Consider the following 72089-nt stretch of genomic DNA (forward strand, 5'->3'; position numbering starts at 1 on the left):
CTTAGTGCAATGTCGGCACTATCAGTTATTTCAGCAATTTCGGCATGCGCTTCAGTTACTTTACGATGTGACCTTAACATAGGAGTCATAAATGAAGTTGCTAATTCATGGTTATGATCACTGATTAAAGTACGAACTACATATTTTCCATTCGAAAGTCTTCTTAACACCATTCTCGCTGGACAACCACATCTTGAATCTGGCTTTCTCCTTGTTGGATTTCCACTTGACTTCTTCCAACCTTGCTTAGAACAAACATATGCCTTTCTCACCACGATACCTTGTGCATTTTTTGACCAAGAATACCTTCTAACACTGAAGCCAAGTTTTAAAGCATAATCATTATAAAATTTGTATGCAGCTTCCTCATTATCAAATTGCGTTCCTTCTACGGGAATATAATCAAGTGTACTATCATGTACATTCACAGTGTTTGCACCTTTATCAAGTGTATTGGCATGATCGTCTACCTCATTATCGAATTGCATTTCTTCTGCGTCTACCTCATTATCGAATTGCATTTCTTCTGTTGGAACACTCAAGTCAAGAGTGAATCCAATGTTTGCACCCATCTTATCATGTGCATCATTAGTGCATATGTTCACTTCTTCAGGTGCATCATTAGTACACATGTTCACTTCTCCATAACTTTCCAATGATTGAGATACATCATCTTCACTGCAACCACATGATACGATCACCACTGTCATAAGCAAGATATCAATTTTCGTTAGCCAACCCATACGATTTGTTATTTGCTTATATTATGCATCAAGTTGTTATTTATCATAAGCGATTTCAATAGAAATCGTTAAATGGGCAGCGATTTGAATACGCAAATCGCCATATATATATATATATAACATTAAATAAAAAGTCCAGGGAATAACTAAAATCAATCAGAAAACGATGATATTACCTTAACATATCCATGACTTGACGAAATAAATGCACAAAAACCACTGGATTTAAAGGGAAAAAACGTTCAAACAATGAATAAGTGCGAGAAATAGACAATCTATCAAGAAAAGGCCATATTTCAACATAGAAAAGAAGAAAATTCCCAAAATAAAAAAGAAATATGCCATCTCCGAAACAAACTAAGGATTAAATGAACAAAATAATCAAGGACAAAGGGATCTTGTATCAAACAAAGAGAAAATATCAACGAGATATAGAATTTTCCAAGGAGAAAAAGGCGGATCGGAAGATAGGGCCGAGAAAAGGAGGGGAAAGACAGAACATGAAGGTGATCGACGAGGAACTAGCATATTTTGCGATTTTTCAAGGTAAAAAAGGAGAGCCAGGAAAACGAAAGGAGCGATAGAGGAGGGACTCACACTTCTTGATGGTCTCGATCTCCGCACCGCTCCTCCTCGCGGCGTTCACCGCCTTCTCGTCCTTCTTGGCCGCGGAGTTGGGCGCCTTCTTCCTGATCACGACGGGCTCCGAATCCTGCGTCAACGGACCGATTCCCGCCATATCCTAAGGGAAAAAAAAACCAAACCGACACTTTTGGATGCACTCAAGAGAGAGAAAAAACCCTAATTCGAGATCGTGGAAGCAGCAAACCCTAATCTCTCTCTCTCTCTCTGAAGAGAGTCGATGACGATCTTTTATGAAATCAGTTTCCTTTTAGATAGTGTGAAATTACGTACGGACGCCCATATTGTTAATTATTTCATTCAACGTCCTCTTTCTTGATGGCTTTCAAATACCAGCCTGGTTGGATTCGGTTCGGATCTAAATTTGGTCTGGATTAGAAAGACTTCGGTTAGAATATGTTTGATTGTAGGGATGTAAACGGTTCGAATTGGGATCAGGTGTGGCCAGTTCCATATTCGACTAATCGGATGTTGGCTGAATGGACTTGAATTTAGACTCATATTTGGATCGTGAAAACCTCATACAGATCCACTTACTTACATGTAAACAGATTCGGATATTTATCAAATTCGGGCATTTCTTCGATGTAGTAGCAAAGAAAAAAAAACATTTCCTCGCATCCTATAATGGTTCTGGCTTACCAAATACATGTAAAGGGAATCGAATTCGATGGGATATCAGATAATATCTGATGCATTGACATCCCTTTTTATTGTAAATCAGTTCGGGTCATGGCAATTCAAATGGAACCGTCAGATTCTCTAATTTACTGTGGAGATTGGGTGTTCAAACGTAATAGCAGAAACATCAGATTTCCAAAAGAAAAATAAAATCACAAAACATCTTCCTGTTTGTTTTCTCATATTTTCCCTTTAATACACTCAAGCATGCCTTAGTGCATAACAAAGAAGGGAAAAAATAAAGATCACTAGCAAAGTTACTCATGCATACTATTTCACTCTGCCGCTACTCATGCACACGCAGATGCAGCTTGGAGACCATGATCAGCAGATACAGCGCCGGGGAGAGGCTCGGAATTCTCCGGGTACAGTATTGGTATTCTAAGAAGATTTAGGCATGGTATTGGTCGCCCCGAAGGGGTTTGGCTACTTTTTTTTTATTAGCGAGCTGAGGTTAGGGAGACCCTTATGATGAAAACAACTTGCAACAAAGATCTCTAAGGGGTGTGAAATTAGACTTTGAAGAAAGGAAGTGGATCCCATTCTTTATAGATGTGGGATAATTATTGTGATGCATCCGATCTCAAGTTTGGCCCTAGGCCAGTGGTGGATAGTTTGGTGCAACCTCAAGGCTATCATGAGCAGGGACAACTTTTGCAAAGAAAACACATCACATGAACATAATTTATGTTTAAATATCATGCATAACTTCAATAACATAAAATGCATGCATAAGACTACAAAAGTCATGCTTTAGTGACAATAAACACCTATATATAAAACATAAAAAAAATAACAAAAACATACTTTTATGAGTAAAATTCAGGGTTCTCATATTGAAACTGATCAAAAAGTATTTCAAACCTGTCTGAAACAGCTCTGAACCAATCAACCAAGGTTCGAAACCGATCTCGAAACAACTGAATCGGTCTGGAACATGTACAAAAGCCTATAAATCTTTAAAACTAAATAAAAAACCCATGTACCTTCACTGATTCATGAAAATAAGGTTTCTACATTGAAGTACCGATGAAAAACCGATAAGAACTAGTAAAAAAAACTTTAAATCAGTCCTGAAATGCCTCGTATCGATCACAGAACCGATTCAACTACCCTTGTCAACATAGTCAGCCTGACCTTCCAATATCACATGCAGCCCTGTTGCAGACGCCCACTGCACACTAGACTGGCTAGCCCCGCGCTGCATCAGCAACCAATCAAGGCTGGTCCGCCATTGCCTCGTGCAAGCTCGCCGCCTTTTTTGACAAGCCATCCTTGATCGAGCCCCATTGTCATGATCACTTATGCCATTGACTTGGTCTGCCTAGAGCCCAGCGAGGTTTATGTCGCGCCTGCTTCACACCAAATCAGCCAGTTGAGACTTGATCTCGAGCTGCTCATCCAGTAATGGTGGTGATGGTGATGACTGTTGTAGCTGTTGCTGCTCATGGTGGTGTTGACGTAGGTGAGCCATTGTTTGGTAGATGTGAAGTAGAAGTGCATGCAACGCAGCAGTTGGTATGTTTTAAGTGGAAATATTGGCTACCTTGGTATGTACCATACTCTCTAGTAGAAACTACTTGTTTGTTCACATTTTTTACTTTTTTTTGCAAATCATGACCTACGAATATGATCTATATAGTTTGTTTAGTCAAAAACATGTTTTAGATCGTCCAATCAAACTGTAGAATCAGAACTTTCAAGTGCTTTAAAATTCCACGGCCCACAATGCGCTAAAATGTTGCCATTGATAATGTGTGCTTATGTGACCAGAAGGAAAATTTTTTTCTTTGAAAGAAGAGCAAAAGGGCAATTTTCAAAATGATACATTTAACTTTTTGACATAATCTAAAAAACACTTAAGGTTTGGAAAATTTTAAAAACGATGCTAAAGTTTTCTTGAGTTTTTTCTTGGATTATCTAAAAAAATAAAGAAACTTTTCTCTTTTTCCGAAGAAGAAGAAGAAGAGAGCGAGTGAGAACTTTTCTAAAGTTTTTTTTTTTCAAAGCAAGCTGGGGTTAGGCAGACCCCTACGAGATATGTCTTAAGCCCCATGTGGCAAAGGGGTTTGAACTTGGGCCTTCAGCTTGGCACAGGACCCCGCTTACCACCTCGGTGGTAAAACTTTTCTAAAGTTGACTACAGCTACTACTAACTTATCCTAGGTTAGTACAAACACGATATCTTTTTATCCTCCAACAATAAGAGTTTGCTCCTCGTAGGTCTTGTGTGGAAATCTGGGTGTACATGGCTTGTGACATAGTGGATTTGGTTTGATATATTCACATCTCAATTTTTAATTTTATCCCAACGGGTTGAACTTATAGAAATGCTAATTCATTAAGAAAAAAGAGGATAATTAATTACTAAAATTTAAATTTAAGAGCACTTGCCTATGAGAGTTTTTTTATGAGTTTTTCAAAAGAAAGTTTTTCACTTGTTTGTGTAGCATGAGAAAAACATAGTGAGAAAGTGTGAAAAAATGAGAGAGAGGATGAGGGTGGTGGTGAGATGGATGCAGGGATGGCTCACAAGAAGTTGAGGTCCTAGGCGACCATTGTGTTTCTTTTTTTTTAGTATAAATAGTTGATTACCTGAAAATTTTCTTGACTTCCCTCGTTAGTTCTATCCCAGAGAGCCAAATAAATCAGCATGAATTCCCAAATAGTCCAGACTTGACAGCGAGATCTTTTGCAGTAGATAATTTGAAGAGCGAAAACTCTCCACTCGGTAAAAAGTCACCCAATCACACCCTAAAGGCATACAAGCAAAAAGTAGTTCTCTCCAACTATATTATAGATTGTACGTTCAATTGGATTTTAAGATTCTTTATTTTCTTCTGATAGCGTTGAAAGAAGAGCAACTGGGCAATTGTTTTAGATGAAAGACTCATGGATTTAATCACACGATACACAAGAACACCACAAACCACTACAATATTGACATCTAAGTGTATTACTAGCATCTCACGTGATTTTTTTTTTTCAACCCCACATACCAGATAAAGAAAACCAAAAAAAAAGGAGCGAGGTATTTATCTTTTCGACTAGTAATGATGGAAGAATCTGATAGTGAGAGGATTGAGAGAAGGAGAAGGATTGCAGAAGGAGAGAAGGGCCCTCGCTTAGAGCAACTGAGAGTGAAGGGCCCTGCCATTGGCACCAGAGGCATCGAAAGATGAGAGGAGCGGACCATCGATGTTGCCACTTTTATTGGAGAGATGCAACCCACGCACCGACCGATGAAATATTGGTGCACTCAAACACAACACTTTTTCCTTGAAAGCCTTCATACTGTTAATACTAGGTGAAAACTAAAAACAATAGACCCTCATGATAAAAGAAGTCTGCACACAAAAAGAACACAATGGTTTTTACGTGGTTCGATAACTTGACCTACATCCACAAGTCTCTCTCTCTCTCTCTAGACGATGAGATGAGAAAGGTTTCCTTCCTTATTATATTGAGTTACATTGTTTAGAGTTCTTTTACATTGTGACTTGTCCTGAAAAAAATAGGAATATCTAAGACTCTACAATATTCATTTGAATTACATTGATAAGATTGAAATAATTTGTGTCTCTTTGCACGGTTTCCCCATTTAACGAGTCTTGTGCAACTGCAACTTATCAAGATAATGATCTGCATGAGTTCCCTGAGATGTCATCTCATTTGGTTGACTTTCATGAGAATTGACCTCTTCTAGATGAGTATGACAAAGAGTCCCACATAAATCGCCATTCTCAACATGCCCCTCAAGTCAATCTCCATGAGATTGATCCTGTCTCTAAATTGGGTGAATCTTAGACCTACCAATGGCTTAGTAAGAACATATGCAACTTGGTCTTGTGTTGGAACAAACTAAACTTTAATTTCACCATTTGTAATTTTTGCTTGAACAAAATGATAGTCAATTTCTATATGTTTGGTTTGTGCATGAAATGATGGATTCACTGCAAAATAGGTGGTACCGAGATTGTCACACCATAGAATCGGAGACGCACTAGATCGGATGTTTAGTTCTCTTATTAACTATTTGAGACACATTAGCTCAGAAACGACTCTAGCAATTGCTTTATATTTAGCTTCAGTACTTGACCTGGCAACGATCCATTGTTTGGTTGAGTTTCAAAACAAGATTTGAGCCCAAAAAAGACAAATAGCCTTTTGTAGACATTCTATTGTCTGGACAACCTGCCCAGTTAGCATCAGAATAGGCACTCAACTGCAAGAAAGTATATTTCTTGATTTGAAGACCCATATTTATTGTTTCTTTAAAGTATCTAAGAATTTGTTTGACATGAGCCCAATAATTTTTCCTTGGTTCGTGCATGAACTGATAGGCTTTGTTAACAATATAAGCTATATTTGATCTAGTAAACATGGTGGTGGTGGTGGTGAGATGGGTGATGGAGAGTGTAAAAATAAATTTTCTCTTAATAGAAAACATTCCTCCACCCCCCTCCCATGGTGGAATGTTTCCTATCAAAAAGTGTATTTTTTAGAAAAACTTTCTTAGTGAAAAAGTCTCTCTTGTTTGGAAGGGTAAAAAAATATGTATGGATTCTTCATTATAAAACACTTTTTCTACATCTTTCTCGCTTCCAAACGTATCCTAAGTAAGAATAAAATGGTGTTTTATAAAAAGGAGGTTATGTGGTACTATACATAAGGATGAGCAAAGTGGAGTCTGCAATTGAAAAAGCAGGCAAAGTGAACTTCACGTGCACAACAAAGACAATGGCACCACGGGGACTACATGCAAATGAAAAGTCAGATGCATCCTTATCAACCATCACATAAAGTTTTGGCCTGTTGTGGTGCAAGTTGTTTGACATACCACCATTGGAATTTCATTGTTGCACTTTGTTTTGAGAAAATCTAGCATCATAGATAGTCTACATGGTTCATTTAGGTTATGATTGGGTGCCAGTGTTGGAGATGAGATGAGAGAGATAACAACAATGTTATCAAAATCGCATCGACTATCAAATTGTTTGGCCAATGATTTAGTTGAATCAGCGACACGACTCTGAAATGAATCGTTCATAATCAATTTTTTTTTTTAAATATTCTATGTCAATCAAAACGTGACGTGTTAAAACCATTAAAATAATGTTAAAATATTATTTTTAAGTATTTTTATATTTATTAAAAAACAACTGATTTAGGTATCATATCAGTTTTCTATTGATATGATATGAATCGACCGATTTAGGTCATTTTCCACTTATACTGACAACATTGGATAATAGAACTGAAGAAGAAAATGAGAAATGAGGTTAGAGTTTGTGAGGTACACCCTTGGATGTAGTGGAAACAGGTTCATCTCCACTACTTTCTCTACTTTTTAGTCTCTGATAGGATCTAGAGATGTGAAGAGAAATAGTATTTAATGCAAATATATCTTGGAAACTCTCTTTTAAGATAAGAGAAAGGTGTTGAAACAGGAGATGGGCCATTTTTCGGGATGTGAATGGGTCAAATGTATCCCAACATTTGACTCAAATCAAAATTTGATAGCCAAATCCAGATCCATTTAGAATTTAGATTCGGTATTAAAACTTGACCCGAATCCAATTAAAATCTTAATCTGAATAAAAACTCGAATACGATTAAGTGTAAATATCGACTTTTAAGCTAGTCAAATCTGAATTCACTTTTATTTTTTTTCATCCGACTTCGATTCCAATTAGGTCAGATCTAATTCAATTTTATTTATTTCCATCCGAATTTGATCGGCCTGTTGACCTCACTAGTCATTTCAACTACATTCTCACAAGGATGTTGTTGACAACTCCAACCTCGTCTCTTATTTTTTTCTCCACTCCCATCACCTCTCTTATCTCCTCCTTAGTGCACCACTCCCATACAAGCCTTAACACCATCCTCATCTCCAACTTTCACACAAAACCTTAGTGAAGATAGACGTCTGAATTGCTAGAATTCGACTTGTGTTCAGGATTTTTAGGTGATTTAATTAAAAATTATCTACCATAAAAATATTAAAAGTATATAATTTTAAAACTAAAATATTTTTATGGAAGAACACAATTCAAGAAGCTTCAATCAAATTAACTATGTTGAATCAATTATAGGGTAAAATTTGATTAAAACAACTTACAACAAAGAGATCCTAAGAATGAAATTGCATGTCAAACCATAAAGACATTTTTTGACAACCAAACTTTTCGATTTTGAAACCTCGTTTGTTCTAAATTTTGTAGGTGTATAGGAATATGTATTTCATCTATAGTCAAACAATTATATTATATACAACATAAATGCAAGTATATATATATAGGATAATGGATTGGTAATGACACCATTATATGCAAACAAGTTTGGATTTCCTATGTGCAAGTTGTTTGGATCCAAACAAACATCATTGATGGATTCAACATGTTCAAAATAATGATAATTGACTTTTAGATCATATTTTTTTATGAAAAAATATGATTTTATGACTTGAGAAAGTATTGCCCATTGTAGGCCATCGATTTTTGAAGACTTATAAAATCCTATTTACATGTCATAATCAGACAATTCAAAAGTTGACTGCCATTAAGTGAAACATGTAGATCACATCAATAAGGTTGGTTGATGAAAAACAATTAAAAAAATAAGAAAAAGAGACATTTGTAGGTCATGGTGATATGATCAAATGTGGCCCCATATATATGTGTATATATATGTGTGTGTTTAATATATAAATCTTAATACAAGTGGTGAACATGTATGATTATTTTGAAATATGAGTTGAATCTTGGCTCTCTCCTAATTTTTGTTGGGGTATCATCATTGTGTTGATTCGTGAATCCAATACTAAGCATTTAGTCTAATACCAAATTAAAATACTTTATAATTATTTGTCATGAGTGTTGAAACACATACTGCACTACTTTATTTTACTTATTGTGACTCAAAGTTAATAAAAAATTATAATTTATTTATTAACCTTTACATCACAAGCATCATGCAATAATTCACTATGGCGAAAAGTCTCACATAATGAGATGTATGTGTCTTTTTTCATATGTAAGATGTCAAAACAATTTTGTTGATCACCAAGAATACAACCATACATTAAATTAGAACTCGTATGTCTAAAATTATGAACAATTGTGTTATTTGTTACAATTATGCATGGGTATGACCAAAACCACCAAAATGAGTAAGTAAGCAAGTTTCTCTTCAATAGGTGTTATACTTATGCATGCACAAATATAATCATGAATATACATGAATAACATGCAAAAAATTTAAAAATTAAATATCATATTATAAGTAGGACAAATAATCAATATTTACATAAACAATCTACAATCAATATGGTCATAACCTGCAACATTTCAATGTTGAACATTTAACACAATGATAACATTAAACAATCATCGCATATAATCAAGAAGAAAATATATATAATGACATATGCAAACATATACCTAAACATTTGGAGATAATTTATAGTCCAACCACTCGACCCATAGACTTTGAGGACACTAGGTACATGGTGGTATTAGTTGTTTAGATCTGATGGTCCTATAGTTATTTGTAGTTGTTGATTCTTTATAAATTTCAAAAGCATATTGACAATATATTTATATTTAGGCATTCTCATAATTCTTCCATGATAGATTTTTTCTCACATATTCAACTCATATTTCTTTATCCACCACAAGTATCATCTTTTCTAGGTTCCATCCAAACTTAAAGTGTTCAATATTTAGTTCATGATTGTTAAATTAAGTTTCACATGCTTTAATTTTTTTATGATATTTTCCTCAGTCACACACTTTAATTTGTTCTTGATTTTCTCTAAGGTGAATTTAGGGCTAAACTTTTTCGTCATTTGCTTTTTCATTATCCTTGTTAATTTGTCTTTAAACCCTCTAAAACATTTCATCTCAGGTGTCCTATGTTGCTCTAACATGCAAACAAATAAATAGTCCACCAAATTATTTTGTTGTATTTTCTTTGCTTGGTTAGCATGCACTTTATCCATTATAGCATCACTCGTACTGAATGCTACTTGCATTTACAATTATAATTTTATTGAAAGAAACAATATATCAACAATAACATCAATATTTCACACATATGATAAATGTTACGAAGATCAACACAAAATATATAAAACACAATAAAGAAATCCAAGTAATGACCAAGTAAACATGTTGATTCAGTATTTTGTCATTTCATTCATATCAAACATGCCCTAAAATTGAAGCGAAAACTGAATCATGCACATGCCCCAAATTTAAACCTTAAAAACAGTAAAATTCAGTTATCCACAATGATATTCAATATATATAGCATGTCATTTATATCACATATACCTAAAATTAAAGAAAAACCTGAATCAAGCAAAAGCCTCAAATGTAAACCTTATATACAGTAAAAATTCGGCAATCCACACTAATATTCAACATATATAGCATGCTATTCATATCAAATATACCTCAGAATTGAAAAAAAATCTGAATCAAGCAAAGGCCCCAAATGTAAACCCTATAAATAGTAAAAGTCCAGCTATCCACATTGATATTCAATATATATAGCATGCCATTCATATTAAATATACTTCAAAATTGAATAAAAACCCAAATCAAGCAAAAGCTTCAAATCTAAACACTAAAGCAATAAAAATTTGGCCATCTACTATGATATTCAACACATATAGCATGCCATTCATATCAAATATATCCTAGAATTAAAGAAAAACCCGAACCAAGTAAAAACTTCAAATCTAAATCGAAAAAGGAGGAAACATTTTATCATTTACATTGATATTCAACACATATAACATGACATTCATATCACATGTACCTTAGAATTGAAGAAAAACCCAAATCAAGCAAAAGCGCTAAATGTAAAACCTAAATACAATAAAAATTCAGCCATCCACACTAATATTCAGAACATATAACATGCCACTCATATTAAATATACAGTGAAATTGAAGAAAAACCTAAATCATTCAAAAGCCCCAAATGTAAACCATAAACATAGTAAGAATCCTTAACCCTAACTAGGGTTGCTAAATGAAGTGAGTAGCTTGTGACTCGGTTTGTCACAAACTCATTTGGGATCAGTTCATATAGCTGGTGAGCCAAGTTACAAGTAGCTTGTGCAACTTAAACGAGGGTGTTTGGCTCATCTCTATTCAAGAGAACTCTCTCTCTCTTACACACACACACACACATATATATATATATATATATAGAGAGAGAGAGAGAGAGAGAGAGAGAGAGAGAGAGAGAGAGAGAGAGAGAGAGAGAGAGATGAACATATTAGGCCCCATTTCTCATTTTGCTCCGTAGGTTTTAAATGTTTTATGATAGATCTGAACCGTTAGATGTGTTTAGCATGCTCTATTTAGTGAGAATCAACTCGTCGATCATGTTTTTTTGTGAAAAAATATATTTTTGTGAGCCAAAACAAGCTGGCACCTTCATAGCCATTGATTTTGGATCACCGAAAAAACCTGTATACAGGTCAGATTCCGATGATCCAAAAGCCGGTTCTCACTAAACAAAACCTATAGATCACATCTACGATGTTAAACATAAGAAAAAAATACTTAAAACTATGATTTTTAAAAACAAAAAAGGGGCTACTCGTGTGTGTATATTAAGTGTAATATATAAAGAAAAGAATGCATAGAATATATATACAAAGAGAATGATGCAAGAACAATATATACATAAAATATGGACTATTAAGAATAATCTATAAAAAATATATACTTTAAGTATAATCTCTCTCTCTCTCTCTATATATATATATATATATATGACTCGTGTTCAGCTCGTCTCATTTTGGAAAAAGCTCGGCTTGTCTAAACATGAGCATGAGCCAAACCACGAGTTCCTTTCATTGGTAAACGAGTTGAGCCCAAACATGCCTTGTTAGGTTCTATGCTAGTTTACCAACCCTAACCCTAACCCTAACCCTAACCCTTTCAAATTGTGCCATAAAGAGGAAGACACACGCATACAATACCATTGTCGTAAATGTCTCCTCAGACGATCATTATCAGGAACACCTCGCAATGAGCCTCTATCGAGGGAGAGGGAGGGAGTCGGGAGCTGGTAAACGAACCGAGCATCTTGTGACTCGTCTCAATTTGATTGGTTATGAACTCGTTCATGATCGGTTTGTATAGTTGATGAGTCTGAGTCATGAACAACTCGTTTAGCTTAAACGAGTCCAGCCCAAACATAGGGTCTTAGGCTCAGCTCGAGAGAAAAGAAGAATGCATAACTGATATGACTAAGAGGTGCTCATACATATCCGGACTAGGGAAAATCATACCGGGGTGTGATCTTAAATCAGTTCGGGAATCAAAACCGGACCCATATTTCAAAAGTTGGATACAGAATCGGGTCTGGCATGACCCGACCTCCAAATCTCTGCCAGTGACCGTTGGCACAAAGACGCGGCCCCCAGCAAAAGATAAACGCCGACGATGCGAGCTCTGCCTCTTCTCGCCCCTCGCCATCTTCCCTTCGCGTCTTGCTCTCTTAGCTCCTTTGCCGCCAACGTCGCCGTCTCCCGATGTCCGGAATCCGACGGCGAGAATCCGGAGTCTTCGCGAGCTCCCCTCCTTCCCGTCGGCCGGAATTTCCCTCTCTTCCGATTCCTGGAGCAGTCCATCGCCGGAAAAGATCCCGACGTCGGAAAACTCATCCACGCTCGCGTCTTGACCTCCGGACTAGAATTCGATCGGTTTCTGAAGAACAATCTGATGAATATGTACGTGAAGTGTGGGCTTCTTTCTGACGCACGCCAACTGTTTGATAGAATTCCTCACAGAGATTTGGTCACTTGGAACACAATGCTCGCTGGGTATGCAGACGCTGCCGATGGAGCCGAAGATGGGTTGCTTGTTTTTAGGATTATGAGGCGGTCGGCTGTCTCTGTCAGCAGGTTGACGTTCGCCCCCGTGCTGAAGTTTTGCACCCGGGCAGGGCTCGTCCGGGTTGCTATGCACGTCCATGCTGATGCACTTAAGTTGGGTTTTGTTTTGGATGTCTTCGTGGGTGGTGCCCTTGTCAATATCTATGCAAAATTCGGAAGTATAGGAGATGCGCGCTTTCTCTTTGATGAAATGCCTGAGCGAGATGTTGTGCTGTGGAATGTTATGCTTGATGGGTATGTGCAAACGGAGCATTCTGAGGACGCATGTTCATTGTTCTTAGAATTTCATCTGTCGGGTTTGAAGCCTGACAAGATTGGTGTCAGTTATCTTCTTAATGCATTGGCTTCCTCTGGTTTGGTTGATGAATGGAAAATTAAACAGGTTCATGCATATGCTCTGAAGTCTGGATTAGACTCGGAGAAGGCAATTCGTGCCAAATTTGTTGATGTTTATGGAAAATTTGATATAGAACCATGGCTGTTTTGTGAAGGTTCAGATATACTTTTGTGGAATAAGACCATGTCTGGATTCTTAAAGAGTGGAAAGAATCAAAATGTGTTAAAATGCTTTGTAGAAATGAAGAGATTGGGTTTTGATCCAGATTTCATCACCTTTTTGATTGTTCTTTGCTCAGTTGCTTCTGAAAATGCTCTTATGAAAGGCAAGCAAGTGCATTGTATAATTGTGAAAGTTGGCATTGATGCATGTATAACCGTGTCAAATAGCCTAATCAATATGTATTCAAAAACTGGAAGTTTCTTCGATGCACAAAATGTTTTTGGTGGAATGCTGGAACTAGATTTGATATCATGGAATTCTATGATTTCCACTTGTTCCCAGTATGGTCACGAGGAAGATTCAATACATTTGTTCGCAGAAATGCAGCAAAGTGGTATAATTCCTGATAGGTATACATTAACTTCTGTTCTTAGAGCTTGCGTAACGCTGGATCTGGGATTGAACTTGGGGAAGCAGATTCACGTGCATGCTGTAAAAGGTGGTACTGCTTGTGATGATGTTTTCGTGCTAACTACACTGTTAGATTTGTATTCCAAGCATGGTTTAATGAAGGAAGCAACACTCCTGTTCAGTAAAATGGCTAATAGTGATTTAGCTGTGTGGAATGCAATGCTTTCTGGGTATGTCCTTAACAAAGAGGGTGGTGAGGCACTGTATCTCTTTTCTTACATGCAAAAGGCTGGCATAGGAGTGAATCAATTCACATTAGCTACTGCTGCCAAAGCATGTAGTTCTTTGGTTTCGATCACTGATGGAAATCAGCTTCATGCCTATACTGTCAAGTTGGGGTATGAGTCAGATTTATGTGTAGGTACTGGTATTTTAGACATGTATATAAATTGTGGGGGTACTCAGGATGCATACAAGGTTTTTAATGGTATGCAGGAACATGATGAAGTTGCTTGGACCACCATGATTTCTGGATGTGTGCAGAATGGGGATGATGATTTTGCTCTTCAGCTTTATTATCAGATGCGATGCTCGGGTGTTCTTCCAGATGAGTATACATATGCTAGCCTGATTAAAGCATGCTCCTGTTTGGCCGCATTAGAACAAGGGAAGCTAATTCATGCAAATGCAATTAAGATGGGGGTTGATTTGGATGCTTTTGTTGCAACTGCCATGATTGATATGTATGCTAAATGTGGTAACATCGATGATGCATATTGTGTTTTTGAGCTGATGGGAACAAATAATGTTGCTTCTTGGAATGCTATGATTGTGGGTTTAGCACAGCATGGGCATGGTGAAGAAGCTCTTCAACTGTTTGAAAAGATGTGCCATTTGGATATAAAACCCGATAAAGTTACATTTATCGGAGTTCTTTCATCTTGCAGCCATGCTGGACTTGTGAATGAATCCAGGAAACACTTTGAATCGATGCATAAGGATTATGATATCATGCCAGAAATTGAGCACTATGCTTGCATGGTTGATGTTCTTGGCCGGGCTGGGCTGATTCATGATGCTGAGAGGCTCATCAAAGACATGCCTTTTCAAGGGTCTGCTTCTATGTATAGATCTCTTCTTGGAGCATGTCGAATTCATGGAGCCGCAGAAGCTGGAAAGCGAGTAGCAGAAAGGCTTGTCCATATAGAACCGCATGATTCGGCAGCTTATATTCTGTTATCTAATATATACGCATCTGCAAACTTGTGGAATGAAGTAGTGAATGCGAGGAAAATGATGAAGCAAAAGGGAGTGAAGAAAGATCCTGGATATAGTTGGATTGAAGTGAAAGGCAAGGTGCATTTGTTTGTTGTGGATGACAAGTCTCATCCGAAATCTCATGCCATCTATGAAAAATTAGAGGAATTGATCCAAAGAATCAAGCTTGCAGGTTATGTTCCTGATACAGATTTTGTGCTGTTGGACTTAACCGAGGAGGAGAAAGAAAGGGCTCTGTACTATCATAGTGAGAAGTTGGCAATTTCATATGGCCTGATCAGTACTCCAGCGACCCTGCGCATCAGGGTTATAAAGAACCTCCGAGTTTGTGGTGATTGCCACAATGCAATTAAATATATATCGAAGGTTGTAAACCGGGAAATTGTTGTGAGGGATGCAAATCGCTTTCATCACTTTACAGAGGGAGTATGCTCTTGTGGAGATTACTGGTAGCAAATGTGCTCTTGAATGGGTGATTGTGCATATCCTGGCCCAAGTCTGATATGGAAGATGAACTCAAGTTCGATCTGACTGACTTTGGCCCTGGCCTACATCAAGCAAGCGGTCGTCTTGCCTGTAACTTGGGACACACTGATTCAGTCTGGCAGTCCTTTTGTGGTCCCTCCATCATGAACTTGGTGGCAGGGTAACTAGGAAATTTCAGAGCTTTTCTTACTGATTTGTATACATCAAATTTAGCACTGTTATCAGGATGCCGTGGAAATTGTTTTATGACAGATGAGAATGATGATGATGATATAGATGTGGGTGAATTCTATGCTATTTATGTACATTCAGAAGATGAGGTTGGTCTTTGGTTACTGTTGGGATTTCTGTAGATGATTAAAAGCTTGGTACTTCAAACTGATTTGAAACACTGACTCCCAATCTTCACATGAAGGTAACATGCATTTCACAACATTTAAATTTAGGTGTTAAGATTCATCTCTTACATGTTACAAATTGTTGGATTCAATTGTACTCGGTAAGATAAAACGGTTGCTGTGCTTTATTCTTTACCAGAACCTTTTGGCAGTTTGGCAATTGTTTTTTATTTCAGTTATGGTGCTATGACCACTCCACAACACATCATTTGTTTTTTGGCTTTTCTTCATTAATTCTTATGATTTTCTTTGTGTTTTTGTTAATAAAATATAAACCATAATTTTTATGTTAACACTTTAAGAATGTGAGATTTACTTATCACACACACTTGCGTATCTATTTTTTTAAATGGTATAATTTTTATAAATTAATTTTAAAAAATATACATGCCCACAGAGATGGAACCAATCAGTATTTCACTTTCCCCTTTCACCCCAAAGTTTCTTCCCCATTGCTCGGTCATCTCCATTGTTGTTCTTCTCTTTCTGGCCATTCATTCTTTTCCTGTCCCAACTCTTTCAGAAACAATTTTCTGTATTCCTTATGAATTAAACCAGTTTAAATTGGAATTTTATGTCATAATAGAAGACATATGGAGGCATTTGCTCTTAAAACGGAAATGTAGACTTTTAGATTCAGTATGGACCTAGTGTCTTGAGTCTGATCTAACCGGATATAGCATTATTGGATCTGGACCCAGGTTTAGAGTTCCACCTCTCCCCCATGATCCTGGTCCAATTAGTCCCCCTGCACTTAAAATAGCTAAAAGTTACATGCAAAAGGGCATGGTCCTGATTAGGGATGTAAATCCAATTGGCTAAAAGGATTTGATTTCAGATTCAGATGGTGAAAAGCTCATAGCAGATCCACTTTCCTGCATATAAATGGATTCAGATATTTCTCGGACTCAGTAGTGAAAAATCAAAACCATATCCACATCCAATTATGATCAATATGGTTTTGGCTTACCAAATGCAATTTAACATAATCGAATTTGGTCGAATATCGGATAAAATCCGATTCATTGATATCCCTAATCTTGATATTTGCCAGGAATGAACTTGGAATGCCCAAACTAGATCTGAGCATTTATTTAAATGGGTATAGGTTTGTTTGGTTTATGGTCCAAAGCCTGTGTCATTGTCTGTTAAAATATTATGTCTCTTTTATATATATATTCATATATATATATATGTATCTATCTAGGTATATATGTAAATATATATCTACCCGATAAGAGTATTTATGTAAATTCACATGTTTTACACATTCTCATTTGAGAATATGTTGTATTTACTTTTTATTTTCTTTTTGTATTTCTCCTTTTTTTATTTTTTGTTCTTTTCTTCTCATTTAATGAGATGTCACATGGGGTATTTCTCATGTAAATATACTCCACTGTAAACTGAAATACCCATAAGGGGTATTTCTGTCCTTTTACTCAATAGGTGTCAGCCACCCTAATGGGCTAACTTTTTTACTTTTTCTTTTTTATTTACTTTTGCCTTTTACACCTTTTTCTTTTTGACTGTTGTGAAAGGGACAGCTCCATATAGCTGTTGGAGCTGCCCCAACTGTCACAAATGTGACTGTTGGGTGCAGCTCCAACAGTCATATAGAGCTGCCCCCTGTGGCTTCTCTTTGTATTATAAATAGGCCTTAGTGGCCCTTGTAAACTCAACTCTTTTAGTGAGTGTATATGCAATAACAATTATTTTTAAAACCCCTTTTGGGACTCAAGTTATTAAAGTTGATATTTTTTATGCCATTGTGCATGTGTATCCGTGCCTTTGTGCACTTGTGAGAGTTCTCCTTTGTGCACACTTCGTGGTTCCGGCATTGTGTTTATACACAAAATCTCCTTTTATAGAGATTTTCACCATCCCTATTGTAGGCGTTTCTTTTGGGATGTGTTCCTCATGGCACCTGCATTATTAGATTTTGGATTTTGAGAAATAGATTTTGTTTTTAAGGGGGTTCTTGTTGTATTTGATTCTGGAAACATATGGCCCAGACTGTTTTAAAACTGGAAAATTTTGTAGATACCCATATTTTGCCTTACAGATCCATGTTTTCAAAAATAGCATTTTCAAGCTCTACCTTTTTGAAAATATACAATTAGAGACCCCCAATCCAATTAACTTAGGTTAACCGTGACTTTTATGATAAATTTATTAAGCTGCCACTCTATATGCTATCATATCTTTCTGAGTACATGAAGGCGCCGGTATGATGAATTTACATTTAGCTGCTTTACGTTTCAAATATTTTTAAAAAAAATGCTTAATTTTTATAGAAATTGCTTGGTTGGCCGCCTTCGTTGCTCTTTACTTTCTAAAATTACGTATCTACATTCTACTCTTAACTGTAGCTGCAAAAATAAGTCTCTATCATTTAAAAGAAGAGAAAATTGTCATTTTTAAGAATTAACTAGAGTTAGATTAATAACAAGTAACCCAGGGAGTCATCTGAGCAGTTTCTTAAAAACTAGGCGCTTGATTTAAATATTTGAAACCTAAGATGTTAAACATAAATTTGCCACACGTTAAGAGCCTAGTGTAATTACCCTCTCTTTGGTTAACCGATATTTTTTTTATGAAATATTTATTGGGCTGCTACTCTTATATGTTAACACAAGAACAAAAATAATTTTTATTTAACAAAGACGTTTCATATGCATCTTAATTATGAAATTAGATTCATTTTTTTAAGATAATTTGTCAACTTCAAAAACAATTTTTTTGAATCCATGTGTCTGTTTTAGCAATATGAAGTAAAGACTGGCCCCTATTTGACACTTCATCTTTTAAAAGGTCGTCCATGAGAAAAGTTGGTGAGGCACTTTGTGGGAAGGATAACTGGATAAGATAAGGCCTTGGTTGCTTTTTATCTGTAACCATTATTCATTGATTAAGTCAAGTTGTATGCCCCAAAGGGTGGGATGAGCCCTACCCGCTAGGCAGGCGGTCTAGGTTCAAATTTTATGGGTGCCATTCCTTACACAAGCCTTAGAGACTTCTTGGGGGCAAGGGGTAAGCTCATGGAGTTTTACGCTGTTGGGACAGTGACAGTAAGTACGGTAGATAGAGCCAGCACGACTAGTCCAACCACTCAACCCATAGACTTTGAGGACACTAGGTACATGGTTGTATTCATTGTTTAGATGTGATGGTCCTATAGTTATTTGTAGTTGTTGATTTTGTATAAATTTTAAAAGCATGTTGACAATATCTTCATATTTAGGCATTCTGTCCATGATAGATTTTTTTTTCACATATTCAACTCATATTTCTTTATCCACCACAAGTATCATCTTTTATGTGTTCCATCCAAACTTAGAGTGTTCAATATTTAGTTCATGATTGTTAAATTAAATTTCACAAGCTTTAATTTTTTTCTGATATTTTCCTCAGTCACACACTTTAATTTGTCCTTGATTTTCTCTAAGGTGAATTCAAGGCTAAACTTCTTCGTCATTTGCTTTTCCAGCATCCTTGTTAATTTGTTTTTCAACCCTCCAAAACATTTCATCTCAGGTCTAACATGAAATCAAATAAATAGTCCACCAAGTTATTATTTTGTTGCATTTTCTTCGCTTAGCATGCACTTTATCCATTATAGCATCACTCATACTGGACACTACTTGCATTTACAAGTATAATTTTATTGAAAGAAACAATATATCAAAAAGAACATCAATATTTCACATATATGATAAATGTTATGAAGATCAACACAAAATATATAAAACACAATAAAGAAATCCAAGTAATGACAAAGTAAACATGTTGATTCAGTATTTTGTCATTTCATTCATATCAAACATGCCCTAAAATTGAAGCAAAAACTGAATCATGCACATGCCCCAAATCTAAACCTTAAAAACAGTAAAATTCAGTCATCCACAATGATATTCAATACATATAGCATGTCATTTATATCACATATACCTAAAATTAAAGAAAAACCTGAATCTAGCAAAAGCCTCAAATGTAAACCTTACATACAGTAAAAATTCGGCCATCCACACTGATATTCAACATATATAGCATGCTATTCATATCAAATATACCTCAGAATTGAAAAAAAATCTGAATCAAACAAAGGCCCCAAATGTAAACCCTATAAATTGTAAAAGTCCAGCTATCCACATTGATATTCAATACATATAGCATGTCATTCATATTAAATATACTTTAGAATTGAATAAAAACCTAAATCAAGCAAAAGATCCAGATCTAAACACTAAAGCAATAAAAATTTGGCCATCTACCATGATATTCAACACATATAGCATGCCATTCATATCAAATATATCCTATAATTTAAGAAAAACCCAAACCAAGTAAAAACTTTAAATCTAAATAAAAAAAACAGTAAACATTTTATCATTTACATTGATATTCAATACATATAACATGACATTCATATCACATATACCTTAGAATTGAAGAAAAACCCAAATCAAGCAAAAGCCCTAAACGTACACCTTAAATACATAAAAATTCAGCCATCCACACTAATATTCAGCATATATAACATGCTACTCATATTAAATATACTATAAAATTGAAGAAAAACCTAAATCAATCAAAAGCCCCAAATGTAAACCCTAAACATAGTAAGAATCCTTAACCCTAAACAAGGTTGATAACATCAAACAATCATCTCATATAATCAAGAAGAAAATATATAATGACAACGCGACTAGGTCTTTGATCCTTGGAGCGGTTTCTCCATGTAAATATAAAAAAAATCAAGGTTGTATGTGGTCCGATCATGACTCAGTTGATTCAGAATCTAAAATGGGTGCCATAGATCCAAATTTGAGATTGGATCCGAATAATATCCAATGAGGTATGGTTGAATTCAACTTTGTAATATGCATTGGTAATACTAAATCTAGGAAAAAAAAGATGAACTAAGTTGTTTCACATGTAAAGCCCAACACCTGGCTAGGTGGGTCGGCTTAAGGCTTTTAAGTTGAACGAGATAAAGAGTTTGATACCCGAAGCATGCGTAAGGTCTAAATTAAAAACTATCCCTTTGGGCAAAAGAGGAGTACTCGTAGAATTTTATATTGTAGACAACGACTCATATCCATGGTCAACAAGACACCACTCGGCCTGTAAAGGGATATCCAAACCATAGTAGTGGTTTCTCCAAGCTAAATTGATAGAAGAAAAGTTTTTTACATGTTAAAAAAATGAAATAGATTAGGTTCAATCCGAACCGAATATAGACCTTGTTGGATTTAGAATCCACTGAAATAACTAAAAGGACCGATTTACATGTTATCACTAAACCGTTGAAATCAAAACTGAAACAAAATTTGATGCAAAAGCGTACCTGAATTCATAAGCGCTCTGATAGATCGTTGATGGGTATGATCTTTCAAAATCTGTATATGTGACCATTTTCCTTTCTCTAAACCTAATGAGAGCGAGACTGAATTCTCTTTCTAATTATGGGAAGTCTGAAGAGAGAGTCATTATATAAGGCTTGAGGACCCATAACCTAATGCGTTTAGGAGTTTGTCTCTAATTCAGACCATTACAAAATTGTAGACAGGGCAGGTCTCTCCACATGGTGTACCATACTATATGAGATATCACATGGCCCAACCGGATTATATCACATAAGTCGGGCCTGAACCTAAGACAATTTTATGATGTATGATTTAACGTATGTAGGCCCACACAATTTTCTAACAATCTCCTACTTTGGTCACATACGTAACCTTATAATCACACATTGTAACCTTATGAGCTCAAAAACACTGTCTTATCAATTGATATTTGTACCAATCCGATCCATTTAATTTATAGTATTTAAAAGTAACCTAAAAGTTTCTATTGCCTGAACTTCAACTATTTTGCCATCGCCCATATAGATGAATCTTTCAGCATCAATTGACGACCAGTAACTTAGGCAACCCTGCATAGACCATGGTTGCCAGTTGAGGAAGCGGGAGCGGGAAGCGATACGGGAAGCGGGAGCGGGAAGCGAGGCACTTTCAAAATTTTAGGAAGCGGGGAAGCGGGGGACCACTTAGGAGCGATTCGGGAAGTGTCTCGGAAGCGACCTAGGAAGCGTCTCGGAAGCGACATAGGAAGCGTCTCGGAAGCGAGGGGGAAGCGAAAAAAATAAAAATAAAAAATAAAAAAGTACAAAAAAATTGAAAAAAACAGGAGAAGCGTGGGGGAAGCGTGGGGGAAGCGAGGGGGAAGCGCACTTCCCATTAAAGGGAAGCGCGTCCCCCATTAAAGGGAAACGCGTCCCCCATTAAAGGGAAGCATGCTTCCCCAAAAAGGGGGACGCTTCCCCCCACGCTTCGGAAGCGCGACGTTCCGCGCTTCCGAAGCGCGCTTCGGGGAAGCGCGCTTCCCCTTTTAGCTAGGCGCTTCCGGTAACTCTGGCATAGACACAGTTATGTGAGTGGTAGCACCTGAATTCATCCTCCAAGTGTGTTCGGATACAGAAGTCAAATTAACTTCAGAATTAACCAAAGTAAGGAGTGTACCTTTCTTCTCACACCAGACATGATACTTGGTACAGTTCTTCTTCATATGACCCTTCTCTTTGCAAAAGAAACAACTAGACTTTGGGTACTGTTGTCTTTTCTATTTCTTCTGCGATTGAGGGTCAACTGCAGCTCTTTTAGTTTTTTTTTCTTAAACCTGTCCTTAGAAGTTACTACCAAATCAACACTCTTAGTCTTTTTTTGCTTTATCCTATCATCTTTTTGCACACAGTGTGAAATGAGCTCATTAAGAGTTCATTTTTCCTTTTAGCAGTTGTAACTAACCTTGAACTAATTGTATTGTATAGGAATGAATATCAAAACCAAGTACACGAGTAAGTCCTCAAACAACTCTAATCTTAGTACCTTGAGTTTTGAAGCAAGATGAGACATCTCTATGATATACTCCCAAATGTTTCCTTTGCCTTTATACCTCATTGAGATAAGACTCGAAAGAAGATTACTTATAGCAGTCTTTTCGTTTTTCACAAAACGCTTTTCAATTTCTTTAAGAAAATATTTGGCATTTACCTCTTTGAACATAGTGCCCTTGAAGGATTCAAGAATTACACGTTTTATGATCATGGGACTCATGTAATCAAATCAATCACACTGTTTAGAGTTCTTTTTATTCTCAGTGAAACTCCTATCCATAAGAGCAGGGGGGGTGATCTTCTCGAAGTGCAATGTCCAAATTCTCATCAAGAAAAAGTCATCACATTCTCTCTTACACTTCTCTCAAAATCCAAGAGAAGCTCTAAGTACTAGAGAACCACCCAAGAGTGCAAAACTACCATCTTTTTCTATTATGTCCCCTAGTGAGAGCACAAAATAAAGATACCCTCTCTTTTTTCTCTCTCTCAATCCAAGAAGTACCTCTCCACCTTTTTAGAAGGGAGCATACCCTCTATTTATAATTCTCTAAAGTAGAGTTCTTGTCTATAAAGGAACCTCATATGGTTCATATTTTCATCTAATATGTGATTTTAAATAAGAGTTTAAAAGAGACTTCTTTACGTGGCAAGTTGAGTCATAGTCCAACAAGGACTCATTCAAGCCATAATCAATATTCTCCACATTGTCTTAAATGCTCTCCAACCAAATTTCTTTAAACAACCTCATCTATGGTTCAAGTAATTTAGCTCATAATGGAGAACAAGTTCAGGTCAACCCTGAATTGTGCAATCTTCACTTCTTTATCTTTTTCACCTATAAAAGTCATATTTTCTATGCACGAACTTGCATATTCAGCAGACAAAGCGTACACTATCACATCATTATCCCGTGCCCATGAGCCTCAGTAATCTTTTTTTTTTTAAATTGAATCACTTCTGCAGTGAGCTATTCCATGACTGAACCTGAGATCGTGATGAATAATCATCACCCTTTCTTATTTTCTTAACTTTATGCCCCACCTGCAGCAAAGTTGCCTTTGTCTTCTTTGCCTTGTAAACATATTGTTGAATCAAGAGATCTTTAACCATCTTTGTCATAATGCAAAGTTTCTTTTGTCATCAAATTTCTCTATTTCAAACTTAATATTCATCACTCTTGAGGTCACATATGATCTTTCATACAACCAATAGTTCTAATACCACTTGTGATTTTTGAGCTCGTGCTCAGGATAACACTAGGTCAGATATGATGTTGATGCAATTAAAGAACACAAACAATTATAATAAAATAACAAAAAGCCAAATAACTAAAAGATAAAATAATTTTACGTGGTTCGACAAAGGGTCTACATCCACAGAGAGAGTACCGAGAGCCTTTATTAATATAATCAATCATTGATACAAGAAAGAATAAATAAAGCCACAAATGAGAACAACCGTACCTGTCGTTCAACCCACCAAGAAGATTGATGCGTGCAGCCCAAAACTTCATCTCCCTCACCAAGAAGAAGCTATTACATTCTCTCTTACACTTCTCTCAAAATCCAAGAGAAGCTCCAGTACTGGACCCAAGAGAGTAAAACCAACATCTTTTTCTCTTATGTCCCTTAGTGAGAGTACCAAAAAGAGATACCATATCTTTTCTCTCTCTCTCAAGCCAAGAAGTACCTTTCTAAAAGAGAGCACATCCTTTATTTATAATTGTCTACGGTAGAGTCCTTATCTATCAAGGAGCCTCATATAGTTCATATTTCTCATCTCATATAGGATTCTAAATAAGAGTCCGATAGGTACTTCTTTATGTGGCAAGGTGAGTCCTAGTCCAATAGGGACTCATTCAAGCCATAATCAATAATGTTCGTCGTGTCGAAAAATTTAATCTGTTGGATTTGTGATTTTGTTGTCAGTGAATCTATGGTTGTTTAGTTAGTTTCAAACTTAAAATTCTCGTGTTTAACCAAAAAGAGAAGAAAAAGCTAGCATCTCCTATTGTACTGATTATAGTTAATAAGTGCATTTTAATGGGCGGTTTTATTTATAATGCAACAACAGCAAGGGTGGACAGAATTAGGCAAGAAATTTGATTTTAATGGCGATCACAAGAGAGTTGGAGAACATGAATTGTTGAATACGCTCTTTCCTTTTTATGGTAGAGATCAGGTGGGAAGCAATCAATGAATGTTAAGATTTGGATTGAAAAAGCCAATTTTGGGCTTCTAAAGCTTTGGAATAGGAAGCTCGTTCTCTACTCATGTTTGAAGTGGTTTTATGTTATGATAGTTTGTTATTTGATTGATCAAATGATTCACAGAATCTCTTTTTCATAAAATCCATTGCATGTATTGCATTTTATTAGTTTAACAAAACTAGATATTTTATTTCCTGCACATATATATTTCATTTTATTATGAGAAATAGTGGAATTATATACTTATTTAAGCACATTGAAAGTCAATCACAACAATTTGGTGTTTCATTCTTTTTCCCTTCTTTTACATTATGCAGATGGTTAAAGAAAACCACTGTCGATATTTTTTAAGAAGGCTGAGCAATGGAATTTCTTCTTGCTTTTCGTTAGGTAGGTTTGGACAAATGCTGACCAGAAGCATCATCAGTTGTCTTTATTTCTGTTCTGAGATATTCATATATAAATCATGATTTTGAAAGGGGTTCATTACGAGCAGGTATTATATGAGCTTTTAATCTATGGAGGCAAGTGAGGATTAGCCCTTGGTAAATGTAACCCAAGGAATCGTTGTTGCCAGTTGGTAATGACTGCTGTACAAAGACTTCATGATTCTTGTAAAGCATCCTTTACTTCAGATGGACCAATATCTGCAGAAGCCCTTGAAATTGTTCGTGCTATTTTAGGTTTGTAATGTATTTGTTTACTCTTTTGTATGGTAGGCATGTTCACTGATTAGTTCTTCACTGAAATGAGAAATCATGTGGATTTCCCTTGCTTTGTCATTATATTATTTGGTTATCTGATGTCTAAATTGCAAATATGGATTACCAACTAGAGAATGCACCCATATGTTCAATTGCATTTGTACTGTTTTTGGTGTTGGCCCATTATTAATTCTTGGTGTTCAAGTCATGGGCACTAGGGTTGTGGGATGGCAAGGCCCACAAACCATGGTAGTGTGGTGATCATTTGAACTAATAGGATTGATACACTTGGAATACTAGCTTGTGTGTCTAACCAAGTTAAATAACCTGGTAATTATTGTTTAAATCGATGTGATGACATGTATAAAGTTGATTTCAATCAACATATTCAACCTTTATGTATGTTATAATAATGATTTCCTCTTCTATTACTTGATCAGATGTGATTCTCAAGTTTTAGAAGGCATGTTGTAGGCGATTTTGTGTTATTGAACTTTGGTTGGATTAATTGACATATTGTGGTGATTAATGTGGATTTTAAACATCACACATGAATGAGTGCAACACCCACACACAAATGCGTACACACTCTGAAGAAATATGCACTATCTTTAACCCCATTAGGGTCATCCTATCATAAAAATATCTGACAGACCAAATTCTCTCTTTCCCATTCAAATCTGACTTGTAAGGCCAGAATCTACGTAGAGATAACATAACATGTACGATATCAGCTGGTGATTTTCTGGCCACTCATGATTTGAAAAAGCAGTAAAATATTATTTTTTTCTTGCTGTTTTCTCACTGTCTATCCTCTTCATGGTATTTGGAAAACAGCTGGTGTTGTTTAGCGAGGGCTCCCTTTTGGATTCTGGCCTCTCTTTTGGCTGGAATTCAGCACAGCCATGTAGACATGTGCTTACCCAAAACACCTGAAAACACAACACATATACACATACTGAGGAAAGAACATTTGAGGCTTTAAAATCAAACACTGAATTCCTGATGCTGATGTTGCTTTCAGACTTTTGCCTGTTCCCAGAAGGAGCGACCAAGGCAGAATGATTGCTGTATGCATGCTACAGATGCTGTAATAGCTCCTCAGTGTGCATTGTTTATTGGTTTTAAGCTCATCATTGCATATTTGATATTTTGAAGTGATTTGGTGCTGTAGATGTGACTAACACAACTTTATATCAGTTGAAACTGAAAAGGATTTAGTTCTCCTACAGGGGATCTTATGGTTTTACCTAGAGTTCTCAGATGATCAGTTCTGTGCAATTTTTATAGCTTGTATGATGAATCTGGTATTTTAGAAAAGTTTAGCAGGGAATTTGTAGGCAATAGGCGAACTTATTCACCTTAAATTTGTCTGTTTCAGATGATATCAAGCCTTCTGATGTTGGTCTTGAATCTGAGGCACAGTCAGTACGAGGATGGAAAGCTTCACAGCATGGTATGAATGGAAAGAAAGGTCTTAATGGGAGCCACTACTGTCCACCTCCAATCACCTATCTGCATTTGCATGAATGTGAACTTTTCAGTAAGTATTATTATTTAAAGGATTTCTTGAGCTTTCTGATGGTTGCTTGAAGTTTCAACCTCATACGATGTCTCTGGTAAAATGTACATGAGCAACCAATCGATGATTATTAACTTTTTTCATTGAACAATATTAGATTCTTCATAACAAGTGACTTTATATAAGAATTATGCATTAAAATAATAAAATACATGATAAAAAATTTTATTTAATGGGTTGGATCAGCAGTCATCGTGACCCAGTTGGGGTCCGATCCGGGTCGACTCGGGCGATTCCCAAGTCAACTCATCGGGTTTGCCAACTATGCTAAATAGTTCATCCAAACAACAATCTATTGTTTGACATTTGAAACAAACATAAAGATAGATTAACATAAACTAAATGCATTAGAACACTACCAAAGACTCAAGATTTTTTTTCTGAAGAAAGACATTGTCTAAGTTCATTGAAGAACAAGGTAAGCAACATTGGTTGGTTATTGGCATGCTTTTTTATTTCTATTTCTTCTTTCTTTTGTTAAGTGTCTTCTTATTATTCTTGCTTTCTACTTGTCCTTTTATTTTTGTTCCCTTTTATCTATTCTTTTTTTTTTGTTTATCCTTTCTTTTTTATTTATTTTTCTCTCGTTCATTTCCTTCTTTCAGAGAGATTGCCTTTAAACTCTTAATAGTTCTCTTTTTTTTTGTGTGTAATATTTTAGTATATGTAGAGATGATCTCCTGATTTGTGTTTTTCATTCCACTATGGCTGATATTGATAACTATACTAAGTACTATCTCTGGAGTTTACTTGGCTGCACCATATATTGAGTGTTTCTTGGAAAATTTATTATTCTAGAAGATCTTTATAAATCTTGGCAAGTTTTAATTAAAAAAAACATGGTAAATTTTTTTGCATTCTTTTCAAGTATTAGGATAACGTTTAGAAAATTTTGGTGGTATTATCATGATAATTTTAAATCTGCTGATTTATATATATATATATATATATATATATATTCAGATTATTCTTTTTTCTTGATACCAAATAGCCTAGCCTCTTCCAAAGCACGACCTGCTCGTTCTACTTTTGGGGATTATCTCACTAAAAGTATTGGTGATGTCTGTGTTGAAAAGCCAACAATTTTCCTTCTAGTTGAATTCCCTTAGTTTTGGTGAGAATAATTTAGGATGGTTGGGCATTCTTTTCTTAAAGAAAGCTTTGAAGGAGATATAAATTGCATCTGCTACAAATATGGTCATGTTCAGCTAAGTTTCTTTTCATCTATTAAATCTTTATTCTTGGGAGGCTATTTGAGATGGTTGGACATTTTCTCATTGTGATCTGTGAAGGCGATTTCTAAAAACATTTGAGATGGTTGTGTTAAAATACAGTTTGCGTATGGATCTGGATCCAGATCCATACGCATGTTAAATAAAACACATGCTCATATAACCTCATTAATGGCATATTTGTAATATCATTGTATACCTTTTACTTTATAATGTTTAGGGTTTTGGAGGTCGTGTGATTGAGTGCCGCCCCAGCCATTGTGCATTTCTCTCTCTCTCAAATCTGATATGGTATCCGAGCTTCTGCGTGAACAGCCCCTGCGTGAACAACCCCTTGCGTGAACAACTAAAACAACCCCTGATCAGCGTGCCGCCCCTGCGTGAACAGCCCCTTGCGTGAACAGCGTGAACAACCCCTGATCAGCGTGCCTTCCCTTTCATCTTCTGAAGGTCCCAGCGTGGACAGATCATCGAGAACAACAACCTTCCTTCAGCATGAACAACAGATCTGAACAGCCCCTGCGTGAACAACGTGCCTTGCGTGAACAACGTGAAACCTCTGATCAGCGTAACAGCAGCCTTCTGAAATCTTCTCATCTGAAATCTCATCTCCTGAAATCTCATCTTCTGAAATTTGGTACCTTTCTCTTTTCCTTTCAGCGTGCTCATCGATCCTTTCTTTTCTGTTACTCATTTTTTGTTGTTCTCGTTCATTGGTATATGCTTATCTTCTTCATTCCATCGTCTATCTTGGTTCCATCTTTTCCTAAACATCAACGACTGCATCCTTTAAACCAGCTTTTTGATTCCACAAGTTTTTTTTTTCTTTCCTTTATTGCTGCTTTAGTGTTCTTTGTGCAACACTTTTGGTAGTACAGGTATATGCCTTATTAAAATTTTACTGATTGATTAAGTGATCTCAAATCTGTTTATTTCTTATTCATTGTTCCACTGATATGGACTACTCTTCGTCATCCGGTCCCTCTGCCAATTTCTTGAGTCAGCTCGTTACAGAAAAACTTACTCATTCTAATTTTTTGACCTGGAAGAGGCAAATCCTTCCTTTTATACGGAGTCAGGATCTCGATGAACATTTGGATGGTTTAGTTTCTATACCACCACGACTTATTTTGCAGGAAACCAAGGATGAGAAGGGTGACACAATTACCATTTCTATTAAGAATCCAGAGTATACAGCTTGGAGGAAGCGTGATCAGTCTTTGGTTGCTTATATTACGTCAACACTCTCTTAAGAAGTGTTGGTTACTCTTTCAAATGATTGCACTGCGGCGGATCTGTGGAGTAAGCTGTCTCAGACATACTCTCAGATATCAGAAGCCCGAGTTATGTACTTAAAAAATGAATTTCAAAGTTTGAAGAAAGGCTCCATGACCGTCATGGAATACATAGGCCACTTGAAGAGTATTACTGATCAATTGGCTGTTGTTGGAAGTGCTATTGCAGATAAAGATAAAGTTCAACAACTTCTCAATGGATTGGGTCTTGATTTTGACATGTTTACCACAGCTTTATCATGCCTTCCTCACTTGCCCACTTTTGACGACCTCCAAGCGAAACTTCTCCAGCATGAGATGATTATGAAGCAAAGGGCAGACGAAAATGAATCAGCTCGTCCTCATTCAGTTTTGGCCATGGACACTTCTGTAGGTTTTGGACGAGGGAATGGAGGGCATCAAGGAGGCAGAGGCCGCAGACGTTTTGGGCAGGGAGGACGTGGTATCTTGCCTGCACCTAATATTTTAGGGGTTTTTAATACAGGGAGTCAGAGGAGAGTGCCCACTTGTTTCTTATGTAACAAAAGAGGACATGTGAAAGCTGATTGTTGGTTCAATCTACAGAATAGAGGAAAAATAAACAAAATGACACTTCCCAAAACGTCCGCGGCCTCTGCCTCCTTTGGTATAAGAGCTTTCCTTAATTTGCACACCCAGGCAGTAGGATCCTTCTCGGCATAACCAGGTGGTTGCTCCATATACACTTCTGCAAAAGCCATGTTCTTCCTTTTCATATTATAAATAAAAGGGCTTCAAAGCCATTTGAGATTATTTGTTCCGACGTTTGGGGACCCACACCTATTCCTTCTCTTTCTGACAGTCGTTACTATGTTGTCTTTATTGATTCCTATTCCCGTTATACTTGGATATATTTCTTAAAACACAAGCATGAAGTTTTTCAAATATTTCGGGAATTCCATTCGATGGTCAAAACAAAGTTTGCTTGTGATATTGTGCATTTACAATGTGATGGTGGAGGAGAGTATTCATCGAACGAGTTGATTGCCTTTCTTCGGGATAAAGGAATAAGTCGACAGGTTTCTTGCCCTCATACTCCTCAACAAAATGGGGTTGCGGAGAGGAAACACAAGCATATTGTCGAGAGCGCGATGAGCATGTTACATGATAGCAACATACCCGTTAGTCTCTGGACAAAAGTTTTTCACACATCTGTTTATATCATAAATCGTCTTCCTATGACACTTTTGGATCGGAAATCGCCCTATTATACTTTATTTGAGCAACATCCCTCTTACGATGAGCTGCGTGTTTTTGGTTGTGTATGTTATGTACATATTGATTCATCTCTACGAAATAAGTTTCAGGACAAGGCTGTCAAGTGCAGATTTGTTGGGTATGCAGATGAATACAAAGGTTATCGATGCTATGACCCTACTACAAAACGTATTAGGACCTCCAGAAATGTTGTTTTTGACTAACAAAATTTTCAGGCCAATGACTCTGCAGCGTTGCCACCTCGAGAATTAGAAGTATATGATCCATGGATGAGCGCAGATCTATTTGCTAATACAGGAGAAACAAGTCAAACAAATTGTCCTTCCTTCGGCTTGAGTAGGGAGTTGAATGACTCACAGATGCATGCTGAATTATCTCCAGTTGAGCCACCCCCAGTAGAACGTTTCTCTGGACAGATATACACTAGACGAAACAAAGATACAGGGCCGAGGAATGTGGAAAGCATCGCCAATGATTCGGCTCAAAGGCCGTCACACATTAAGCATCCTATTCAACGATGGGTGAGTTATGAGACCTTCTCCGTTGATTTCCAGTTGTTTATGTCTCAGCTCACAAAACAGTATGAACCCACTTGTTTTAATCAAGCTCTTCAATCTCGTCATTGGACTGAAGCTATGAATGAAGAAATGGAAGCTCTTCATGAATGCCAGACTTGGAAAATAGTCCCTCGACCAGAAGGAAAGAATGTAGTTGGCTTAAAATGGGTTTATAAAATAAAATATAAGTCCGAAGAAAGTATTGACAGATATAAGGCGCGACTTGTTGCTCGAGGATTCACACAACAATATGGTGAAGACTACGATGAAACTTTTAGTCCGGTAGTCAAAATGGCTACTATTCGTATCATCATATCCCTAGCAGTCGAACAAGGTTGGATCCTTAGCCAGATGAATGTTAAAAATGCATTTTTGCATGGAACTTTAAAGGAAGAAGTGTATATGGAGCAACCACCTGGTTATGCCGAGAAGGATCCTACTGCCTGGGTGTGCAAACTAAGGAAATCTCTGTATGGGTTGAAACAGGCGTCCCGTTCCTGGTTTGAAAGTTTCTCTATGCAAATTCAGAGTTATGGTTTTAGAAGATGCTCTCTGGATCACTCACTCTTTATTTATCAAAAGGCAGACATTGTTATACTTCTTCTTATATATGTTGACGACATTGTGATCACTGGGAGCTCAGATAATCATGTGCAAGACGTGAAACAGTTTTTAATGAAAACTTTCAAGATGAAAGATTTAGGGGAGTTGCGGTACTTTCTTGGTGTGGAAGTTGACAGACAACAAGACACATTGACACTCATGCAACAAAAATACACTCTTGACCTTCTGGAAAAAGCCGGGATGACGAATTGCAAACCAGTCAGCACTCCTAGTGTATTACATCAAAGGCTGAGCTATGAAGATGGTCATCTTTGTGTCAACCCTACAACGTATAGAAGTCTCGTGGGGATGTTACAGTACTTGACCTTTACCAGACCTGATATAGTTTATGCTGTCAATCAGGTATCCCAGTTTATGCATGCTCCAACGGAGGGTCATATGGAAGCTGTGAAGCGCATTCTACGCTATTTAAAAGGAACTATAGGAGACAGACTTGTTTATCGTAAGAACGATAATCTGCATAGAGGACATGAACTCATCACCTATACGGACGCAGATTGGGCAGGGGATCCAGATGAGAGACGATCTGTCTCTGGATATTGTGTATATATTGGGCACAATTTAGTGTCCTGGAGCAGCATAAAACAAAAGGCAGTGGCACGATCGAGTACAGAGGCTGAATACAGATTGATGGCTGCAGGCACGACAGAAGCCACATGGATTGGACACTTATTGAGTGATCTTGGAGAGACAATTATTCGATCATTTCTTTTATATGACAATCAAAGCGCAATAAACATTGCTTGTAATCCTATCCAGCATAGCAGAACGAAGCACATTGAGATTGATCAACATTTTATACGACAGAAAGTCGAGATGAAGGAGATAGAACTACGTCATGTTCGAACAGAAGATCAAGTGGCAGACCTGTTTACCAAGGGATTAACAGGACGTCAATTTTGGCTATTGAAGAACAAGTTGTACATGTTCTAAAATCACGTACAACTTGAGGGAGGGTGTTAAAATACAGTTTGCGTATGGATCTGGATCCAGATCCATACACATGTTAAATAAAACACATGCTCATGTAACCTCATTAATGGCATATTTGTAATATCATTGTATACCTTTTACTTTATAATGTTTAGGGTTTTGGAGGTCGTGTGATTGAGTGCCGCCCCAGCCATTGTGCATTTCTCTCTCTCTCTCTCTCTCAAATCTGATAGGTTGGGCATTCTTTTTCTCAATGTGATCTTTGAAGGCGACTTCTAAAAGCATTTGAGATGGTTGGGCATTCTTTTTCTCAATGTGATATTTGAAGGCGACTTCTAAATCACATGCTAGAAATATGATCATGCTCAACTTCCAAAGTACTTACTGTCTTGCACAATATATTTTGGAAGTTATTTTAATTATAGAAGAACCATGAAAAGTTCGGTCTTGAAAGACTTGTTGTGGTAGTTGTGATTCTAGAAAAGTGTCATGGAATTTTGAACATTTAGTTCTGTGCCTGCCTTGTTCAACTTTATACACCATGTTAGCTTCTGTTTCTAATGTCAAAGCTAGTGAACATGAAAATTGTTTGTAGTTTTAAAGGTTGATTGCTTGAGTGATAGGATTCTCTTCATCAAAGAAATACGAGTTGTGAAGGTCTGCCAATCACATTTGAGAATATTTGACACTGGACACTGGATGTGTTGTGGGCACTGTTGAGTGTGAAAGTAGATGCATTTGAAGATGTGAAAATTAGGATTTGACTTGGGCTTCAAGGTTTCCAAAATTGTGACCCTTACCAAGTTGCTTGGCAAGTTGGTGGCTGAATAAAGGGGGAAGAAATCTACTTGCGCTGGATCTACTTGAGTTTGTTGGAGACTTGGGACTTTCAAATAAAAGTCCCTATTTTTTTGAACCTTTTGAGTGTTATGAATAGTTCTGTCAAAACCTTTCTGGTTTGAGTTGGACTAGGGTTATCTCTAAGACTTAATTGTCTAGAAATGTTGGATCTGTTATTTCTAGAAGGCTGTCCTAGTATCTGAAAATTATGATGTTGCACCTACTCTCATTCTATAGTTGTTTGTGACCGAAGCCAGCAATTGTGACAGCTTTGAGTTAAGTCAGGATCTGATTCCAACACTTGGGAGCCCTTACCAGGGCCTGCCTTCAGATCCTATGAATCTGGAGAAAACAAGGGACTAAATGGTTCGGCCTAATTTGGTTAGATCTATCTCTTTGTCTCCAATATTTTCATGTGCAGTGTGTTTGGACTTGAGGTGCGTGTTGGGTTCATATCTATGTCACCTGGGTACAGGTGCGGGTATGGAGGGTACGACAGTGCAATTCCAAAAAATGTGGGTATGGGGACACGGTTATATGTATATATATATATATATATTAAATATCACATAAATACAAAAATAAACTGAATATAACCTAAATATATATGCTATATCTGAAATATATATTATATACTGAAAATATAATTATAAATTATAAATTGAATACAAACTTGTATGTAAGAGGATAAAATGGCATGTCCAGGTGTCGACGTGTGTCGACATGGGTATGGAGGGCAAAATGGAGTGTCCATGTGACATAGGTTCATATCCATGCTGGAAGCACCCAAACTGGGAACAGGCTTGTGTGGATTATGGATCCTATTTGAGCAGCAGAAGCCTGCATAAGCACTCAATCCAGAGTAGCTTTTGAACATCTTTGATGGTGTACTTTCATATTTTCTTTTGCTGCACAAGGATATTGCTTATCAAATTATAATCTCAATTTGTCATTTTTAGGTTGCTTTGATAGTGTCATCATCATACTCTGTGCATGAAATCTTTTGATACACTGTCAAAACTACCTATGGAGAGAGTTCCAGATCTATTTTAAAGGTTTTATTTTGTTGACACTGCAGTACAGCCGGCAAAGCTTGTTAGAGATGGCGAGATGAGTGCACCATGTTCAACCACCACTCTTTATCCAACATCGGGTGGAAATATCCACTGGTTCAAAGCCTTGTCCCGCTGTGCAGTTCTTGATGTCCTATCCCCCCTTTACTCATCATCGGAAGGCAGGGATTGCACATATTTTTGTAAATCTCCAAGAAAGGACCTGCCTGGTAATTCTTGCTTTGCTTGTACACTGTTTTTCACTGGATCTTTATGTATTCTATTGGAACACAATGTGGTGATTTCAAATGGTTCTGGTTCCCAATTACGGTAATGCTACATGGCTCAGCTAATGAGCATGAATATGCATGATGTCTTGAAAAAAGTAGATGGCATTAGACTGATTCTACTTGTTTTGGTTCACGTATGGGGACACGGTTATATGTATATATATATATATATATATATATTAAATATCACATAAATACAAAAATAAACTGAATATAACCTAAATATATATGCTATATCTGAAATATATATTATATACTGAAAATATAATTATAAATTATAAATTGAATACAAACTTGTATGTAAGAGGATAAAATGGCATGTCCAGGTGTCGACGTGTGTCGACATGGGTATGGAGGGCAAAATGGAGTGTCCATGTGACATAGGTTCATATCCATGCTGGAAGCACCCAAACTGGGAACAGGCTTGTGTGGATTATGGATCCTATTTGAGCAGCAGAAGCCTGCATAAGCACTCAATCCAGAGTAGCTTTTGAACATCTTTGATGGTGTACTTTCATATTTTCTTTTGCTGCACAAGGATATTGCTTATCAAATTATAATCTCAATTTGTCATTTTTAGGTTGCTTTGATAGTGTCATCATCATACTCTGTGCATGAAATCTTTTGATACACTGTCAAAACTACCTATGGAGAGAGTTCCAGATCTATTTTAAAGGTTTTATTTTGTTGACACTGCAGTACAGCCGGCAAAGCTTGTTAGAGATGGCGAGATGAGTGCACCATGTTCAACCACCACTCTTTATCCAACATCGGGTGGAAATATCCACTGGTTCAAAGCCTTGTCCCGCTGTGCAGTTCTTGATGTCCTATCCCCCCTTTACTCATCATCGGAAGGCAGGGATTGCACATATTTTTGTAAATCTCCAAGAAAGGACCTGCCTGGTAATTCTTGCTTTGCTTGTACACTGTTTTTCACTGGATCTTTATGTATTCTATTGGAACACAATGTGGTGATTTCAAATGGTTCTGGTTCCCAATTACGGTAATGCTACATGGCTCAGCTAATGAGCATGAATATGCATGATGTCTTGAAAAAAGTAGATGGCATTAGACTGATTCTACTTGTTTTGGTTCACGTATGGGGACACGGTTATATGTATATATATATATATATATATATATATATATATATATTAAATATCACATAAATACAAAAATAAACTGAATATAACCTAAATATATATGCTATATCTGAAATATATATTATATACTGAAAATATAATTATAAATTATAAATTGAATACAAACTTGTATGTAAGAGGATAAAATGGCATGTCCAGGTGTCGACGTGTGTCGACATGGGTATGGAGGGCAAAATGGAGTGTCCATGTGACATAGGTTCATATCCATGCTGGAAGCACCCAAACTGGGAACAGGCTTGTGTGGATTATGGATCCTATTTGAGCAGCAGAAGCCTGCATAAGCACTCAATCCAGAGTAGCTTTTGAACATCTTTGATGGTGTACTTTCATATTTTCTTTTGCTGCACAAGGATATTGCTTATCAAATTATAATCTCAATTTGTCATTTTTAGGTTGCTTTGATAGTGTCATCATCATACTCTGTGCATGAAATCTTTTGATACACTGTCAAAACTACCTATGGAGAGAGTTCCAGATCTATTTTAAAGGTTTTATTTTGTTGACACTGCAGTACAGCCGGCAAAGCTTGTTAGAGATGGCGAGATGAGTGCACCATGTTCAACCACCACCACTCTTTATCCAACATCGGGTGGAAATATCCACTGGTTCAAAGCCTTGTCCCGCTGTGCAGTTCTTGATGTCCTATCCCCCCTTTACTCATCATCGGAAGGCCGGGATTGCACATATTTTTGTAAATCTCCAAGAAAGGACCTGCCTGGTAATTCTTGCTTTGCTTGTACACTGTTTTTCACTGGATCTTTATGTATTCTATTGGAACACAATGTGGTGATTTCAAATGGTTCTGGTTCCCAATTACGGTAATGCTACATGGCTCAGCTAATGAGCATGAATATGCATGATGTCTTGAAAAAAGTAGATGGCATTAGACTGATTCTACTTGTTTTGGTTCATGCATAATGCAATAGATGCATAGGCACAAAGAAATGATTTTGTTTGTCATATGTGATCTATAATATTCGGCTTGTCCAATCAAGTCATCAGTCTGATTGGAATGTTTCAGCTGAGACGTCTCTCCTGGTGTGTGTGGGGGCTCTTCTGTTTAAGCCCATGGAACCTATGTTGGTGCAAGTCTCCCTGAACAAAGTTTTGCAGTTCTAAATATTTTCAAGGAACTGGCATCAAGGCCTCAGAATTTGCATGGCTAGAAGGGTATCAACCCCCTGATAGATTTGTGATTCAGAGGGGACTTTACAGGGGCCCTACCATCTCCCTCTGATGTGCTTTGCGGCCGGCTAGTGTAACACAATGTCTAGAAAATGACTTATCTAGAGGGAGATTTTTGAGGTTTCTTTGGTTCTTTGGTCTGGCCCTTTCACTACTTGTCCATAGCATTGGAAATAACACGTCTTTCTAGTGGTTCCAATCTTGGTCTGTATATGCTACGACACAGGTTTTTGAAGCTTGATTCAACGTTCATGGGTGTCCCAACATCACTGGGGTGCCAGCACCCATGTGGCTTGAGGTATAATGCTGATCCATTGTTACACACTACCCCCAGCATGCTCAATTTTGACTTTGATTCCCTGTTTTTCTAGTTAGTACATGGTGATCACTAAATGAATGATGTGATCTTCCATGCAATGTTGAACAAGCTGACTATTTATAGCCAGTGTTTTTTTACTGTTGTTGGTTGGTGAGATTGCATATTTCGACTGTAAAGAAGTGTATCAAAGGGGAATTAACTGAATCGTTCGTTTGTTTCTTCAATGTAAAGAAAGAAATAACCGAAGACTGTTGCTGCCATTCGGGAAGATTAAAGATCACTCAAGCAATGTGTAAACCTAATTATTCAAGGATAACAGTTTCAAAAACAGGAAAGCCATCTCTGTTTTGCGAACTATTGTTGGTTGGTGAGATTGCATGACTCAATTAGGACCTTCTACTTTGCAAATTATACGACATGCAGGCCTTTTGCCTGATGTTACTGGATGTTCTTCAGTGTTGATGTGATGATCTGATGCTATGGGGCGCTTTCCAATTCTCGTTCGTCCTTCGTCGTGGAATCTGATTTTAGTTGAACCCCAAAACAAAAAGAAAGTGAACTGGTTCAATGTTGGATGACCCAGTTTGACCAAGTTGCGTGTGATATTGCATCAGCTTAGGGTTGCAAATGGGTCGGATTCAAGAAGGGGCTTTTGCAAAGTTTGGCTGTCTCGGATCCGATTTAACTCTCCAATGTATTCTCTGATCTGAAATCTGAACCGTGTTTGCATAGCTCAATAGCTAACCTGCAGAATCGACTTGACTTTAACCTCTTGGATCGGTGATGTACATCACAATTATGTAATATGTTTGGGCTAGATAGCTAACCGATTCGAACCTCATTTGGTCAGATTCAGTAAAGAGCCGCATATCTCATTAGATAAATGGGTCCCTCTCTCTTTCTCGATCCTTTCAAATAAGAAGAAACCTCAATTTTTTTCCCAAATCATTTGGTTTCGCCCCTATTGCAAAATTGTGGTTAGAGAATCGGGTCTGACTCAAACGCCTGACTAATTAATTGTGCATTTACCCAGATCTGATGAGCTTCTTTTAGGTTTAATAGTTAAATAGTTTGATCCAGTTCGGAGCTTTTTATATCCAAATCTGAAGAACAAAAGATCCAAGTTCAAATAACATGGAAGTTCGTTGTCTTAAAACCCCAGGTCCTATGTGTTCATCAGGGATTACACTCAGCTTTTGCCTCACGTCAGAGGATGTTCAATTCTGGGTTTCGAACTCATGACGTCTTGTCAACTTGGTAACTCTCTCGAGTGGCCCCTACCAGATGAGCGGAACGCTTGTGGGAAACTAAAGTTGGTAATTGACATCTTGTTCATTTCCCAAAAACCAGATTTAGTGCGAATATAGTATGCCCTGTTAAGTAGAGAATCTCAAGACCTATGTATGGTAGAATCAGGGTTTCGTGATGGTGTCATTGATTGTCATCTTGCACAGAACAAAAAGGATTCTATTATTTGACATATAATCTCGGTGGATCTATGTTGATCCTAGCCGTCCAACCGATGCATCTGGACTGTTAGGATGGTCTACATCGAGGCAAGAATGTGAACTAATTCTAACTGTTGATTGTAAGGATAACATCAAATGTAGGATAGGTGCCATCATATGTGAGATGATGGGATTTGTTCTCTGCACAGAATGGTTGATCTGTATTGATAAACCCTACTACCACAAGTGAACTTGGTGAAAATGTTCGCTGTCAATCCATGATTCGTGTCAATGTCGTTGTTTATGCATGCAAAAGGAACCAGTTTAGTCTTACTACCAGCAGAGTGATATGAATCCAAGATAAAATAAAGGGATTATAATGTCAGCAGTAGGTTTTGGGTGTACTATCAACTGCCCCTATATGGTTCCACATTAAACGTCTGTCACAAGGTCAAGGGGTTTAGGTGATGATATAACCAAAAGTTGTTTGGCAAGAACCTTACTAAATTCTTCAGGCACATTAAACAATTTTCCTAATTTAATACACTGTCTAAGCTCTAAACATGCACATAATATAGTCAATACTTCTACCAATTATAGGCAGTCAACAACTAGCTACCTGGATAAGTCTGCAAGGGCTCCCACCTTCTTAGCTAGTGAGGACCGTGGTTTGTCATCTGACATGAGAATACTGCAGCTCGAAACAAACTCGGAGTGAGGATCATGTGCAATGTGATTGTACACTTTTAGTGTACTGCTGCACCTGATCACCCACCATCCCTGGGATTGCGGTCGCCTATATATCAGATGTGGGGCACAACAGCAGATGGTGGGTGATCAGGTGCAGCAGCACACTTAAAGTGTACAATCACATTGCACCTGATCTCAATTGAGGGGTATCCATCGCCACAAGGTCAAAGCTGGATGTACTTCCTGATGGGCGGAAAGGATTTCAAAGGTTTTATTAACTAGAGGCCTGCCAATGTGCGTTCAGTGATACCCTTGGCGTAGCATAAAAAAAAAGCCTAATAACTTTAACAGGATAAATGGAAAACAAAATCTAGCCAGAAGGGTCAAGAAATCTCTTTCAAAAAGAAAAGAAAAAGAAGGTTCAAGAAATCGAGAATCAGGGTATAAGACTAAGCCGGTTCAACTGCTAAGCAGCAGATTTGTGCCAGTAGTTAAAGGAGTTTTGATATGTTGAGCCAGACAAAGGATGCAAGAGTCAAGTTGGCATCTTGTCATGCTACTAGTGTACAAGTGGAGTATGTATATTTGGAGATAAGAAGCAAATTTGGGAAACAAACCTTGACTGCCCGTCTAGCAGCCAAGGCCCCAACCCACTACGCCAACCCCCCTTGGGGCAGGTGCAATGTGATTAAACACTGTTGGTGTGCAACTTCACCTGATCACCCTCCATCTGCTGTTGACAGTATGTATCCCAAAGATTGAGGGTGATCAGTTACAGCAGCATACCTAAAGTGTGCAATCACATTGCACCTGATCTTCCATCATAAGTTGTAGGCTTGCAGTTGGAAAATGATATTTTTTACATCTACATGTATCATGAGAATTTAGCAGATATTTACCTACTGATTAAGATCTCTTCCTTTCAGCAGTGTGGCTTTGCCTAAATGCTAAATTCTTTTCTCTGAGCTGTACACATAGATGGTGTCTTTAACTGACACCCATTGCAATTTTCTTTGGAATTCATTAGCTGCAGACATTCATGGTATCTTTAACATCTCCACACATAGTATGTGAATGGTGGTTCCTGCAAATAACAAGAATTTCCATGTGTTTCAACATTATTATTCAGTCTGTTACATGCATCAAGATTCTAACATGGAAACAAAGTGAAAGAAAATGAGTCCACTTGTCATGTCCATCTTAAAGTGTACAGCTGACTGTGAACAAAGTGTTGTAGAAAGCTGTTGTCTGAGATCGCTGAGCATTCTGAAAATCGCATTTTTATATTACATTAAAAAAAATAAAATAAAATTGCATGATAATCTCATGAGCCCGTTATTAGGCTTAAAACGTGATTATGATATAAGATTGAAAATCGCATTTTTATATTACATTAAAAAAAATAAAATAAAATTGCATGATAATCTCATGAGCCCGTTATTAGGCTTAAAACGTGATTATGATATAAGATTGAAAATCGCATTTTTATATTACATTAAAAAAAATAAAATAAAATTGCATGATAATCTCATGAGCCCGTTATTAGGCTTAAAACGTGATTATGATATAAGATAGTGCTACACCCAACCTTTTCAACTTATGAATTGTTGGGAATCTTTCAATGATACTTTGAAGAAAATCCCTTCCAATCTCTAGAATTGCGGGTCTCAACAATTTAGAGGCCAACCACAGATAAATGTAGCCCAGTAGCCCTCAAGGGGGCGGACTGTCAATTCTATCCAGTTAAGCATTGGTGCGACGCTCAACAACTGTCTCTCAGTAGCAGTGATATGATGGAAATGGTAATTAAATGGGGTACACAATGTAGCTCTAGAAAAGGAATCTTAAACAGACAAACACACTGATGCATTCACATTTTTTTATTATCTTATTATCAAACTAAGGACCAAATGTGCTCTCTCTCTCTCTATATATATTGAGTTTTTTAGGTTTTTTTGTTTTATTATTAAATTTCAACGGTACAGTTTTGATCTACGTGCTTGATTTTATAGGTAACAGCTCTTAGATCATTTGATTCCAAACATGGCCATGTTTTTATGAGATTTGAAAAAACAACAGCCCCAAATATTGTAAAATTTTTAGGCTCCGAATATCGTTTTTTTTAATAAAAAAACATGATTTAGTTATGATTTGCCATGCCGAACACATCTATGGGGTTGGAATATAAAAAAAAGCACCTAAAAATCCGAAAATCCCATTTAACATGTTTTCATCTCTCTCTCTCTCTCTCTCTCTCTCTCTATATATATATATATATATATATATATATATATATATATATATATATATATATATATAGAGAGAGAGAGAGAGAGAGAGAGAGATGAAATGTTAAATGAGAGAGAGAGATGGTAGATGCTGTACTGAGCAACTGTTAAAAGCTTTGATCCCAATGTACGGGATGGGAATCGACACCACATAGAAGAGGTCGACAAGTTATAAGACATAGGCCACCTTAAGAAAGATGGAAGTCAGCTTCTTTTGCGGAACATGAATAGAAAAATTTCCGTAGATTAAAAATGTTATTGTTAATCAACTCGCTGATCATATGCACCGCAAATATATATCGCTCTTGATATGCTAAATTTGATTAATTCCAAGCAAAAGCCAGAATGAATTCGCCCAGAAATATCCTTGATGTGAGAGAGAGATATACATATATCATGCCAGACCCTAATCCATACCCGAATCAGAATCAGATCCAATGAAGTAACATTGAATCCAAATCCGAAATATATGTGGTATTAGTGGGTTCGGTCTAAAATATATGTGGTAATACAGGATCTGGTGAAAAAAAAAAATTAAAAAATTATTTAATTACATGTAAAATAAAATGCAATTGAATTGGATTTTGATCTGAATCAAAATTAGATCCGACTTAAGTTACAAGTCTGAATCTGATCACAATATAAAAAATAATCCAGTTTAACATATCCAAATCTGCTGTAAACGCACATCCAGATCTTACTTTATGGATCAGAATCAAGAAATAACACGTCGGACTCGGATCAGATTTCTGACTACATCCGATATGTTCGCTCCTCTAAATCAGGTAGAGCCGAGTCTGTGACCAGGGTGAGTGACTAGCTAGATGAACGGTCTGAAACTGCAGATGACACTGTGAGGGGCTCAGCTGCTCCCTAGGGTGACTAAAACCAATCCAACATGAGCTCCCCAGCTGATTCACGTCAAATTTCATGTTGACAGCTATGATTTTTTTTTTTTGCTGATCAGGGAAAACCACCTCACTCACTCACAAGTTCATTGGTGTAAAAACCCCAGGTCCGTCTTACCTACAGAGAACCACACCTTGTTGGACATTTTGGGTTACGGGTCCAACCCACAGTCTGACCCGGTTCGACACCTACTAGTGGGTCACGCAAGTGGCCAAGTAATGGAGATGGTGGGTGGGAGTTCTGCCTAATTCCCCATTACATAAGGGGTTAGGAGGCTGCGAAGATAATGAGTGTTCGTAGCATTTTCCTGCCAAAATACTGTTCCGCATTTAGACTTAGCGGAAAGGGTCCTGCTCACTGTCGACCTAAGGCCTGGGCTCATTGTGGGCGTCGACCGGCTGAGGAGAACGCCGAACTTCCTACACGGACTATGGCGAATTCAGGTATGCTCCCTGTCTATGCTGTTTTTGCAGGGTATTCGCCAACACACCTAGCTTAGGCCTAGCAACAAGGATGCAATCGATGGAGGTTCGTGTTGCGTGTCTTCGTCTTGACAGCTTGAAGGCTTATTTGGTTGGAAAGGAATCAACGCATCTTAAGGACCACTCTTGCAGTCCACACTTCATCTTATGCCAACTTAGATGGGAGGTGAAGGAAAGGGCTACGCGTAAGTGACCGAGACAATCTTTTGACTGGTTAGGGAGGAGATGGATCGTGACTTGAGGCTACCCATCGTTTGGATTGGGTTGTTTGATGCTCCTTTTGGTTATAGGGGATGCACCTCTTTATGTTCTTCTATGTAATCTGATTTTCTTTGCTGGATGGGGGTGCCATCAATGTAAACCGTTAGCTATTTATGCTTTAATGATATTTATTCTGTTAAAAAAAAACAAGGATTCACATCGGTGGGTTTCAAACTCGTGACCTCTTTTCAACTTGGTGGCATTCACCAGTCACCCCTACCAGATGAGCCGAGCCCTTGTGGGCTAATGACACCTTGATTTTGCAGTTAAATATTTTCGAGAAACCTTTTAGGTTAAACAGTCATTATATCATAATATGCTTGCACAAGTAAGACTTTTCCACTGGAATTCTCCATCGCACCTAAACGCCATTTTCTCAAGTATGTATAGTTGGGAAATCAACATTATACAACCTTCATATGCACAAAAGAGTAGCATGCGTGCACGTCTTTTTACATGACTGAAAATCAAGTCATAGGCTTAGTATCTGGCAATAAGATTTGGAGTGAGGCCCACACAAGATTGATTTACCTCCTCATACCCAACCATTGTTGAATGCTAGCTTGTAGTAAGATAATTCCATTGTGGCACACTGACATGATTAAAAAGCTCTCTCTTAAAAAAAAAAGATAGACTAAAAATCAAGTGAAAATGAAACTAGAGTTGAGAAGTATATGAATGCTAATAGGCTTTTAAAGATTCCACCATGATTGATACATAAAATTCTTACGGTTGGAGAGAGAGAGAGAGAGAGAGAGAGAGCCGAAAGAAGATCAACATTACCACTCATGAAGATCAACAAAATGTTGAACCCATGAACCGAACAATATAAAGAACACAACAAAAAATCGCTAAAGAAAAAGAAACTACAGACAGATAACAACCTACAACTAAGCCAAGCTCAACTAGGATCCCTTGGATTAGAAAAAACCACCAATGAGTGAACGTTGTGAGAGGTCTCTAAGATGCATACGTGGAATCTCATATATATATATATATATATATATATATATATATATATATATATATATATATATATATATATATATATAGAGAGAGAGAGAGAGAGAGAGAGAGAGAGAGAGAGAGCGCTTTGCTATCATGGTTTGAACAAGTGATAAAGGGCATCAACATAAATGGTGATGTGATACAGCTGAGAGAAACTATTAGAAAACGGGGACGAGTAGGGATTCAGGGAGCGGCTGTGTGCCATGGCAAAGTGCCATAGCTACGAGAGATAGATTTTGGAAGAGCATTGAAGATAAAGTTTTATAAAAAATCAACTCTTGAGCCGGGTTTAATCTTGCCATCGTGGATAGGGCTAATTACGCTAGTCACGCACATTCTAACTAGCTACCTACTCCACTTTATCTAAATATTTCAAATCCCACAAAAAACAAAGAAACCACGAATCAATAGATCTTTTCAAAATTTTATATGGTCCGGCAAAGCGCAAAAGTAGAAATTGCATTTGGTTTCATCACCCGTTGCAAGGAGGAGGGAGGGTTGGGAATTTGCTAAGTAGTTAGATGGAACAAAGCACTTCTCATCAAATGGCTTTGGATGGTCCTATGTCATGACAAACCATGGGTGCGGGTCATCAAACAAAAATATGGCTTGCACTACTGGCCGTGGGAATGGTGTGGTGTGTGTCTAAATGGGTGGGAGGATCCAAAATATGAAAAGGATGGGTGAACTTGCTTCCCGACTTCAATGATGCAATCTATATGTCAATTGGCGATGAGTCCCATACCCTGTTTTGGAAGGATGCTTGGCGAGTTCAAGGGTGTTTGAAGGATCTTTACCCAGTCTTCTATTGGGCTGCTAGGGGCAAGGAAGAAAATGTTACATCATTTTGGACACAGCAATGCAGGTGGAGGATCCAATTAAGAAGTCACCCATCGACTACTATTTTCAATGAGTGGATGCGTCTTATGAATGATTTGTATCCTTTAAGGCCGAGTGATGCAAACGATGCACTTTGTTGGAAGCACTCCTCTAATGCTGATTTCAGCATCAAATCATCCTATCGGATGCTTGGTACACCATCCTTGCAATGGATGTCTGCCAACTCTTTATGGGATGCTAAATATCCATTTCGGGAATCCATTAATGCATGGCTGATACTTCAAAATAAGCTGTTGATGGACCAGGTAATTAAAAGGCATGGATTCTATATACCAGGCATGTGTATCTTATGTCAAAGTGAGGAGGAGTCATCCCTCCACCTATTTTGGGAATGTGCTTTTACGAAAGAGTGTTTTAGGCTAGTTTGGCAAGTGACTGTCCCACAATAGAGTGCACCCAACAACTTAAGGTAATGTTTGATGCGCCGTTCCCAACATGATTTGGACGAAAATATCGCTGGGAACGGCGATTTCTAACAAACGTTTGATGCGGCGGACGACGTTCCGTGCGTCCGCCATGTTCTTATATACGTGGTTTTTTCGTTCCACCCCCCTGTTACAAAAGGGACGAGGAGAACGAAAATTTCTCGATGGGTGCACCCACGAGCTCTTCGATCTCAGGCACCACCCGCTCCTCCTGTAAGAGCGTCTTCAGAGGAAGCCGCTCCTCTAGCAAGGGTTTCTTCTGTATAGCGGGCATGTTGAACCATCGCTCGGATGCTCGACTCTCTCACAAATTGTTTGGATTGAAGGCGCCATCAACAACCCACAAATTTTTTGGATTGAAGCAGGGGGGAATTGGGTAGATGTGTGAATCTGTTGAAGAATTTGAAATGTAGGTTGCCTTGGTCGACACGGGTTGAATCATAGAGATGCATTCAAATTGTTGTGGAGAGAGCCTAGAATTCTCATTTATGATTTAGCAGACGTGGAGAGGAAGATCAATTTTCTTATTGATAAAATCGGATTCCCAATCAGTGCACTGATTGAAGTTCCGAAGTACTTGGGTGTGAATCTTGAGGAACAGATTGTTCCCAGATACAGGGTCATTCAATGGTTGAGGTCACAAGGTGGGCTTGCGGTTGAGGTGGGATTGAAGGTTTTGGTGAAGCCTAGCAGGCACAAATTCTATAATTTCTTTGTCAATCTGTATCCAGAATGTGAAAAGATATTTGAAAAATTGACCAAAGAAAAGGTTCATAAGAGCAGGTAGACAGCTGAATTTTCTCGACTGTTTAAGCCACAAAGGTATGTCGAATATGAGCATGATTCTGAGAACATCAGAATGTTTATGGAATCCTTGGTTTAGTGCTTTCAGGAAGATTCTGAAGAGAATTTGTTAAAATTCCATAACATACCCCTCCATATTGGTATTTTGAGCAGATATAAAAGACTAAAGACTGTACATTAGTTAGTAAGAGAATTGTAAGAGCAGACATTAATGGGTAGTTGAACGAAAACTTTTGAGAATGAAAAAAAAGAAAAGACAAAAGCAAATGAGGTGCTAATGTAGATGGTGGTTGCAACTAACCTAGACTTCTCATGATCTTGTTATGTAGAGGTAAATACGGTTCATTTCTAAAATTGCAGAGATTCTCGGTCTAGCTCATCGCAATGATTTGGAAGCATAGAGTTATGTTTGATCAAGTGAGGTTGGAGATAATCATATCCTGTTGTTTTCAAAGTTGACATTGTGATATTTGTTGACAGCCGCAGCAAACTACATCTCTGTGTTGCTTTTTGTTATGTATTTTGATCAGCAAATTGATCATGCTATCAGCTAAGTGCATGGTAATAAGTTTTACATCTTTGAGTTTTTTTTTTTTTCTGTTAATAATTCAATTGATGCTGCTTTCATGTGCATTTAACCTCAAATATTTCTAATTTCTTTTTTTTTTCATGAAAATGAACTTTTGAGATAAGGATTGAAACCTTTCAACTGAATGATGCTTATAATGGGATATGAAATAGTTTGATGGTAAAATTACTCCATATTAGAACAGGTCTCAGGCTTACAATTGAACCTTTTCATGAAGTCATACATCTTTATTAACACTGCTCTTTCACTAAATGATCTAAATTGCCAATGCTAAGTTGATCGAAATTGCAACATGTCTAATTCTTCGTGAATATGATGGCAAAGATCGCACACTATTTCTATTTTTAGATCATGCATTGAACTGCAAAATATAAAGACAAATGCATATGCATAAAAAATATATCCCTAGAAGAGTTTTAAGCTAATTTTAGTCAACCCATTGAGACAAAAGGATAAAACAACTAACAAGAACCTTGCGAGTGCCTCCACAAATGCTATTAATTGAAAGATTCTTTCATTCTTCTTTACCTTTTTTAAGACTTTGAGGTAATCCAAAAATATTCTTGTAAAAATCTTCTTCACTTTTTTTTTTGATAAATGAGCACAATGTATAATAGTTTTTGAAAAACCATATTTGGGGCAAAAACCCAATTTGATATCCATATTCGGGGCAAAATTCAATTTGAGATCTATATTCGGGGCAAATATCAAATTTGAGATCCATATTTGGAGAAAAAAAATCTAATTCAAGATCTATATTTGCAGCAAAAAATCCAATTTCAGATCCATATTTAGAGCAAAAATCCATATTCAGGGCAAAAATCTCATTCAAGATCCATATTCGGGGCAAAAATCTAATTTGAGATCCATATTCAGAGCAAAAATCCATATTCAAGGCAAAAATTTCATTTGAGATCCATATTCGAAGCAAAAATCCAATTTCAAATCCATATTTAAGGCAAAAATTCATGATTTTAGATATAATTTCGTAATTGGATCCATATTCAGGCAAAAAAACATAATAAACTTGTTAAAACATGTAAAATGATGTACAAATCAGGTCATACGATCCAAAATGAAATAATTTGACCAATTATCCATGATTGTCCAAGTTGTCTGCACATCGTCATCAAACAACGGACATTTGGAACATAGCATCCGGGTACAATCCAAACAAACATTGGACTTGGAACAGTTGTTACAGAACGAACAGAACCAATGTTCTGTTCCATCCTTTTTGTTCATTTTGTCCAAACCTGAACAAGCCATCAAACATGACCTAAGGGACGCGTTAGTTGCTTAACATCTCAATGGCCATGGGCAAAATATCACCTTTGCTTGGCGCTGTTTGTTACTCATTCTATGACATCTCTTATGGCTGTAGAGGAATCGTAGACTACATGCAGAAGGCCATCAACACCATACTAATTAACTAGGTGCAGATTCAAATGGCCAAATTCTATGCTCTGCTCTGAATGGACCCTAGGTCCCTCTAATCTATCGGTTGCTGCTGTAATTCTTCCTAGCCAATCACATGACAGCATTTCATATGGGGACTGCACTCTGTAACTGTGGGCCCCATGCAATGCTGTCATGTGATTGGCTAAGGCACCAAGTCACTTAAACCGCTCCTTTGATCTCAACTCAACGGGGACTACTTGAGAGGAATGTTATCAAAATTATGTCTATGGTGCATTTTTTGAACTCTTTAATACTAGCTTTATAGAAGGCAGTCAGCAAGTGAGATGATCATTCACTGTCTCTTATGCTTACTAAACCCAGGTGGAAAAAAATGAGGAACTTATGCCACCCTAAAGCTAATAGTCTTAAAATCCTTGGATCTATCTCAATTTTGCAATGTTGTGGGGAGAAGCTTAGGTTGAATTTTTTGATATTTACACGGAGAAACATCCTTCAAGATCAGAGACCTAGCCGTACTGGTTCTGCTTGCCGTACTTATGATCACTGTTCTGGCAGCGTAAAACTCTGTCGGCATCGCCGGGCTTCGGCTTGTGCAAAGGATGACACCTATGAGATTTGAACCTAGACCGCCTGTCTAGCAACCTAGGCCCCCATCCCACGACGCCAAACCCCTTTGGGGTAGAAGCTTATGTTGGATTTGCATTAAGTGCATGGAGATCATATAAATAATAACTTATTTTAAAATAAATCACAAATGTTCTCTCTCCCACAGTTTCAGTTTGGTTGAGTACCAGCACATTAATTACTAGTAATAATTATGTTATAATCATTGTTGTTGGTTTTAATTATGGTGCTAAGAAGATGAGTAGCATTACAGAAGAGTTTGGGGCGGAAGAGGTTGGGGGTTGGTGGCCAATTTGGCCTAAAGTTCAACGTGTGAGAGTGATGACGTTCATGAAAGGAGAATGCATGTCAATGAAAGTAGGGGCATTCAAATTTTATTTTTTGGTTGAAAATTTTCGTAATTCTGAATTATTTTAATTACTTTTTTTCAATTATTATATAGTTGAAACGAATTCAAAAGGGGGGAACAAAGGGCAAGGACCCGAGGAGGATACCATCCAATACCTTCCGTAAGAAAAGGCATGTGATTGCATTAAATGCCTATGTTTTCGCCGACTCTTTCGCCAACGTTCAGGAATCTCTCTCTCTCTCTCTCTCTCTCTCTCTCTCTCTCTCTCTCTCTCTCTCTCTATATATATATATATATATATATATATATATATATATATATATATATATATATATATATATATGAGAATTGGACTTTTGCACCCTTGTGAAGGATATGGACCACATGGTATGTCTTCCCATTTGGAAAAATCAGCCATATGCCTATTTTTTTTCTCAAAAACACCATTATATACGTAAAATTTTCTTGGAGGGTAATATCATAAGAAAAAAATTTGTTTTTTTTCTCTGAAAGAAACTATGGCTATGTTTTGGAGCATTTGCAATGGGATGGAAACACAATTTCCTTTTGCAAATGCGTGATGTTGAAAGATGGAGTTGCCAAAAAAATTTAGGGAAAGGGGTTGAAATGTGGTGTTGGGCCTGTCAACACCAGTCCCAACGCACTGCTCCCAAACAGCAAGAGAGTAAGAGAGCATGGCGGAAACCACGCCCCAACTTTCGATCCAACGCTCCCAAACATAGTCTATCTTTTTCAAAAGATGAATCAAAGATGGCGGTTTATGAGCCTTCTTTTACATTACTAGCAAGGATGAACCTTTATTTTTTATTTCTAAATGCAAATGGATTGAATCAGAGATAATTACCTGAAAATTGGAGCACACTTAGATGATGCAGGTAGACGATTAGGCAAGTTAAGATTGCACATAAAAAATTAAACTAAAATAATAAGCTCATGTGGTGAAATTGGGGTCAGGCTCTTGTAGATGACGAGAAAGCTTTATTATTAATTAAGCCACCAAAAGAGAAAAAACATGACTCTTGATAACTAGGACTTGGCTCCCTAAAACAATTGAATTCAATTTCAACCAACTCATCCTTGACTCTACAAGTCATACTGCTGGCAAAGGCCCACAAGGGCTCCACCTTCCTAGCTAGATAACACATCATCAAAAATAAAAAAAATTAAAATTTTTTAATCATCTTAAAAGATTTTAAAAATGAATTGAATCAGCCCATTTTGAATCATCTTTGGGCCGGATTTGATCTGAATCTGCCGGTTCAGACCAGTTTTAACAACATTGTCTTGAACTCCATGGTCATGTCTCGAGGATAGTCATATGACATTTTAAGATATGATTGCTTTTTCTTTATATATATATATAGATATAGATATTTATTTATTTATTGATAACATTATTATGTCGGCAATACAAACATTATATTGTAAGAATCTCATAAAACATGCCTCACCTAAAGCTGGCAACCAAACTGCAATTCCACAAAAGGCGCTGAATAATTGATATTTTCTAAGAAGTGCAAAAAAAAAAAGCTAGAATAAACTGTCAAAGGTAAAAAAGAGAAAAGAAAAAGGGAGACACTCTCACCATGCATCAATCGATGAATAAAATCAATTCCTTGAAAGATTCTTCTGCATGGCAATCACTAAACTAATTAATGTCAACTCTCCCACGCATACGCCAAGACAAAACATTTGTATTATCTAATCATTTAACAAATGTATAATGGTTTAAATTCAATATCAACACCTTACCAACCTGTCCTTCACGGAAATGCAGCTTGGATTCCACATGCTTACGCACGAGACCCAATTTCACACACACACACACACATATATATATATATATATGAGTAACTTGATGGATTTTTTAGTTTTTTTTTATTTTTATTTTGATCGTACAAATATGATCTTTGTGCTTGATTTTATAGAGATCAGCTCTTGAAGTGTTCGATTCCGACACATGAGTGGGTTTTTATAAGGTTTGAAAGATCAACGGTTCAAAATCTTTATAAATTTTTGAGGCTCCAAATATCATTTTTTCATCAAAAACACTTGATCGATGGATGAATTTCTCGTAAATAGACCATGCCCAATACATTTATGGGTCTGAAATGCCAAGAAAAACTCCGGAAGAGCAGAAAAACCCATAAACACATATCACAAGCACCTACCCTCTACTCTCTCTCTTATATATATATATATATGTCCTACGAATATTTGTCCTGTTTGGATTTGGAATCTTTAGAGAGAGAGAAGGTAGGCCCGTTGACGTCGCACTTTGATCACAAGGCCCAAGGACATGAGTAAAGAAGCCTAATACTAAAAGGTTCATGGCTTGACCTCTTCTTCTCACTCACATTTTAATATTTATCTTTTTTTGTAAAGGAAAGGCAATTAAGCTTTATTTATTCAGTCAAAACATACTTACAAAGATCATAACTGATTAATACAAAATAAGAAACCCTGGGAGAACACCAGATGATGAGAAAACACATGCGGCCCATGGAAGCGACCTGCTGCTCCTACTAATGCTGCAAGGCCTCCAGGAGCACGTTGCCCTGATATTGCCTCTTCCACTTTAAGCACTCCCTGCTAATGCGTAGCTGGACTAGCTTGTTGTTGGTGGCTGTAAAAAATAACCTCTTTTTTGTGTGCCCAAACGTGCTTCCACATGGTGATGACCCAACACCTCCATTCCCAGTTATTTTTCCCTCGCACCCTATGTTGCCAACGGTAGAGAAGCAAGTCGCGTGGACTCCCAATATATATGCACCGGCAGAGATATGTATGTCCCAAAAAACTCTGAGTAGTTCCTTTACCCTGCATTCACACTAAACAAACAGGTGGGGGTAGTGGTCTTTATAACATGTTGGCATAGTCGGCACCTGCTAGCCAAGCCAATACCTCGTGAGGGTGGAGTCAGTTGTGGCTGTGGAGGGTGAAGTCATTTTAATATTTATTCATGACAGGGTGACATATACACCAATTCCCAATTGTCGTCTTTCTATCAACTACTGAAAAGTAAATAATTGGCAGGTAATGTATGAGTCGTGGAAAAGGAACAACATCAAAGAATCAAGTTATAGGAACAAGTTCCTCTTTCCCCTCTTTGTGGGTAACTTAAATGGTATCATGTAATTTTCTTTTTCCTTGTAATTTGGTTTTCTTGTGGTGGGCACATACTGCAAAAAATACTTGGGCTAGGGTTGTTGGTTAATGGACCGCCCACAAGATGAAGGTAGGGAAAATAGAGGAAGTCTGACAGGCTTTGAAGTCATGCATGCTCGTATGAAAGCTGTACCGAGACAAGAAGGATAAGCCCTAGTACTGCAGACACCATATTTCACCAGAACCCAAAAACAAACAAAACAAATTGGATTTCTTGGGTTTCACCAAACTTGGCTTTCTGGTTGCTAGCAAAGAGTAGACTTGATCGTGCATCAAGGACGCCGCCGCTTGTCTTTGATTTGCTTTATCACATTTCATATTTATTCAGCTAAGCATAAGACAATGGTGCCCATCATCATCATCATAATCATCATTTCCAAGTGTTAACCTCCATAATCCATCTTTTTGGAGTAAACCAGTATCTGAACTTGAACTTGGGAAGAGGTTTGCAGAAACAGAATATCTTTTGCATGAGACAGTATACATCAAAATGGAACGTAAACTAGCCTCAAAATCTCCATATGACATTTGAATATTCTTTCTCCTTATCTGACATTAAAATTCTAGGCATGCCATGGTGTTTTAGTTTACCCCTGTACTTCATAATGTTGGAAGTATGTATGGTGCCTAAGATCCAAAGCTCATATGCATCTCTTCTAACGTCTGATAGTGGATGTTACAGAATCACTAGAATATGAGAACTACAGTGTGAACTATTATTTTCATAGATTTTTTGTTCTTTTCTCTTAAATTTAACCATACGAATGTTATCTACATGCTTGGTTTTATAAGAACCACCTCTTGAATCACCCGATTATGATGCACAAACGATATTTTTTTAAGGTTTTAAAATCAATGGCTCATAATCTTCATAAATATTCAAGCATTCAAAAATCACATTTTTCATAGAAAATATACGATTCAACAGTTGATTCTTATTAAATTTACCATCCCAAACACATCTACATAGTTGGATTTGCAAAAAAAAAAAAGAGAGAGTTGAAAATACTTATATTTCTAGTTCTCATATCCTAGTGACTCCGATGTTACATACATAATTTTTGTTTTTATGAGAGAAGAATGTTACATACATAATGCGCATCAAAGTACATTGAATAGAAGTCCTATCATAGAACACATAACATGGTACCAACAAACAGAATCATGGTTGGACTCAGCATCCATGAGACGAACGTTCATCCAAAAAAATCATGGTTGGACTCGGCATCTTCCACGTTTATCTTTTTTTTTTTTCAAAACTGTTGATGCCTTAAATGAACGGCATATGGAGCTTGCAAAATGAACGGCAGAAAACATAGTTCATCCATGGTATTTTGGATGCCGTTCATCGGCATCAGGGTGACCTCAGAGGTCGCTCTGACCTGGCACCAGAGTCCGATGCAAAGTTATGTCAACATACACGAAAATATGAGCCCCATGTGCTTGTATAAGTGGTGCTCATTCAAAGCCCCGAACACAGACGTGGGATTCAATGAATCATCGGGGGCGAACATACACCACCCTCTCGTCTCTAATGCCCTAAATAGGATTGCTGTACTTGCCATTAAAGGATTGATTAGACATTGACTGATTGATCGGTGGTGACGTTGCTCGGAACCCAAATGCATAACCAAGTTTGCAGTTATTTGGTCTCAGTCTCTTCAGCATTTACAGTCTGATGCAGCCTACAATCTGATAATAGAACGACAATAGGCTGTATTCCAATTTCCGGCATATCTAGAATGACAACAGGTTGTTTTCCAATTTCCAGAATCTCTCTCTCTCTCTCAAACATATGATGAAAGGATCGACCTCTAACAGATTGACTATGCTAAACCCATCTGCAGGGATATCAGCAAGAGAGAGAAGATCCAAGGGTTGATTTCTAACAACTTGACTGTAGAACACATCTGCAGGGATATCAACACGAGAGAGAGAGAGAGTAATGATACCGTGCACCCTACCTAGCGCATCTAGTAGAAGCTTATTATTTTTATGCTCTTTTTCAGTTCAGTCAATTAAACCCTACAGTTATGATTTACTTACATTTTATTTGAAAGAAAATATTTTATTTCAGCGTCGAAGAAAGATAATTTACAGCAGGAGTGACGAGTAGTCATTCCAATAATTTACATATCAGATTCAAATTGTAGAATAAAATGATCTTGAAAGCCCGGCCTGTTAGGAAAAGCTCAAGCAAGAAAACTAAAAAATGAAAACAAGAAAAACACAAAGAAGAGACACACATAGATGTATGTGAAAAAAACTCCTCTCAAATCCGAGAGAGAGTAAAAAACTATGGTCGCCCAGAGAAAAACCTTTATTGCTCTTTTGTGACGGTTACAATGGAAAAAGAAAATAAAGAATTTATTAAGGCAAGGGCGACAACCCTAAACCTAAACAAGTCGGGTCTGATATATAAGAAACCGGGTCCCAAACATAAGTCCCAAAAAAAAAATTCTTCTGAGGGGTGCTGCCCCCCTAAAGCTCCCCCAGGGAAGCCCCCAACCCCCCTACTGCAAGGGTAAAAACTTTGAATAAGGCTCCACAACTCATCACGGCCATTTAATAATGACTCTTTGACGCAACTCCAATGAGCCTGCTTGAGGAGGATATGCCTGAGTGCTGACTATCAAGTTTTTTCAAGAACTTGAATAATCAAAGGCCCTACATCACATTTTTATGGCGAGAAATCATGTTTTAATCCCAAAAACAGAATACAAAGCGTGATCTTTGATGAATAAAATATATTTTTTATGATTTAACCCTCACCGAAAACCCTTGGTGGGGCCTCACGACCACCCTGCCCACCTCTGAGAGCTGCGGACACACCCTTGATCGATGCCCTTATCTTGGCACCCTCAAAACCACTCAGCTGGCTACTCGGGGATAAATAAAATATGTTGAGTACATTTGTCCAGTAACATTGAGCAAATGTAGCTTATGATGATTTCCAGCTAAATGGTGAAGGTGCACCTAGTTCACCCTATATATATATATATATATATATATATATATATATATAGAGAGAGAGAGAGAGAGAGAGAGAGAGAGAGAGAGAGAGAGAGAGAGAGAGAGATTCTTTTTAGTTTAGTTACCGAATCTATTCCTTTTGATGCAAATGCGAATCTTTTACTACAAAATCATGACATACTATGGCTTTAAAGTTTCCTCAGATAATTATTGTACTGTCAAAAGTTTTGAGTAGCTGATCAACTAACAAAACAAAGAATAAGAGTAGAATAAAGAAGGTAGAGCTGCTGGCACGTGTAAGAACATCAACCACCATGAGAGGACTATGTGCTTCGGATGATGCCTCTCGTGGTTTCCAGTTTCCACAGGTCTGCAACCATAAGAGAATTTTGGCCTCTCCCGCGCATGGCAATCTGTTTTAGAGAGTTGATGTTTTTAATGCTGTTTCATGAGACAGTTGAGCTCGTGAATTAGTATAGCTTTACTCCTTATGGTTGCAGAAATCATCCCCTTTCAACAAAGGTAACTAATCCCAAGCATCATGTGACATCTTTTTTTTTATAATGGAAAAAACCAACATTATTGTTCGTGTCAAGAGATGCCACGTTTACCGTGTCCCTGTTTCAGTGTCCGTGGTGCAAAAATTTACAAGTACTCCCCCTACTCACTGGGAATAACTTTCCATGAGCTTTGACCTTGTAATCATCTAGTTTTATAGTCAACTTGCACTAAAGCACATGAAAGATAAAACATAAAGCATCACAATTTGGATCCAAGACACCTCACTCCCAAGAACATATGAGGTAATTAATTAAATTCAATTCCATTTTATCTTTTCAACTCATGTGATCCTTCTTTTTTTAGGATTGATATATGGCCATTCATACGAAGGATAAACATGAGTTAATAGAGAGAATGAGAGAGTGAGATATGTGGACCATGGTTTAATACTAGCATTCACACATGGAAGTGATAAGAATGAAGGGGACAGAGAGAGTATATAATGAAGAATAATACCAAGGAAGGACCAAGTGGGATTGCTTACATCCGGAGTATTCTGCAATGAATGCATTATTTATCCATTAATATAATAATTGTAGTCCATATACAACACTAGTCAGCCCCACAAAGATGGTCCCAGAAGCATGTTTTTAATACCCCAACCATCCTGGATCTGCAACATTTTATTACTTATTAAGAAGAGTATTTCATGCAAACAAGGACATAGCTTGAACCTAATATCCAACAAATCATATAAGATAATAATCATCCCAACAACAAAGAGAATTTCACATAGATAAAACTTGGAACTCAACATTCAAAAAGTTCCCAACCCTAATCTTATACTTGGCAATCTAAAATGGTAAGAGTGCCTTTATTCAAAAATTACCTCACTGGCTTTTTGAATTTCTTAACTAAAACAGTCCATATTTACTAGCTTTTAGTTGAACTCAAGCTATTCAATTAGTGACATCCTTTGATGCTAAAATATTACTAATCAAGGTGGTAACAGGCTAAGTGGAAAAATTCAAAACATCAACCACCATAGTTGCTTACTTTGATGCCTATGACGGATCTGCTTTCATGGTTGATGCATGATTTTATTTTTTGGATTTATTACACAGAGGAACCACCCCAAGGATCAGAGACTTGGTCATGCTGGCTCCACATGTTGTACTTACAATAGCTATCCTGGTAGTGTAAAACTCTGTGGGGGGTAAACCTTCACCCCTGTTAAATCACCTTGCTTTGGTTTAATTACGCTAAAGGGTGACACCCATGGGGTTTGAATCTAGACCGCCTAGCGGCCTAGGCCCCATCCCACTACACCAAAAGCTTGGGGCTAAGGTGATGCATGATTGCATGTTCTCTTTCAAACATTTTAACGTCTATTCTCAGTATGGACCTATGTGGTAAAGCCAAATGGAACACCTATTTATTGGACAAGGAGACATACATGGAATTTAGCTGCCAAATAAGGGAAAAGAGACCAGGTGCAATTTTATTGCACGCTTTAAGTATGCTGCTGCACCTGATCACCCACCATCTGCTATTAAGCTCCACAGCTGACAGGTTGAATCCCTAAAATGGGTGGTAATCAGGTGCAGCAGCACTAAAATTATGCAATCACGTTGCACCTGATCCTTCCTCCCAATAAGGGCATCTCACTTGGTGTAGAACACGGATCCCATCATTTGAAATAGGATGCGTTTCATTATACATTCAATCCTAACCATCCAATAAATGGTTACTTGACTCTACTGGATGGCTAGGATTGAATGTATGATGAAACCCATCCTATTTCAAATGAATGGATCGGTGTTCTTTGGTGTGTCACCTTAGCAGGTTTTTTCATCGTAAAAAAAAGAAAAGCCTTTTTCATTTGTAAAATACCCTTGATCTGATTAGGGATGGCAGTGGTGGTGGTGGTGGTGGTGGTGGATGGGGCCTCGCCCCTTCTTACCCGGTTTGGACCGGGGATGGAGAACATGAAACAGATATGGAGTTTAAAATCAAAACTCGTGCCGGGATGGACTTACCCTTTCCTCCGTCCCATCCCGTCCCTGTCCTCGATCCTCGCTTTGCCCTGCCCTGCCCCTCCCAGTCTCCAATCCTTCTTTAGAGATGGCAGTGGACCCTGGGGAAACAAAATCCCACCCCGCCTCACCCGTTTGGACCCGGGATAGAGGACATAAAATGGGGATGAAGGTTAAAATCAAAACCCGTGCGGGGATGGAGGTTTGGATTTTGAGATGGTGCAGGGTGGAGACCTTGTCCCCCCACTCTGGTCCACTGCCATCCCTAGATCTGATAAAAGACACATTTGACCTTTGACTATTTAAACTAAGATAAGCATTTCTTCCCCGACTTTTGATCTGAGAATCCACGTGTCAACTTAATATACAAGATAGCTAAATACGTGAGTCACAAGGAGGAGAAAAATGAAAAATTACAAACTGGGTTAGGAGTCCTAAAACCTCTAAGAGCTAGCTTTTTTTCTTTCTTTGATAAGAAGGTTAAAGTTTTTCATCATGGTTTAGCCATAAATTAATTAAAACAAGCACATCAATTAAACATTATTGATTCCGTGAGAATCTAAACTTTTAAGAATTTACTTAGATGATCACAAAAGCTACTTTTTATTTATCTAAATCTAGTTAATTCATATGGATAAAGATCTAGATGGCGCTAACCTTGGCACGGTTATGTGTTTTGGCCGTGACCAAGAAAATATGACAAACATGGCCAATTTACTTTTACTTGATGGGTTTGTCCTTTGGTCACCTAAAAAATTAGGTGCTTTGGTTTAAGTTCTGGTCTAAAAAATATTCAGGCACCAAATAAGTCCACACCTGAAAAAAATCAGACACGTTGATAAAAAAATTAGGCGCCATGATTTCGTCCAAGGTGCCTGATTTTTCAGGAGACAAAAAGGGCAAAACTATCACTAAAAATGTAAATTGGCCATATTTGTCATATTTCTACTCCACAACAAGTTATAGTATCGTGCCAAAAATTAGTGTTGTTTATTGCAGTATCTGTAATTCTAAAAAAACGATACTTTTAGACATTTTTCTTTTTTTGGATAATGACATACATGGCATTATTATTTTAGCACAATACCAACAACTGAAGAGCATGTAACAAACATGGACAATTTATTACTTTTTTGACAGTTTTTTGTTTATTTGGTTGAAATCATAACACTTGATTTTTCCAGTTCAAACAACTTAAACAAGTGGTTTGACCAAAGGTGTCTAATTTTTCATGCAACAAAAGGATAAAAGCAATTAGCCAAATTTGTCATATTTTAAGTGATGAATTGGATATGTTTGTCATATTTTTTTATCTTGACCAAAACAAGAAATGTTGCCAAAAGTGAGGGACTTTGTCAGCTTTTCGTTTTCAAATTATTTTTTTATGATGAAAAAAAATAATAATAATTTGAAAGACCACATTTGTAGCTGTTCATTTTTTTATGCACAATTAAGGGCAAATTTAGTAATTTCAAAAGGTAAAAGTAACATAGTTGACCAACTTAGCAATTTTTTAAAAAGTGATAGCTTTTTCTTTAAATATTTGACACCTGAGGTTGCTAAATGTAAACTCACTATACCTTAGGCGCCACGCATGAATTAAGCTTAGTTCTATTATATTATTATTATTATTATTTTATATTTGTAGTAAAAAGCAAAAATCCTTTTTAGACAATGTAAATCTATTATTCGTCTAGAGATAAGAAAGGCCCTTCTATGAGCTAGAATTCTTAGCCCAAGAATTTTCCAATCTAGGGTTGTTAACATCATCATGAGAAAAAAAAGTCAAAATCCAACCTCATCACACTCTTGTGTGGAATTGAAAGTCTTTGTTGTCCATGACTAGGAATAAAACAAATTGGGAAGATATATATAAAACAAAACGAATGTCATGCAATAATTAGGTTGACCTTACCATTGGAACATTTTCACAAACGGGTGGCAGGCTAAACCCTAAACTCGCACTATCATCCATCAAGAACCTATGGTGCCTCACAAAACTAATACTCATTGGAGCCTTTAAAAGTCTTCCTTGACTATGTCATTAATAAGGGGGTGTCAACGGGTTCGGATTGGTTGGTACTCAGCTGAAACCAGATTTGACCCTGATTTTTTAGTATGGTATAGAGTTTGGATCTGGGTTTAATCGAACCTACTCTAAGAGAAACCATATCCAGACTGGATAAGAACTACATGAACTTGACTCAGGCCATACCTTGTAAAATAATATTTTTTTAATTATTTTTATATTGAAAAATTGTGGGTCTAAATAGAAACTCAGGTCGAGCTGGAATATGGTATAAAATTTCACAAACTATACCTGAATTCATGTTTTAATCAAACCTTCGGGTCTGGACCTAGGTTTTAATCAAACCTTCGGGTCTGGACCTAGGTTTTAATCAGGTCTTCTTATTTATCACCATACTCGGATCCTATAGGGTTTGGTATGGGTCGAGTCTAGGTCCAGGTAAACCCTACTTATTGACATCCCTAGTCAGGAAGGCACGAACACAAACAAATTGTTTTTATTTATCCCTTGTGTCATCCCTATCTTCATACACCTTAATTGGAGACACCACATACATCATTCATTTAATGAAGACCAAGATTTAAATGACTAAAATCTGACTTTATGTGCAGGATTATTTAAAGATTCAAAAGTCAACACAAAACTTTATGATTTAAAAAATCATATTTTTCCTTGAAAAATACAATTTAGAAGTCGATTTCTATAAAATTGGGTATGTTGAATCCATCTATAAAGTCAAATTTGATCAAAACAACTTTCATCATAAGATTTAAGAGGAGTATGAAGATGGGGAATGACATCCATTTCACACCCTCAGGACAGATGAATTTTTACTGTTAAAACCTGTCTTGGGAAAAATATATCAGTTCAAAAGGAATTAAGTCATCCCAAGGTCTCTGAATGACCGAATGTGTGAATACCCAATCCCAAAACAAGTGTTGTGATGATTTTACATGATTCAAGCAAAGTAAAACCTGTTGGCAAGGTGAAAACCTCGGCATTGCATCCTATCCTCTGAAAGCACCTTCCCATGTAATATTAACTGGGTCTGTCAAAGAACCTTGCAAAGGTAACCCACCCCCCATAAAGACCTTCTGGGCATCCAAATAGGAGGAGTATCCTCAAGATTGGACAAGAAAAACAAATCCAAGTCTGCCATAAGGGTACACCTTTATTGGAGTGCCACTTTTGAGGGGTTTTTTCTTAACACTACATTCCAGTTGGTGAAGTGTGGGTGTGAAAATCTTTTACTTTGCTGAACTTGCGGCATGCAACATGATAAAGCTCTGAAAATTTTTCTTGAAATGAGTGCTTAGCCCACCACTTATCTTGCTAAAAGAAAGTATGAGAGGCACCATTACCAACTTTGATTTTGATACATTGACAAAATAGTTCAATGACCGACATTCACCCCTTCCAGATTCCTAAACCACCTCTACATTTGCAGCTCTCTGACCAATTTCAAGGTCAATCTTCCAAATCATATTTTTTCACAAAGATGTGGACAAGTTAATTTCTTTTTGCAAATAATCCACACCCATTTGGCAATTGTGGCCAAATTAAATTTGTAAATATCCTGAATGCCCAAGCCATCAAATTCTAATGGCTTGGAAATAACCTCCTAACACACCAAGTCTCTCGAGTTGCCAACTAATTTCTCCTTTCAAATGAACTCCTAAAAGATCTTAATCAATCTCTTCTTCACATTTTTAGGCATTCTAAAGATTTGAATAAAGTGAAGAACCATAGTAGATATACTAAACTTTACCAAATTGATACGATCCAATATCCGAGATAGTAGTCGCACTACACAAGATTGAGTTCTAGCCCTTACCTTATCCTCCACCTTTCCCCAATGAAGTTCATAAGAGATTTCCAACTGTAACACAAGCCCAAGTATGATATGGGTAGAGAACCCACTGCACACTCAAAGATAGTACAAGTCAAGCTTTGCAAATCCCTAGTTGGGTTATTAAGAACCAAAACTTGACTCTTACCTAAATTTATTTTCAAACTCGTCACCTCCTCAAAACATCTAAGGAACACCCAAATATAAAGCATATTTTGTTCACTAGCTTTCCCAAACACCATTAAATTGCTCTCAAACAATAAATGGTTAATAGTAACTGAATTTGAAATCTTGCAACCATGTATCAAACGCGATCTTTTTGCCGAGTCAAATATGGCCGAAAGGCCTTCAAAGGCCAAAATGAATAGAAGGGGGGAGGGATCCCCTTGCCTCAATCTTCTCTTAGGCTGGAAAGGTATGCCTTGCTCCTCATTTATTGAAACAACAATAGAGGCTGCATGAAGAAGTTTATCTATTAAAGAAAACCACTTATTGCCAAAATTCACTGATCTCAATCAATTTAATATAAATTTCCAATCAAGAGAGTCGAATGCCTTTTCAAAGTTAATCTTTAAAATGAATAAAGGCTTACTCGAAGGTTTGATGGAATGAGCAACTTCATGTGCCATTATACATGCCTCATGCAATCTTACTCCTTGAATAAAGGCGTGTTGTGAAGGGGAAACAAGCTTGGTGATATAACTCTTCAACCTCGTAGCCAACACTTTAGAAATAATTTTGAAGCATGTATTAATCAATGATATGAACCAAAATCAAGAAATATATATCCTCTGGCTTGTCTTCCTTAGAAGTAAAATTCAGAGTCGATCTTCCCATAATGACCATATATAATCTTGACCTTATCATAAAATTCATTCATTAGTGAAAATAAGTCCCCCTTAACACAATCCAATTTTCTTCAAAAACTCAATAAAACCCATCCAAACTGGGTGTCTTGCCCTGAGGTAAAGACCAAACCACACCTTTAATCTCCTCTAGGTTAAAAACACCTCCCATGAAATCTCGACCAGCCTCACTTAGATTTTTGCAATTATTTTTTCAAAATAGCAAACTATAAAAAGGTTTTTTGTTATTCCATTCGATGAAAAACAATTTTTAATATTTAATATATGAAGATGTATTTATCATTGAAATAAATATTAAAACTGAATTAGAAATCATAACTACTGTTCATATATACGTGTCTGGGAAGTGTCATGTCATGTCTAGAACAAGGTGCCCCTGTGATGTGGTTCACTTTGCTGCCAGTCAGGTTGACAGCCAAGATGTTGTTTAGAGTAAAGGAGTGCAGAATGAATGTTGGCAAGCAATTTATTGCAAAAGTCAAGAAGTGGCTCACTTTGATTCGATTATACAAGGAAAGCTCAAGAGTTGTTGAAGACTCGAGCCCATGAGCTACCAAATTGCCTTTTGCTGCTTCTGCTTTCTGTTGGACTCGTCCCTCACATGATTCACGGGCTGACACAGCTTCTCTCTCTCTCTCTCTCTTCAAGAACCACCCATTTAACTTGTTACGTGTGTGGAGTGTGGGTGCGGTCTCTCTCTCTCTCACAAACACACACACACACACACACAGAGAGAGAGAGAGAGAGAGAGAGAGAGAGAGAGAGAGAGAGAGAGAGAGAGAGAGAGAGAGAGAGAGAGAGAGAGAGAGAGAGATGGAATTTCTTGGCAAGCTGCAACCACTTTTTATAAAGACCTCGCCAAGCTTAACCAAAGAACCCGTGACTAACGGATTTCTTTTTTAAATCTGCTTCTTTTTGGGTTTCTACCACCTTCCGGTGGTTGTGCGATCGATTCTCGATGCGTTCTCCCCGTGCACCTCTGCTGTCTCCATTCTTCACTTTCCACTGTCAATTTTCCCACAACCATCCCCCAATTCTCCTTGCAACCGATTCAGCCCCACACCACACCACTCCTGTGTACTCAAAGTGTGTGTTTGATACATCGGACAAATGCCGCACGGACAGAATGCACGGCATTTGTCTGGTACTCACCAGTCGCACCCCTCAGGGTCACGTGCTGATGTGTTATCACGCGTCGCGCGGGACACTGTTTGTGCTGTCCCAAACGTTGCATGGTGCACATTTTCTTTTTAAAGAAATAATAATTCATTAAAGTGCAAGAAGAATTTAAGCATTACATTGTTGCAACTATAGTATCGTGAGAAATTGCTTGAAAGTTTAAAACGTCCATTTCTCATGAGATTTTCAAAATATCATGAGATTTATGAAAAAACATAAATACTGCAATTTAAACATGATATTTACATTTTTAAACGGCTATTTATCGTGAAAAACCATGTATTTTTATTTTAAATATTTTTTATTAATATTTTCTTATAAAAAATATTTTTTATATTGTTTGATTTATTTTTTTATTGCCAAGATTTTGCCAAAAAATGCAAGATTTATGAAAAGTTTTTCATTTCTCGCGAGTTTTTGAAAAATGAGATTTTTTCAAAAAAAAAAATACAAGATTTATGAAACTTTTTCAATTTCTCGCAAGTTTTTGAAAAATGAGATTTGGCCAAAAAAAAAAAAACTTTTGTGACACTGGTTGCAACAAGTGATGAGGTAATCCGGCTTATCGAGCTCACTCAAAGAGAGCAGCGAGGACAATAATTTTTCTAGGGGGAAAGCTAAATTCCTTAACTTTTGCACTTTAAATGAGTGTTACCTTTTACATGCACTCATATGCAGGCTTCCAAATTTATCAATTTTTGAGTCATTGTTTCAAAGATTATCGATAGTGACAAGGCTGGTAAACAAGCTGAACCAAGCCAACAAAGGGTGTTCAAGCTAGGTTCATTCTTGCAGCTAACCGAGCCGAGCTCGAGCACATGGTGGTGAGCCAAGCTGGCTCATTTACCCAAAAGATACATTTTGCAAAAATTGAAGACAGTAGAATTAATTTGAACTTTAAACTCAAGTCAAACTTGGTTCATTTACAAAACAAATACATTGTTTAACGGCTACAAGTAATAGCATTTGCTGTTTAAATTTATTGCTTTCAAGTCAAATACTTGAACCATCTACACTCTACAATATAAAACATACGCTAATTTTTTTTTAATACTAATCAACAAGCCCATACAAGCCGAGCCGAGCCGAGCCGAGCCGAGCACCCATTGTTTATGTTCGACAAGTGGAAACTATATTTTATGATTTATGAATTTACATAAGCTCTTTGTAAGCCATGAGCAGCTTGTCAGGTTTCCCAGCCGGACCAATCTGTCTTGAAAGCTATAAAATGTACTTTCATCTTGACTAGGGTTTTGATCAACAACTTGATGTTCAAAGATGACAAATTTTGAGTTTGTTATCTTAAAGAGACAAATTGGGACTTGTCCAGAGTAAGATAAGACGTTCTAGTGTCATTTGTCCTGGGGTTCCTGCCATCCTCGAGAAAGAAAATTACCAAGATACCCATGTGGAGGGAAACGACAGGAGTGGCCTTGAAGTGGGGGGTGGTGCATTGAAATTGTAGGTGTTTTTTTGTCATTTTATGAAAGGACTGTGCTGCTGATTCATGGAAGCCATGGTGGTACCCCAATTTTCCCTTGGGGAAAACGTGGTGGGGGAGAAGGAACACCTTTGTTTTCTTGTGGAGAAAAATTTTCAATATCTGAATTTTTTTTCCACAGTTTACTGAAGGACTGTTGTTTACCTAGCCAGAGCGTTGGTAGTGGTGGGAACAAATCATAATGAACACTGAGGGGCATTCACGAAAATATGAAAAAATTGTGGGCAATTTCGTTAAATACTTAAAATGACAAAAATATCCTCATTTTTTTATAACACTAAGAAAACCGCACCGAGCATGAAGACTTGGTCGCGCTGGCTCAGCCTACCATACCTATTATCATCGTGCCGGCAGTGTAAAACTCTGAAGCTAGGATCCCTGCCCGCAGAGCCTATGCTACATGTTGGCTAGCAGCCAAGTTTCCACAACCCCCCTTAGAGCTTGATTTCCACATTGGTACATGCCTTAACCCTAATCCTATTATCTGGTTTTTTCATCATATATAAAAGTTTATATATAAAATGATGTCATTTTTCTTTTTCTTTTTTCATTCTAATTTAGCTTCAATGCAGTACAAAGAGTGAAGAATAGGGATGTCAGTGGACCGGGAGAAAACGGGGCTCCGCCCCATCTTGCCCCGTTTGGATCAGGGATGGAGGACATGAGACAGAGATGGAGGCGGGGATGAAGGTTAAAATCAAAACCTGTGCAAGGATGGAGGCGGGGATGGACTTACACTTTCCGCCACCCCGTCCCGTCTCCAATTCTCGTTAGTAAAATAACTAAAATGCCTTTAAGGATGTCAGTGGACTAGGCAGAAACTGGCCCCACCCTGCCTTGCCCTGTTTGGACAGGGGATGGAAGACATGAAATGGGGATGGAGGTTAAAATCAAAACTTGTGTGGGGATGGAGGGCAAAATTTTGAGACGGGTGAGGGTGGAGACCTTGTCCCCCTGCCCTGCCCTGCCCCTGTCCACTGTGAAGAAGATGTTGGTTAATAATAGGAATAAGTTATTTGTTAAATAGTCTTGCCCCTCTTTAAGTTTAATGGAGTAGTAAAATAGAAAGAAATAAGAGTGCATTGGGTCTTAACAAAATAATTTTTCTTAGCTATGCCAAGAAAAAAAAACTATAAATAACCATATGCTGTCAAGCTTAAGGTTCCCCTTGCTCACTGGAAGTATACGGCCAACTTGGACTTTGCGGCAATGGTTGCCCCATGTGAGTTTCGAACTATAGACATCCTATGTCAGGTGACAAACCATAGTTGTCCCTAACCAAGAAGGCAACCTTAGCAAAACTTGAATTTAAGAAAGAATGAAGAGGGGAGATTAGAAATGCAAAATGTAGATCAAAGTTTGGATATTACAAGTTAATTCAGATTCGGAAACCCCATATTAAAAGCTGGCCAATATCCTTAGGCTTGTAGGAAGGACCAAGAAATTCCAACCAATATCCATAAATTTCCCTACTATATATTCCCTACTACGAAAACATGCTTTTGCGAATGTGGGGTAATTTATATGATTTTTTTTTTAGATAATCCAAGAGAAAAACCTCATCACCAACTTTGACCTCCGGTTGGTAAAACCCTTGAAGCCCCCCATGCCCGCTACATCCAACTTAATTTAACCTTGTGGCAAGAGATGACATATATTATTAATATGATAGGCAATGCCGAGGGGATTCACATGACTCGAGGGCATGACAATTTCTTGCGAGAATTATGAAAAAACATAAATACCTCAATCTAAATGCGATATTTACGTTTTAAATGGATAATTATCATAAAAAAAACCGCATTTTTATTTTTAAACAATTTTTATTAATATTTTCTTATAAAATTTATTTTTTATATTTTTAATTACTTTTTTATTGCCGAGATTTTGCCAAAAAATGCAAGATTTATGAAAAATTTTCAATTTCTCATGAGTTTTTGAAAAGCGAGATTTTGACAAAAAAAATGTTTGTCACGATGGTTGAGGGTGATTTTCGTCCAAAGTAAAATAGCATCCCCCTTAACGTTCACCCTCGTAATCCCCTACCTACACAACACAGCTCCTGACAAAAGGAAGCTTAACTCCCGGGCCGAACGTGAGTGAAAGTAAAAATGGAAAAAAAACAAACAAAGAAGAGTGAAAGGAGATGGAGGTTGACGTCATCTAACGTCACAACCAATTCTTACTCTTAAGTTTTTTCTTTCACTACTTTTTTTTTTTTACAACGAGGAGTTGCTTTCACGAGGGCAATGTCAAAAGCAATAATTTTCATATAGTTTTCTGTTTTTTCTGAATTTACAAAATATTTTTTGTGTCCCCTCTGGCCCCCTCCTCTCTTTCCCAGTACCTTCCTGTCTTTCGCTTTCTTGATTTTTAAACTTTCTACAAATTATGATGACATTAACATGGAGCTCACGTTTCTTGGATAAGGCCAAACAGTGTGATAAACTGGATATGAGAAAGTTAATTAATTGGTTGTGGTTTGAGGCTGGATCAGGTGCAATTACATTGTACATTTCTGACGTGCCGTGTGTTCGAGCACCCTCCATCCTTATTACACCTGATCTTTTTCTGTCCTGATTGGTGCATGCGCTTAACTCATTTGAATATGACTTGGGGAATTGATGTAGAACTGGGGTGGCTCACAAGTCACAACATTCATGAATTATGAGTATATTTTCTACTATACATGGATTGGCCTAAGCTTCATTTGATATTAATGCATTGAAAACACTTTTTTTTTTGTAATATTGGCATATAATAATATCTATATAAATTTATTAGTATTGTATTTGTAGACGTGCTGATATTTTTTCAAGATTTTTCAAGAAAAATCAGATTTTCCCAAATATAGCTAATTTTTTCTCATCAATATTCTTTGTACAAGATTTATTGCATTGCTTATCAATGTCAATAGAGGATCAATGACGCAGGCACCAACATGGCGAATTGAGATCAGGTGCAATGTGATTGCACACACTTTAAGTGTGCAGCTGCACATGATGTGTCTCACAAAGATGGTTGGTGATTAGGTGCAGCAGCACACAAAAAGTGTGCAATCACATTGCACCTGATCCTCCCTCCAACTTGGCATTGATAGGTACGTTGCCTTGGCAAGATTGAGACTAATATTGGCCTCATCACACTTTCAAGCAGAGTTTCATGTTAAAAAGAAAAACTTCGGTGCTCTCGTGGTAGAGGCAACTTGTGAACATCACCAAGTTAACTGGACGTCTCTAGTTCAAAACCGACAGATGCACATCCTTTTGCCGTGAGACGAAGCAGGCATCTCTGGCGGGCCAGAGAAGCTCGGTGAGAAAGGCAATTTTTTCTTGTTATCCAACAAAAAAACATTTCCATGTAAGTAATTTTCCTGGTGCGGTCGAGGATATCATGGTCATTTCATAGGACAACATAAATATTTAATGATAAACACACAACCCCTAACTAGAAATTCCATAAAATATGGGGGGGCAGATTTTTCATTTGGGGAAAAGATAAAGAGCATATATTCCATATACCCTCATTCCCAAAGCTATAATACGGTAAAAACTAAAAACGAGGAGGTAGGGGGGGTTGTTAAAGAAATTCTCTCTCCTACTATTTATATTTATTAGTTGTCTAGCACAACGATTGAATTTCTACGCAAACACCAGTCAATGCAGGGAATACTTGTTCATGGCGGCCGTTTAATTATTGTCTCGTGTTCCCTCTTCCTTTCCAGAGCTCTCTGAGATGGCCCCAAACTCGCCGATTTTCCGGCAATCCGGCAGGGATCCAGTGAACCACCTAAGTCCCTAGAAAGAGAAAGAGAGACATAGAGAGAAGATGGAGAATGGTGAGGAGCAAAGTGGGAGCACCAGCGATGGCAGGAGGGATCCTCCATTGACACCAACGAAGAGATCTGCCGAATCAGACGAAGAAAATAGTGTGTCGACGAAGAAGAGCTCAGACGCGGAAGAGCCGACCAGCGGAAGAACCGGATCCGGCAGCGGTACCGGCTCCGTTAGGCAGTATGTTCGATCAAAGATGCCTAGACTGAGGTGGACTCCCGATCTCCATCTTTGCTTTGTCCATGCTGTAGAGAGGCTTGGTGGCCAAGACAGTAAGTGAAATTATGATGGTGGTCTACTTTTTTCTTCAAAAAAAAAAAATTGGCTATTAATTTTTATTATTTATCTGTTCATTTTTGTCTTTTATTTTGTGATTTTAGGGGCTACACCAAAATTGGTGCTTCAATTGATGCGCGTGAAAGGACTTAGTATTGCTCATGTTAAGAGTCATCTGCAGGTAACAGAAAAACGATGATGATGATAGAAGTGTTATATTTTCAGGATGATGATAATTTCATTAGATTTTGTGTTAAATGGTGATACATATTTTTTCTTTTTTATTAATTTTTTGCATCATCAGATGTATAGGAGCAAGAAGATTGATGACTCTGGACAAGGTGAGAAGAAAACCCTAATGTTGCCCTAGTATAATTTAATGAAGGCTAGTGATATTGTAACCTATATGGCAGATGTGACAAAAAAATGAATGATATGAGTTTCCTTCCCTTGCAATAAATGATCTAAGGAGAATGAAATTAAGATGGTCTAAATGTAATAAATTTTGTGCTCTAGCGTCTTCTGAATGAAATCAATTATAAGTTGTTGTTTTTCTGGTTGCTTTTCTAGAGAACTATATTTGGAAGTTTCTTTGGTCACTAGAAGGACTTCTGATTTTTTGTTTATAACTCGAAAAAACTGCATGTCACAAAGACCTGTTCTAGCGTCGTTCCGGCGGCATAAAACTCTTAGTTTTTTTTTTGTTTGGGGTTTCTTAGTTTGGGATTCTTTTGTGTGTAACCAACTATAGTTGTGTCTTGCTCTTTTGGGTGCTTTGAATATTGGTGTGAATTTTGGAAATTTATTTTTCTTTTTCTGTCAATATTACAGTCATATCCCACGGAGATAGGGATCATAATAGGATGATGATGATGGGAGGTGAGCATGTCTCAAAGATGTATTATGCAGGGAGTGGAGGCATGCAGGAATTCAGAATGGACAAGAGTGGGCTTTTTGCAGGGAGGAATATTCACCCGTCGTCGGAGCATCATCATCTGTTTAGCCTTTTGCAGCGGCCTATGATGCAGCAGCCCTATGATCTGACGAAATTGAATGGTTTCAGGTATTGCACTAATCGACACGAGTCGCTTCCCCATTTACATGCACACTTGATATCCGTAGAGAGCATCAATTATCAAACTAGAATGGTCTCTCTCTCTCTCTCTCTTCAACTCAACAACAATTTTGGGCAGTAATATTCCTCCTCATTTGCACTCTCTCCTTCTCTAGATAACAATTTTGGGTAGGAGTATTCCTCTTCTCATTTTCACCATCAATCCCATGTCTCTCTCTAAAAATTTTGGTCAGAACACCTCTTCATTCATTTGCATCTCTCTGTGTGCATGTGTTTATGTGTGCGTCTGTGCGCTTCGAACTCATCAACAATTTTTACCCTCTTTCCTTTTTTGTCCTAGATAAGTATAGCATCTCTCTCGCTCATTTCTTTCTGCCAGGACTAGACTCTCTCTCTCTCTCTC

At 37.4% G+C, this 72089-nt stretch overlaps 3 protein-coding genes across 3 annotated transcripts in view; 2 read left to right on the forward strand and 1 right to left on the reverse strand.

Annotated features, from left to right (window-relative positions):
- The window catches only part of LOC149819811 (protein FAR1-RELATED SEQUENCE 5-like), a 4684-nt gene extending 3074 nt beyond the window's left edge, over positions 1-1610 (reverse strand). The window contains exons 1-2 of the mRNA XM_089983362.1: positions 1341-1610; positions 1-703 (exon numbers count right to left, since the gene is read on the reverse strand). The exon at positions 1-703 is cut by the window's left edge and continues 1753 nt beyond it. Coding sequence (XP_089839488.1) covers positions 1-703; positions 1341-1482 — 845 coding nt within the window. The 5' untranslated portion in view covers positions 1483-1610. The remainder of the gene's footprint in view (positions 704-1340) is intronic.
- A 10927-nt stretch (positions 1611-12537) lies between these two features.
- Positions 12538-35606, forward strand: LOC149819812 (Tetratricopeptide repeat (TPR)-like superfamily protein). Its single transcript, XM_089983499.1, has 5 exons — positions 12538-16078; positions 25486-25558; positions 25665-25851; positions 27254-27415; positions 35250-35606. Exon 1 carries the CDS (start codon positions 12538-12540, stop codon positions 15628-15630), a length of 3093 nt encoding a protein of 1030 aa, XP_089839625.1. The 3' UTR covers positions 15631-16078; positions 25486-25558; positions 25665-25851; positions 27254-27415; positions 35250-35606.
- Positions 35607-70248: 34642 nt separating this feature from the next.
- The window catches only part of LOC149819813 (uncharacterized), a 3604-nt gene continuing 1763 nt past the window's right edge, over positions 70249-72089 (forward strand). The window contains exons 1-4 of the mRNA XM_089982856.1: positions 70249-70607; positions 70716-70792; positions 70916-70952; positions 71443-71674. Coding sequence (XP_089838982.1) covers positions 70331-70607; positions 70716-70792; positions 70916-70952; positions 71443-71674 — 623 coding nt within the window. The 5' untranslated portion in view covers positions 70249-70330. The remainder of the gene's footprint in view (positions 70608-70715; positions 70793-70915; positions 70953-71442; positions 71675-72089) is intronic.

This window comes from Nuphar pumila, chromosome 12 (assembly GCF_984573655.1).
Source record: "Nuphar pumila chromosome 12, dmNupPumi1.hap1.1, whole genome shotgun sequence".
In the NCBI taxonomy this organism is placed as follows: domain Eukaryota; kingdom Viridiplantae; phylum Streptophyta; class Magnoliopsida; order Nymphaeales; family Nymphaeaceae; genus Nuphar; species Nuphar pumila.

Bases quoted from the DNA above. Each gene is read 5' to 3' on its own strand.
- LOC149819812 (XM_089983499.1), top strand. From the start codon at position 12,538: ATGCGAGCTCTGCCTCTTCTCGCCCCTCGCCATCTTCCCTTCGCGTCT.